At 40.6% G+C, this 70,140-nt stretch overlaps 5 protein-coding genes across 20 annotated transcripts; 3 read left to right on the plus strand and 2 right to left on the minus strand.

Moving 5' to 3' along the window:
- The first annotated feature begins 2,823 nt into the window (after positions 1-2,823).
- On the plus strand, positions 2,824-32,562 carry znf740b (zinc finger protein 740b). 9 transcript variants are annotated; one of them, XM_061773772.1, is made up of 8 exons: positions 2,834-2,921; positions 4,549-4,796; positions 7,177-7,331; positions 7,504-7,728; positions 13,917-14,042; positions 14,160-14,292; positions 15,788-15,906; positions 18,175-19,915. In XM_061773772.1, exons 3-8 carry the CDS (start codon positions 7,245-7,247, stop codon positions 18,349-18,351), a joined length of 867 nt encoding a protein of 288 aa, XP_061629756.1. In that variant the 5' UTR covers positions 2,834-2,921; positions 4,549-4,796; positions 7,177-7,244; the 3' UTR covers positions 18,352-19,915. The 9 variants fall into 9 exon arrangements, with proteins under 9 accessions (XP_061629776.1, XP_061629747.1, XP_061629787.1 ...); XM_061773763.1 differs by lacking the exon at positions 4,549-4,796 and having other exon boundaries at positions 2,825-2,921; XM_061773803.1 differs by lacking the exon at positions 7,177-7,331 and having other exon boundaries at positions 2,829-2,921.
- A 1,003-nt stretch (positions 32,563-33,565) lies between these two features.
- On the minus strand, positions 33,566-37,637 carry copz1 (COPI coat complex subunit zeta 1). 3 transcript variants are annotated; one of them, XM_061773863.1, is made up of 9 exons: positions 37,514-37,637; positions 37,026-37,094; positions 36,857-36,938; positions 36,686-36,777; positions 36,122-36,177; positions 35,953-36,030; positions 35,810-35,861; positions 35,670-35,708; positions 33,566-34,137 (listed from the first exon to the last, which is right to left on the minus strand). In XM_061773863.1, exons 1-9 carry the CDS (start codon positions 37,529-37,531, stop codon positions 34,090-34,092), a joined length of 534 nt encoding a protein of 177 aa, XP_061629847.1. In that variant the 5' UTR covers positions 37,532-37,637; the 3' UTR covers positions 33,566-34,089. The 3 variants fall into 3 exon arrangements, with proteins under 3 accessions (XP_061629847.1, XP_061629838.1, XP_061629829.1); XM_061773854.1 differs by lacking the exon at positions 37,514-37,637 and adding an exon at positions 37,241-37,487; XM_061773845.1 differs by lacking the exon at positions 37,514-37,637 and adding an exon at positions 37,229-37,486.
- A 5,683-nt stretch (positions 37,638-43,320) lies between these two features.
- On the plus strand, positions 43,321-48,583 carry nfe2 (nuclear factor, erythroid 2). Of its 2 annotated transcripts, XM_061773873.1 has the most exons (4): positions 43,321-44,271; positions 45,295-45,373; positions 45,452-45,583; positions 47,210-48,583. In XM_061773873.1, the coding sequence occupies exons 2-4, from the start codon at positions 45,326-45,328 to the stop codon at positions 48,461-48,463; spliced, it is 1,434 nt and encodes a 477-aa protein (XP_061629857.1). In that variant the 5' UTR covers positions 43,321-44,271; positions 45,295-45,325; the 3' UTR covers positions 48,464-48,583. The 2 variants fall into 2 exon arrangements, with proteins under 2 accessions (XP_061629857.1, XP_061629862.1); XM_061773878.1 differs by lacking the exon at positions 43,321-44,271 and having other exon boundaries at positions 44,797-45,373.
- LOC133478170 (heterogeneous nuclear ribonucleoprotein A1-like) lies at positions 48,565-52,602 on the minus strand. Of its 5 annotated transcripts, XR_009788612.1 has the most exons (13): positions 52,444-52,602; positions 51,793-51,909; positions 51,571-51,717; positions 51,256-51,466; positions 51,086-51,175; positions 50,921-51,010; positions 50,798-50,842; positions 50,601-50,717; positions 50,400-50,528; positions 49,972-50,039; positions 49,106-49,811; positions 48,837-48,894; positions 48,565-48,646 (listed from the first exon to the last, which is right to left on the minus strand). XR_009788612.1 is itself a non-coding variant. In XM_061773908.1 (11 exons), the coding sequence occupies exons 1-10, from the start codon at positions 52,453-52,455 to the stop codon at positions 49,984-49,986; spliced, it is 1,014 nt and encodes a 337-aa protein (XP_061629892.1). In that variant the 5' UTR covers positions 52,456-52,602; the 3' UTR covers positions 48,565-48,894; positions 49,972-49,983. The 5 variants fall into 5 exon arrangements, 2 of the variants coding, with proteins under 2 accessions (XP_061629892.1, XP_061629873.1); XR_009788613.1 differs by lacking the exon at positions 49,106-49,811; XR_009788609.1 differs by having other exon boundaries at positions 48,837-49,811.
- A 489-nt stretch (positions 52,603-53,091) lies between these two features.
- Positions 53,092-58,145, plus strand: cbx5 (chromobox homolog 5 (HP1 alpha homolog, Drosophila)). Its single transcript, XM_061773921.1, has 5 exons — positions 53,092-53,251; positions 53,608-53,799; positions 55,243-55,462; positions 55,626-55,726; positions 57,252-58,145. Exons 2-5 carry the CDS (start codon positions 53,669-53,671, stop codon positions 57,391-57,393), a joined length of 594 nt encoding a protein of 197 aa, XP_061629905.1. The 5' UTR covers positions 53,092-53,251; positions 53,608-53,668; the 3' UTR covers positions 57,394-58,145.
- The last annotated feature ends 11,995 nt before the right edge of the window (positions 58,146-70,140 follow it).

A 70,140-nucleotide genomic window follows, 5' to 3' on the forward strand; every position in this document is an offset into this window, starting at 1 on the left:
TGTATTTTTGTTATTTAATGTCCTTGTGTGTGTGCTAGCATGTGGCCAGCACATTTCCCTCACAGTCTGTGTTCGAATCGCAGGTCAGACCTCTGTGGCATTTAGGTTCTCCCCATGCTTGGTTGTTTTTTGTTGTTGTTGTTGTTGTTAGTTTATTTCGGGTACTCCAGATTCCTTCCACATTCCAAAATCATGCCTGTTAGGTTAATTGAAGACTCTAAATTGTCCCTCTATATAAGCCCAGTTATTGACTGGTGACTAGGGTAGGCTGTACCCAGCCTCTCGCCCCAAGACAACTGAGATAGGCCACCCAGGTAAGCAGGATAAGTGGTGAAAAAAGGATGAATGGCTAGTGATGTGTGGATAGATTCCAATCTGAATAATATCGATACCAACATTGCTATTGATATTGATTAATATCAGTGTCATGGGTTCGATACTTTAGTTTCTGTTTCTCTCTTCTATGCACTGCTAGCTCAGACCTTGATGCAATCCATGGAAATGTGTTATTAAATATCGTTTGTTTACTCGAATTTGAAAAAAATCTACTAATACAACTGTGAAAGGGATACTGTACAATTGCTATATTTACACTCTCAAGTGAACAAAACTTTCATTTTAAAAAAGTATGTTCTATTCACTTATTGTATTTTGTTTTTAACAATTTAGAAAAGTGTAAAACCACAGTGCTTAGTTGGTTAAATGGTTCTCACACCTCTCCCCAACTGGCCTCTTGAGTGCTCTACCGATGCAGAACAATATTCTGTCTTCTGGTGAGATGATTTAAATGCCCATCTTAAACCAGGACATGGCACATTTCTTACCTTTAACCACTCAATACCAACACATTATTATCATTACCAGTCCTAATTTTTTCTGCATTTCATTGTAGGTCACCGTTTATGTTGTTAGGTAGGAGTTAACTTGCATTTTTCCTATCCAGTCAGGTGGCCAGACAGTATCACTGTTCTCTGTTCGAATTGGAATGAAAAAAGTTAGCTTATTGTGTCATGTACATGGGAGTGTTAAAGGCGCTTCTAGCCCATTTTGGGGGCTGCTGAAGCACCTCTAGTATGAATCCCAGCACCCCTAAACATCTGATCCTAGAATCGCCCCTGTCGCACACCACTAGTGGATGAATGGGATTTCTCTGATAAGCCATGGTGTTGCTTTAAGGGTATTTAATACAAGTGTACAAACATTCACACACAGACGCAGTCATATGAACCATTTTCCAGGTGCACAGGCAGGCAATTTCCCTTGTGCGTACACAATTTTATGACACAATAAAGCAATTAGAATTGAAAATAAAAATAAGTGGGTCTATTCTCTTGTGAAGCACTATCACCTATACAGTCGGAGGTGGTAACAAGAATAAATGGTAATATTCTTTACACCCACTGCAAGCTGAGAAAACTGGATTTATTCAGAGAGCTAATACACAGAGTGACTCACTGTGTGTGGACGAAATGGGTTCCTACAGAATTGTCTTTCAAACAAAGCACATACCCAGCTAAGAATAAGGTATTGTTTTGTCATTTCTCAGACCTGAACCAGTGTAAACAGCCTCTGCAATTGTTGTCAGTAGGTCATTCTTTGGTGTAGCCTCACCTTAAATAGAGCCGTAGACCTACTAGTAGTAGTAGTAGTAGCTGCAGCGGTAGTGATAAATTGTAATTGTAGGTGCCTTTTAGAAGTCAATGTCATCTTACAACATAGATGTCCAACTCAACTACATCACAGAATATGAGAGACGTTTGTGATGTGACGGAGTTGCAAATACAGGAGAACAGACTGTCGTTCCATCGTTGGTGTAGGCTGGCACTAGTAGTGCTTAGCACTGGTGCTGTTATAGTTGATCAAATTAATAAATACGGTTATGAAATAAACCCGTCAACCAATACCTGCATGAGTTAATCTCACATAATGTCAGATTTCTTCCGGCAAGGTTTCCTAAAGAATCGATCATTTTAAAAGGATTACGTAGACTAGGTGTTATTATATTATACAGTAGGCCTACCGAGCAATTTCGACAATAAAGCTTTGGTGAACTTTGGAAATATCGAACTGTTGTTGTTCTGGCATTTATTTATTTAATTACATATTTACTGGCAATTTCAATTTGAGTCACACAGTATTATAAAATAGCAAGAGTCTGACATTATCTCAATACACTTCAAAGTTTAAAACAAAGAAATACGTAGATTTACCAAACACGTCAGGTTTATTTGCATAAAGTATCAGTAAAGTACGTACCAAACAGTGATACCATACCTTCATACTCCTAGTTATCATACATTTGTGCTTTCAACATTATGAGCGGCCCCCTGAGGGCAACCGTAACTATGATGTGGCCCTCAAAGAAAAGTGCCTTACCCCTGAAATAATTAAGTAATCAATTAAAGACTAAAATAATTAATACATTATCCAACAAAACTTATATCTAAATTATCATTATTTCATTTAAAAACAATATATAGAAATATTGGAACGAGATAGATAAGTAGATTGATAGACAGCATAACAGTTGATGTGTCAGTTTAATCATAGCCACTAGATGTGATTAAAACCGTGACAGCAACCCATATACAGTAAAGTGCAGTATATTGTTGTAGTTTAGTTTACGCATCTACCATGTGGGTAGAAGCACACCAAATGCCGTGATGTCCTCCTAATGTACAATATATGCTTTGGCTCGATGAAAGTTTCAGAAACGCTGACTGTCCATTACAAATATTTTACCTCACCTCGTCACTCCCTTCCTAATATGGCCGCACATATAGACAATCACGTGGCCACGCCACGAGCCAATCAAAACCCTCCCCCGGGAAACACTTCCGGTAGCGTTTCCTGTCAGTGTTTGTAAACTGAGAAAAAAATTTGCGTCAAGTAATAACCTAGAAAACTGTAAAAATTAAAGGGTAAGTAGTCTTTCGTGGAGCATAGTTTACCCGTGTGTCTATTATCATTTCATCAGTGGGCTGTTTTCGGATTTGTGAAGGTCCTAGCACAGATTGCGGTAGTATTTTGTGTTCGGCTCTGAGCCTGCACGCCCTGTCTTGGTGTGTGCCTGGCTGCCTGTTGTTGTGGTGGGGGAGGGTGGGGGTCTCCGTCCTGCAAGAGTTCCCCCAAAACCGAACAACTAGCTAGCAAGCTAACTAGCCTTTTCGGTTTCATTCAGCGCGGACTCCGTCCTTTGGCGTCGCACTTTCCAAATCTGCCTTTAAAATAACAACTGACGACACAACCGTCTTTTTTGTACAGTTCCGTTTGGGTAAATATAAAGCCACCCTGTTTTCTGGTAAGTTGCTAGCTAGCAAACTTACACAGTTGTAAATGTGTCATGTTTGCTTTGGCAAAAATAATAATAATATTGCCAAATGCCACGAGCCAAAGACCATTGAATCTTAATCGGGATGGATTGTTCAGAATACATACTTCGTTTAGGAGACGCTTTTCCATTTGCTAATAATACGACATGTTTTAATGAAGCACGGTTTACACAAGATGGACTCATTATCAGACTCGTTCACGATTAAAACGGGAACTATCATGCATTAGGCAATATTCTTGACGATAATATAACATTACTGTTGAAAGAAAAATAGAAACTGGAATTTGTGAAAAGATTTTTAAGATAATGTGCTGCATTGGAGGAGGAGAGAGACCTCTTCTGGCCAAGCAACCACCTTCAGCTGCTGTAGCTCACTCATTCATTTTTGTGTGCGATTATACACTGTGGCCAAAACGTAAAATGTGAGTTGTGATTTTATGTTCAGTGTGGTTTTAAAATGTATTTCAGCTTAATAATCACCCTATTTGATCATTAGTTGTTTTTTTCTTGTATAACAGCAGCATTGTTAAACTTTACCATTTTTTGTAAGCAAACATGCATTTTGAACTGTGATACATTTTTTTCTACTTTTTCTTGTAACCCATCAGAGTGACTACAGAAAGCACACAAGCCATCAGTTATTTTTGCTTGACTTTCTGTGTTCAGTAGTCTTAATTACTTCACTATTATAGCAAAGCAAATTTATTTATATAGTGCATTTTATACACAAGGTGACTGAATGTGCTTTACATGATTAAAAGAAAAAAAACAGCTTATAAACATTTAAAAGAAAGGAAAAAATAAAAGTACAACTAAAACAGCGTACAGGGCAAGAAATATCATTTAAAAGTGGAAATGCTCTAAAAAGCATAAGAAAAAAGAATCATTTTTAAACTGGACTTAAAAACATTCACACATGGGGCTGACGTCACTTCTGTTGGCAACCTATTCCATTTTAAGTGCAGAATAATAGCTAATAGCTACTTCACCATGTTTGCTTTGAACTCTGTGTTCCACTATTTGACCTGCGTCTGTCGATCTCAGGGCCCTACTGGGTTTATATTAGCATTAATTTCATGTATTCAGGACCTAAACCATTTAGTGATTTATAGACTAGTAGCAGAACTTTAAACATCTATTATAAAGCTGACTGGGAGCCAGTGTAAAGACTTCAGAATTGGAGTAATATGCTCTGACTTCTTTGTTCTGTTCAGAACCCGAGCTGCAGCTGTTTAATGCTCTTTTGGGGGGGTCCAGTCAGAAGACCATTCCAATAGTCAAGTCTACTTGAGATAAAAGCATGGATGAGCTTCTCCTGGTCTGCTTGGCACATGCTTCACTCTGGATATGTTCTTCAGATGGTAGAAGGCAGTTTTAGTAATTGATTTGATATGACTGTTGTAAATCGGTCGGAATCTATCACACCACCAAGGTTTTTGGTTTTTAAAGAGAGTGACTCCAGGTATTTACTAACAGCAATCCTCTTTTCCTTATTGCCAAAACAATGATTTCAGTTTTGTTGTGGTTTAATTGAAGAAAGTTTTGGCTCATCCAGTTATTTATCTGTTTTAGACAGTGACGCCTCAATTGAACTATAGTCATCTGAAGACACTGTTAGATATAACTGGGTGTCATCTGCATAGCTATGATAGTCAAAATTAAAGTTATGTAGAATTTGACCCAATGGTAACATATACTGTATAGTAAGAATAAATTGTATGGACAACCCCAATTCCAATGAAGTTGGGATGTTGTGTTAAACATAAATAAAAACAGAATACAATGATTTGCAAATCATGTTCAACCTATATTTAATTAAATACACTACAAAGACAAGATATTTTATGTTCAAACTGATAAACTTTATTGTCTTTAGCAAATAATCATTAACTTAGAATTTTATGGCTACAAGGTTGGGACAGTTCCCATGTTCACCTGTTTGGAACATCCCACACATGAAGGGGATAATTGGGAACAGGTGGGTGCCATGATTGGGTATAAAAGGAGCTTCCCTGAATTGCTCAGTCATTCACAAGCAAAGATGGGGCGAGGTTCAACTCTTTGTGATCAAGTGTGTGAGAAAATAGTCGAACAGTTTAAGGACAATGTTCCTCAACGTACAATTGCGAGGAATTTAGGGATTTCATCATCTACGATCCCTCAACGTACAATTGCAAGGAATTGAGGGATTTCATCATCTACGGTCCATAATATCATCAAAAGGTTCAGATAATCTGGAGAAATCACTGCATGGAAGCGGCAAGTCCGAAAACCAACATTGAATGCCCGTGACCTTCGATCCCTCAGGCGGCACTGCATCAAAAACCGACATCAATGGTTAAAGGATATCACCACGTGGGCTCAAGAACATTTCAGAAAACCAATGTCAGTAAACACAGTTCAGCGCTACATCCGTAAGTGCAATTTGAAACTCTACTATGCAAAGCAAAAGCCATTTATCAACAACACCCAGAAACGCCGCCGCCTTCTCTGGGCCCGAGCTCATCTTAGATGGACTGATGAAAAGTGGAAAAGTGTTCTGTGGTCCGATGAGTCCACATTTCAAATTGTTTTTAGAAATTGTAGACGACGTGTCCTCCGGGCCAAAGAGGAAAAGAACCATCCGGACTGTTGTGGACGCAAAGTTCAAAAGCCAGCATCTGTGATGGTATGGGGTTGTGTTAGTGCCAATGGCATGGGTAACTTACACATCTGTGAAAGCACCATTAATGCTGAAATGTTAAATATATTTAACAGGTACATACAGGTTTTGGAGAAACATGCTGCCATCCAAGCAACGTCTTTTTCATGGACGGCCCTGCTTATTTCAGCAAGACAATGGCAAACCACATTCTGCAAGTGTTACAACGGCGTGGCTTCGTAGTAAAAGAGTGCAGGTACTAGACTGGTCTGCCCGCAGTCCAGACCTGTCTCCCATTGAAAATGTGTGGCGCATTATGAAGCGTAAAATACGACAACAGAGAGCCCGGACTGTTGAATGGCTGAAGCTGTACATCAAGCAAGAATGGGAAAGAATTCCACCTGCATAGTTTCAACAATTAGTGTCCTCAGTTCCTAAACATTTATTGAATGTTGTTAAAAGAAAAGGTGATGTAACACAGTGATAAACATGAACCTGTCCCAGCTTTTTTGGAACGTGTTGCAGCAATAAAATTCTAAGTTAATGATTATTTGCTAAAAAAAACAATCAAGTTTATCAATTTGAACATTAAATATCTTGTCTTTGTAGTGTATTCAATTAAATATAGGTTGAACATGATTTGCAAATCATTGTATTCTTCTTTTTTTATGTTTACCACAACGTCCCAACTTCATTGGAATTGGGGTTGTATGCTGTACAACAAGAAAAACAGTACAATCAATCAAAGAAAATATGCACGGCAATCGTTTGAGTGAGTAGGTAATCTTGAAGAGCTGAAGTTTGTATTATAGGGATGGCGGTACTCTGAACATGGTTCTCAAAAAGCATACCTTTTGGTTTTATTAAAAAGACTGTTACCAGATTGTTTTAGTTTTGACCCTCACATTAAAACTGACATATTTCTCATGCACAATTTTTGTTGTTAATATATCATGTAATGTCTGTCTGTGTTTGAGTACCTCTGAAATTCCTCTCATTGTGCTTGTTTTACTTGGCTGTTGTGCTTTCTGGTGACCCTCCAAACTTTCAGTTTGCATCAAGCCATTGGGGCTTTTATTTTTTGCCTGATAACCTTAAATCTCCTCCCTGTTGTGCGTGCTGAATTGGTGAACTTTCAAATGCAAGTGCAGTGCTTCTGATTGAAGTAAGTAGCTTTATGTTGTCATACCTCTACTTTCAGGCTTTGGCCTCCATGATTTGGGTGGGTGTGGTCTCCTGTGTTAGCCCTCACCCTGACTGAGGTCAGCTATGCCCCCCCCTCCCCCAAACACACACAAATTCAAAAGCACGGCGATGACACATTCAGGCAACTCTGTTCGAGACCATATGAAATGGGTCAGTGGAAGTCTCATCATCTGCAGAATAAGAATCATTTCAAGTTGTGTCCCCAGCCTGACAGTCCTGTCCTTTTCACATTTGCTTGCGTTGTTCACCCACTTTTGCACTCATATACTGTACATAAAAAGGAGTCCCAGGACCGTCCTTATGTTGCTATTTGTGTTGCTAGGCTTGCTTGCTGGGCTGTGAGGCGGTGCTGTCCAGCATGGCCCTGATGCAAGCCAACAACATTCCAGGTCAAAAAAAGATGATGTCATCATTGAGTCACGGGCACCGGGGGACTTCTGAGAGCAACCAAAGCCACTCGCACCACAGCCACCATGGACACCAAGGTCATCATTCACAAGCCAACAGCCACATGGGCCACATGTCTGCGGGGAGCTGTCCACCACTGGTGAGCTAAACCATTCTCTGGCAAAATTATGTAATGTATGGTTAAAAAAAAAAAAAAAACTTAACAATTAAGGTACAGTGTCACCTTGAGATGCAAGTTCAATTTGTGCAGTGAACACTTTCATATCTTAAACTTTTCTCAAATCGTCTTTCTTAGGGTTTGGAATTCTTGCCATTAGGCCTATTCGATACGTCACTCGTATCTACATAGGTTACGATTCGATTAAAAACGATATCTCTAAAGGCAGAACGATACGATTTGGTTCAGCATGGGAGCAATATGATTTGATTCGATTTGGTGCAGAAACAATGCAATAGTTAACATTTGTTGATGTAGACGTTAAAAATAAAGAACCTTAATTTGACTTGAATGACATTTGTCTAAACCTATTTTCAAACATAAAAGACTATGTAGCTCAGATAATTGTAAAAAAAATAAAATATCCATCCATCCATTTTCTGAGCCGCTTCTCCTAGCTAGGGTAATGGGTGTGCTAGAGCCTATCTTAGCTGACTGGGTGAGAGGCGGGGTACACCCTGACCTGGTCGCCAACCAATCACAGGGCATACATAGACAAACAACCATTCACATTCACACCTACAGACAATTTAGAGCCTTCAATTAACCTACCATGCATGTTTTTGGAATGTGGGAGGAAACTAGATTACCCGGAGAAAACGCACGCAAGCGCAGGGAGAACATGCAAACTCCACACAGGGGAGGTGGCCGGATTTGAACCCGGGTCCCCAGAACTGTGAGGCAGATGTGCTAACCCGTTTTCCATCGGGCCGCCTTTAACAAAATATATCTATAATTTTAAATATCAAATGAATGATTTAAATAGGCCGCAACTATTTAGATCGCAGAGAAAATAATCTGCAAAAACAAACAATACTTTAGCACCAAGGGGTTCCTAGCACACATTTCCATTCCAGCTACTGCCACTGCACTCACGCAACGCTTGCTTTTTGTTTTTTATAATCACACTGCTTGCTGAGTGTTGACTGACTTTTTTTAACTTTGTCGTGATGACAAGCTCAGCTCGACTGGCAATTTTTGTGTTAGCTCTGGGACATAACTGACTGTGTGTCCTCTCTGTACCGTAGTTTCTTTATGGGTTTGCACAGTACCAGCACTGGAACGTATAAGTGGACTGAATGGGTTCGAGAAGAAGCATTAGTCCGCTGAGGTATATAACCTGTGGGAAAGGCTGAGATTAACCCACCTTTGTCATATTGTCTGCATGTTTACAATCTGAGGCGCACATTTCGCTGCCTGCCCTGGTGTCGACAGCGGACATGAGATATCAGAATCATCTTTATTTACCAAGTATGTCCAAAAAACACACATGGAATTTGTGATCCGGTAATTGGATCCGCTCTAGTACGACAACAGACAGTCAATTGACAAAGAACACTTTGGAGACATAAAGACATTGAGAAAAACAGTCACTGAGCAATAAAGGGTTGCCAGTCATCTGGTTATCCCGGTACTTTTTTTTTTTTTTTGACAATTGTGCAAAAAGATGCAGAGTCCTCTAGCACTTCGAGCAGTTCGATTGACTAATATTACAATAGTCTGGTGCATTGACCATTGTGCAAAGGTCCACGAGACTTCAAGCGAGTAGTACGATAGAAATGTGACAACAAACTCAAGAGAAAAAGACAAAAAAATTGCCAGCATGTTTCAATGGAATTGTAGGTTAGGAGTTTAAGAAGTTGATTGCAAGAGGGAAGAGGCTGTTGGAATGTCTGCTAGTTCTCGTTTGCATTGATCGGGATGTGGAGGGTCCGAGAGGATTTTGCACGCTCTTGTCTTAGTTCTGGCAGCGTGCAAGTTCTCAAGGGTGGGTAGGGGGGTACCGACAATCCTTTCAGCAGTTTTGATTGTCCGTTGCAGTCGGAGTTTTTCCTTTTTTGTAGCAGCACCAAACCAGACTGTGATGGAAGAACACAGGACTGATTCGATGACCGCTGTGGAGAACTGCCTCAGCAGCTCCTGTGGCAGGCCGTGCTTTCTCAGAAGCCGCAGGAAGTACATCCTCTGCTGGGACCTTTTGAGGACGGAGTTGATCTTGATCGCCCACTTCAGGGCCTGAGAGACTGTAATTCCCAGGAACTTGAAGGTATAGACGGTTGACACAAAGCAGCTGGACAGCGTGAGGGGCAGCTGTGGCGAAGGATGCCTCCTGAAGTCCACGATCATCTCTACAGTCTTGAGCGTGTTCAGCTCCAGGTTGTGTCGGCCGCACCACAGCTCCAGCCGCTCCGCTTCCTGTCGATATGCAGACTTGTCACCGTCCTTGATGAGGCCGATGACAGTGGTGTCATCTGCAAACTTCAGGAGTTCGCCAGCCGGATGCGTTGAGGTGCAGTCGTTGACTGCATCATCCGCAGACCTGGTTGCTCGGTAGGCAAACTGGAGGGCGTCCAGCAGGGGGCCTGTGGCGCTCTTGATGTGATCCAGCATGAGACGTTCAAAGGACTTCATGACCACAGATGTCAAGGCGACAGGCCTGTAGTCATTTAGACCCAAGATTGCAGGTTTCTTGGGGACTGGAATGATGGTGGAGCGTTTGGATGGTACTTCGCAGAGTACCAGAGATCTATTGAAGATCTGAGTGAAGACTGGAGCGAGCTGGTTCACACAGACTTTGAGGCAGGGACACATGGTCTGGGCCTGCCGCTTTGTTAATCTTTTGTTGTTTGAAGATGCGTCTCACATCCTGTTCGTGGATGGTTAACGCAGAAGTCGGTGGTGTGATAGTGGTCTGTGGTGCAGCTGGGTGGGTGTGGGGTGTGAAAGTATCCTTTTCAAATCTGCAGTTGAAGGTATTCAAGTCGTTGGCTAGTGTGCTATTTTTCTCAGCTTGGGGGGATCGTCACTTGTAATTTGTCAGCGATTGGAATGCATGGTATGGTATGTAACGTGACGACGTATTAAATTTTTACAACTTCCGAGGGAAATGTAGTATCTGTGAACGCTACCTTACTATCGTTGTGACCATGAAAATAGCTCAACTACTAAAAAGCTATTTGATGTTGAAATAGTGACTTTATGGAGAAATGTAGTTGAAGTAGTTGTGTCACTCGTGCCCACCACTGCTTTTTTAGTTGTAAGCATAACATTACGTCTGAAAGCTCTCACGCTTGTTTTAAGAGAGGAAAACTGTATGCCCCGGGCAACCCATTCCTAGCCTTGCGATATCCTGTCCACAGCCCTAGAACCGATGTATCTAAGGATTCCTGCCGTAAACCGCGGCAAAAATATCAGCGTTTCGCTCCGAGTTGTTGTGTGTGTTAGTCCCCAATTAACACAAACACAGGAACGTTAACTGTTTATTAAGCGTAACCCCAGCGGCACGTTATGCAGCCAGTAGTTTACTACAGTGAACGTCAACGTGTATTTGGTTGACAGGTGAAGGGCTCGTTTTCACCAACCAACCAAACAGCAGCCGGGTTTACATGGAGACTTTTTTTGTCATTCCGATTTTTACATGGAGACGTTTTTGTCATTCCGATTGAAGATCTCTGGTCAGGTGTTTACATGTGATGTTATCTATTCCGATCAAGTGTATACATGTGCACTACATTTAATTGGAACAGCCGTGTGACATGCACACTTTGGCGTGGAGGTCTTTTATCAAGATGGGGGTCCGTCATCTATTCAGCACAGTGAAGGATTATTTATATTATTATTTATACATTTATTTTAAAAAAACAAAGTTTGATAAAAAGAACATAAGTAGTTAAAAACAACCTTTCTGTCGCATACGAGCTCCGTCAGGAGCCGGCATATTTACGCTGTCCATAAACTATGATGTCACATTTACGTCGAGACGAAGCATGAGCAGACAGAACTTTTCCTGGCTCTATTCCAAATAATGGTATACATGGCAATAATTTGCTTCTGATCGGTTTAGCAAAAGGAATAGTCCACCCCTGTGAAACGAATGAAATTCCATTCAGATTCAGCCCGTTTCTTCCGATTGAGGTGTTTATATGGAGCATTTTCATTAGGTTTAGGCTTCTAAACCAATTATAATCGGAATAGAAGGCTCCTTGTAAACCAGGCTAGTCTAACAGCTCTTTAGTTTTTATTTGAGACTCAGGGGGATCCGTATTACAGAGTAAAGAAAAACAATTAATAGAGAAAGAAGAAAGGAAATTATAATAACAATAATAATGACAACAATACTGAGGCCTTATTTTTCATGATTTCAGAGGCATTAAAAAAAACAACAACATTCTTGTTTATCGTGATAGTTTTTGGGAAAATATATCTTCTTAAAAAAATTTAGCGTGACGGACCTATTCCCAACACTAGTCTTTCCCCATTGAAATGACTGGAAAAGCCATGGAACGGATGTTCCAGCCTCCCATGAAAACCCAACAAATTATTTTGGTTTTGTTAATTAGTAAAATGGCTCTCTATAATATTTTACTTTAGAAAAGCATGCGGTTGTGACTTCATGAAATAGAATTAAAAACAATTAAACCATTTTTGTCACACTTTTAATCAGTTGAATGGCAATTATGCTGCTTTTCTGGTCTTGGCCACCTGGGGCCAGTATAAGACAGACAGATGGATATACTGTACATGGAGACAGTCTCAGTTCCTCATTCTCAGTTCTTTGTTCAAATATCCGTTGCTTAAAGGATTATAAATTACAGTGGGTCCTCGGTTTATGACTGTACCAATACCGCCTTTTGAGGTTTTGAACGAGGCACAAGGAATTAGTTTGTGCAGTGATGTAAGAATAGGTGGGCATGCAGCACAAGCAAGCATGCTCAGTTACCACCGTGTCTACTGTTTTTCATTTTATTTAAAGGTCCCGTATTTTGCCAAACCAACATTTTCTAGCATTTGGGATGTAGTATTGTCTCTATGGTGCCTCAGTAAACGTGAAATATGAATTACAATCGTTCACATATTCCTGAGTTTTTCTGCCAAGGGGCCTGAAATCAGGTCATTCGAATTTCTCGAGCTTATCTACGTCATTAATGAAGATCTTTGGCTTCCCTTTCCGCTCCCGAGCCAGCGCTGTCAACATAACAAACACACTTGTGCTCTCACAAGCGTGTCTTCTACACAGAGACAACCAATCAGAGGAAAGGGGGCGGTCTCAGCCAAATTTGGACAAAGCGGATACAAAACTTGGTCAAACAGAAGTAGCTGTCAGAGGGGCCTTTTCTGGACACTCGTATGACAAAACCAATGTCTTCTTTTTTAATGAAATTTACACTTTTATACTACGTCCATGTTATAGAGTCACTCGAGGGAGGTCTAAATAGCCCAAATATGGGACCTTTAAACATTTTTTAAAGAAATATACCTTACAGCTGTGTTAGCATCTTTTAGTAATTGACTACTGCATGGTCTGACTTGAGTACAAATTGGGGTTACATCGCCGCCCATAGGAGCGGAACTCTGCATCCTCGGTTGGTTTTGCCTTCATTTGAAAAATAACAATTTGACAGGCATGCATCAGAAATGTTATTACTTGGGGTATAACAGTACATGTACTCCGTACCATACTGAGTTTCCACACTCAACATATTAGGGAAGGGACTTTCCTAAAAAGAAGAGATCCGTTTAAAGATATCAGTGAAACTTTGTAGCTATATTTTGTGCATTTGTGATTTAGTTTTACTATACAATATTAATTTTTGTCCTGTTAGTCTTCAGTTTCTTAAGGTACTTTAAACATGTATGCATGTGTAGTCATGTTTAACATTATACACCCCTTTTTGAGGGACTAATTTTGAACACTCCATTATTCTTTGTTTTTAACTTTTAAAGTCAGTTGTAACTTGGTGACAGTTGGAAAATGGGGGTCCCAGGTTAACTACATTTGCTAGAAGCTACCGAGATCCTCTAAATGGTGCAATAGATTGAGGTACCTTAATTTTTTTTCCTGATATCAGGAATTTAAATAATTTTCAAAATGTAAAGAACATGGTCAATAATTTCGTTTCATTTTAACCTCTGAGCATTCTGCATGCAAAACACTAATGCACTGTTTTGATTGACACAGTCCAAAGTGAATCGCTATTGTCTTTGAAAAAGCACTTTGTGATACAGCTTTTGTATTGGATCGCACTAGATGTTTCAGGTGTACCTAATGGTTTGGTGGATGAGGTGCTGTTGCAGTGAAGCCTAATTTGTGTTTTCATTTTCTCTCCAAGCTGATCCAAAAGGATGGTGATTACCACACATCGAGAATATTGGATGGGAAAAACATGCATACTAGCCAAAGTATGCACATCAAGAAAAAGCACAAAAAATCTGTTAAAGTTAAGGAGGAAGTGCGGGTATGTTGGACTGTTGAGCATACACATAAATGCACAATACTATGGCACAAAATGAATAATTCATGACTGCATGGACTTGGAATGGGGTAAAGATATTAATTTTGTCATCCTTTGTAGCCTTTATTGCAGCAGCTCGACATGGATGACGATGACAGTGGTCTGAAAATCCAGAAGAATTTCATCTGTGACCACTGCTACGGAGCTTTCCGGAGCAGCTACCACCTCAAGCGACACATACTCACACATACAGGTGAGGAGCAACAACCTGCATCTTGTTTGCATTTTCACTTCCCCAAAATGTTCCCACATACTTGACAGCACATAATTATCCAAAAGTATTGATAAGATGCAAAGTTAAGACTCAGGTGTTTTTTCTGGATCAATTAATTGATTGAGACATTGTTTCCAGACCTTTATTAAAGGTCAGATGACAAAGATATTATGCGGTCAGTTAAAATTTATATTTGCATTGTTTATATGTTATGTAACACATGCACAAAACTTCCAGCAAATTTTCAACCATAGTTTAGCTAAAAAGGAGGTTTTTATGACGCATATTGAGTCCTCCCCGAACATACCCGAAGCTCAAGACACCGGGGTGTGGTTACGCTATCCGCCGCAAGGGCTACCAGAAGCTTTCTGCTCAGCCTTTCTCAAAACACGCCAGTTCGAAGTGATCAGCACAGTTTGGAATGTTTGTTAGGCACCCATAGCTGACCACGTTTCTTCCCCTGTCGAGTGACTTTCACTAGCCACTGGTCACGTATTCCTTCTTCACTTGGAAAGCCAAAAAAAAAACCCTTGCTGCTGCCTGAACCATTTGTACAACCAAATGCCACACAATAAACCATCGTGACATCGTTAAATCATACGACAACAAATATACAAGGACGGGAGCAACAGCATGGAACAATAGCACACAACGGCGAATGAACAGGATGTTTGGCTCGTGTGACATCACAACGCCAGAAAGAGACGAAGACCAGAAGGTGCGGGATGCAAAAAGCAGAAGGCGCATTCTGCATCATATTTATCGATTTAACTGCTGTATATCTGCCATATAATCACTTCGAAATGGCAGTGGTGGTTTGTAAAGGGGTTCTAGAGTTAGTTAAGAAATTTTTTTTTAAATCTTTGTCCTCTGACCTTTAAGCCAAGGCACATATTTTACGTTAGAGAAATTTCACAGCACTCCACCTAACAAAAATGACACAATATGTATGTATAGCGGTGCCTTGAGATGCAAGTTTAATGCGTGCTGTGACCATGCTCCTACCTCAAAACACTCATATCTTTCCCCTTTGAAATTAATGGAAAGGCGTTAATCCTTTCCAGCGTCCCATAAAATCAATGTAAAGGTTTTTTTTTTTAAATACAAAAAATAGCACCCTATATGTTGTACTTACATCCAGTAGGGGCAAAATTAAATAGAATGCAAAAAATATTAAAGTTTTTGCTTCAATCAATGGACATTGTGCTGCTCCTTCTGGTGTGTGCACCTTGGCCACCAGGGGGCGATATAATACAAATATACATGGAGGTCTCAGTTCTTCAGTGAGTCGCAGTAATGTCAGTTGTTCTTAGCTTTTATTATTTACAAATTTTAAGGTAGACCCCTTGAGTTAAATGGAAACATCATGAAAAAACAGTAAAATCATGTTTCAAAAGGTGACAATTTCATTGCTCAATGTGCAGTCAGTCCTGATAAATGTTTGCAAGTAAGTCTGCCTCGTCGACGTCCGCAGGGGAAAAGCCTTACGCTTGTGACAGCTGTGACATGCGCTTCATTCAGCGTTACCACCTGGACCGACACAAGCGGGTGCACAGTGGCGAGAAGCCGTACCAGTGCGATCGTTGCAATCAGGTAAGTCCGATTTACCGGCCACAACTTTAGGTCCCCCTGCACCGGGTAATATGCGCCAATGTGTGAACTGTATCAAATTTTCTGAATTTGCAAAGATAATAATGCTCAGTTTTGATTGACACTAGGATATCCATAAATATGTTTAATATAGTGGTTGGTGTGTGTGTGTGTGTGTGTGTGTGTATGTGTATATATATATATATATATATATATATATATATATATATATAAAAACAATGGGCAATAGCAATCTTTAAACAATCCCATTTCATATTTTTCCTCTGAACGGTCAGAGCAAAAAACAAAGCACATTTGTAGCAATCTGCATAAATTAATACAGGTAGATGCGGCACGATGGCCGACTGGTTAGAGCGGCAGCCTCACAGTTCTGAGGACCCGGGTTCAATCCCCGGCCCCGCCTGTGTGGAGTTTGCATGTTCTCCCCGTGCCTGCGTGGGTTTTCTCCGGGCACTCCTGTTTCCTCGCGCATCCCAAAAACATGCATTAATTGAAGACTCTAAATTGCCCGTAGGTGTGAAGGTGGGTGCGAATGGTTGTTTGTTTGTATGTGCCCTGCGATTGGCTGGCAACCAGCTCAGGGTGTACCCCGCCTCCTGCCCAATGAGAGCTGGGATAGGCTCCAGCACGCCCGCGACCCAAGTGAGGAAAACGGCTCAGAAAATGGATGGATGGATGGTAGAGGTAGATGTTTTATCCCTTAAAATATATTTCATAATTTTGTAAGTCACTGTAACATTATGCAAAGTTTGAACATTAACACAGTGCCTTATAGAAACATTAAAAAACTGTACTTAAATGAGTCAATTACAAATAAAAGTTGTACCAAAATAGATGTTTGAAGATAAAAAATTCTAAATGATTAAATTCATATGTATTATACTCATAAGTTAAATAGAACTGAACTGTACTGAACAAATGCACTGTACTGGATTCAAAAAAAATAAATGTTAAAGCCACTGTAATTTTAAGGAGCTAACTCACTGCCAGAGACGTCGCAGCGACTGTTGAGGCTGATCAGTCGCGGCGACCCGGGAGGCCAAAATATTGCTTGCACTCTCACCAGGACGATGTCTCCGAGATTTCTCCAGACAAGGTGGCAACCAATTGACCCGGAAGTCGCTGATATATGTACCATTATATCGCGTATATGTTTTCTTTGTATGTGTTTTCAAATATGGTAATGGGAAGTTAATATTGATTGACTGATAGCCTACAAAGAGTGAGACATTGGTTTCCCTGTGTAACTTATGTATGCAGATACACAGGCTTAATAACAGCTCGCAATTTAGACGAAACCATTTACACTTTTAACATTGGGCTTTGCAATTAGTTAGTTTAATCTTGATTTCAATAGTGGCATGTCCCAATTACAAAAACATTATAATCGAAGAAAAACGGGTATAAGTATTTTATAACTCTTAAATGGGTGACAGGTCCTGAAGTTTCGTCAGTGGCCCTGCGCTCAGCCATCGGGGCGTGAGGCCTCTGACTCAGTTTAAAAAAAAAAAAAAAAAAAGAAAGAAAAAAACTTTATAGTGCAAAATGTTTGGAATCTGGAAACCGGTGTACTTTGCAGTGTGCACACCAGCTTATGTGCAGCCTTATATATTTTGGTCTCCGTGATGTCACCGAGGCATGCTTGAGACTTAAAGAAATGTCTCCAAAAGGGCTGGGAAAAAAAAATCAACCATGTTTGAATTCACCACGACTCCCTTGTGACCTAGCTAGTCTCTAGGAGACGTTGCGTACAGTTTGAACCTTTTAATAAAGGGATTCTTTCACGTACTTCTGGAGAAAGCCCGCGCACCACTCGTGGTACTTGTACCACACTTTTAAGAATCACTACTTATTAAGTTGGTTAAGTCCCCACTGAAGCCCCAGGTACCAAATGACTTGCCCCCCACGGTCAACCACCCATTCTGTACCAACTCAAGAAAGCCATTTTATTGTGTCTCAACGCACGGTAAGTCATTATAAACACGGCAATGTGCACTTCGTCTAGTTCTGTGTGAAGACACAAGTAGATAAATGCCAATTCTAAATCTGTCTAATCCAATTTTGCAGCATTGAGTTCAACACAGAAAAAACGCACGATTGCCATCACTCAAACTGAGCATTTTTATTGAATTCATCCAGTTCTCATTGGACCTCATTAGATTGTAACTAATGTTGTGACCAGTGTGTGTTAACATGTGGAAAGGTAGCAGAACCACGACTGACAGCCATCTTTTTCTACTTGGCCCCCAGACCTTCTCACGGACAGACAGGCTGCTGAGGCACCGGCGCTTGTGTACCGCCGGGATCAGCAAAGACGACAACCAGTCGTGTTGCGATAGTCGCTCATCTGCTTACTCGCAGGGCACATCTGGCCACACGGCTTCCTGGAGCCCCTTACAGTCTTCCAACAGCCGCCTGACTGTTTGACCCCTAAACCCTTGTTCCCCACAAAGACCTAATGGACAGTTGGTGACTCAGTAACATTGATGCGCAACATCACTGAAACCTAAACACAATTTAGATTACACAACTAGCTAAAACAAGCAGACTTAAGTTAGTTTGATCATGGATTTTTGTATCTTTTTATCTTCGTTGTTGAGATCAGAGGGCAAAGACGTTGTCATCTCTCAACAAGGCTCTCTCTTCACATTACGATGGCAATAAGTGGATGATATGCACTCACATCTTATCACAGTGAAGACTTGAATAGCACTGCTGCCATGGGATACACTTGAGGTGTTTTTGACAGTATTGGCTGCTGCACGTCTTTGATTGTCCTGCTGAGTCCAGAAATCAAGCCCTGCTTCTCCAATTGGACTTTTGGATTTCTGTCGAGGTCACGAGCAACACAGATTGTTTTGTAACTGTTTTTCCATCACACAAGATTCCATTACCTTGCGTTAGCGATTAGCAGCCCATATAATACTGTAGGTTTTGTGTTGTAGTTGAAAATCGATGTACATTTTAATCTGTACAAATTTAAGGGAATTGTTACAATAAGATTTTCAACATATTAAAAAAAAAAAAACAATTCCAATGGCAAAACTAAAAGGCTCATGATCGAATCCAAATGTGCATTTAATCCTCCTCTTTGTTTTTACTTTTTAATTCTGCTATTTTTCTTTGTCATTGTAACCTCCATTCTGCTCCAGTTCAGGTTGTGGATGGATGTGTCTGTTTGTCTTGTTTTTGGATCGATGTTCCAGCTCAGTCGTTCATTCGTTTCGGACATTTTGTGGGACGTGGGCCGGGCCAACTGTTCAAGTTGAGCTGTTAGGTTGTAGTTTTAGTCTGAGACCAGGAAGCTCTTGCCACCGTCTCAACCTGATTGAATGTGAAGACACTGTGCCATGCCCTTTATGTCTAGTTTGAAACAGTTTAGCATCTTCAGTGAAGATGATGTGGCATTTTTTTTTTAATTGACAACATCCTACATTATATCCTGTTGAGGTTTGTGTTTGGTTCAATCTGTAAACACTGAACTGAAGCAATTAGTTCAGTTGTAGGACACATATTTTTGTATGATTTTTCTCTCTTGACAGAACTTTTTTTTTTTCTTCTTTCTATTAGAAGCGTAGTTGTGTTGCTGTTTTTAGACTACACGAAAAGTGTCGGGGGCCCATCGTGCCGTCTGCTCATTAAGTTAATATATATATATTTAAATTGTATTAGAAGTAGAAAACTTAATGTGTGGGACCTACATTCCAAAAAAATCCAAATATTTACAAATGTGTGAAGTGTAGTCTGACTTGTGAGGTTTGAAGCTGAATCACCCTTTGATTTGCAAATAGAATTATGAAGCGGCCACTTCTTAACCTCTAGTACATGAGCCAGGATTGTCATATTTTTTAATTTTTCTGCATTTATATAAATGTATAAACCCCACCTTAACTAGTCATTTCAAGGTTGAAATGGTGTACTTTTTATGCTGATTATACTGCATTGTGCATGGAATCTTAGGGCCCTAAGTCTCAATAAAACTATTAATTCATTTTGTAATCAATGCATGCTATATTCACTTGTTTAATAGGTCACTGATTTTTTTTACTTTTTAAAACCACACATTCAGTAGAACAATATTTTGAGTATTATTTTGAAATGGTAACTGATAGTGTTCCGTTGTGGTTCAGTTCCCACTCAGTGACTGTGTGAATGTGAATGTGAATGGAAATGGTTGTCTGTCCCCTGGCAACCATCCAGTGTGGATTCTCCCCTTCGTATGAAATCGACTGGGACAGGCAACAGTGCCTTGCGACCTTTCAACAGGATAATAGAAAATTGATGGATTTATGCGTAGTTTTCAAATAAATTGTAATACTTTGTTATTCACTAGTTTGAACCTTGCACTACAATTGTGCATAAGAACAATTATTGATACACGATATGACATGCTACTGATTCTTGATAAGATACTTAATTAATTTCCCCTTAAATGTACAATGCTGTCAAAGAATATGTAAGGATCAGCTGTTCAACTATGGAAAGCAATATCAGTTTGTGTCACAAGAGGGGAGTGTGTCTTTGGTTATTGTGTGTGGGCTGGACTCCGGTGACGTCAGGAATGCGGACATGGCAGTTAGGCAGTATAGCAGTATGACCATTACTTCCAAAGAGTCAACTTTTCCCCCAACATTGAAAGAAGTATTGGTCAGTAAGACTCATTTTGCTAAACATACTCGGCAGATGATATTTGATTCCTGAAAGGGAAAGAAAGACCATTGCTCCAGCCTCCATCCTTCTTCTTGCATGGGTTTTTGGCCTTGTCAGCGCAGCTCGTAGCCTTTAGCACCTTACTCTTAGCTATTGACCAGTTATTTAATTAAAGCATTAGGTTAGGCTGAATGAGATCAGCCTGAAGGCTGCCGGGAGTGTGCACTCTCCCCCCCATGGGAGACATCCTCTCCCTCCGTCGTCTGATTTACAGCACCCACAGGCCCCCGGCACTTAACAATGGACCTCTTTAAGTGAGGGAGATGGGGAGGAGATCAGAAAGGGGGTTATAACACTTCATCTTCATACACAAAGTGCAGAAATCATCCAGGTCCGAAATCATCTCCGCGAGACAGAGCGATCATGGAGTCGGTCCAGTGGTAAAATGTACGAGTGCTGCCTTGTGTGCAGGCAGGAGGAGACTGATAGCCGGCTCTCTACCTGCTCACCTCTCCTGTCAGAGATGTAAAAAATGGGCCCTTCAAAGAGAAATTCCACCCACGGCAAGTAAATCTCAGCTGAGTGGAAACAGTGGGGCTCTGACTCTGTCTGTGTGGTTGTGTGTGTGTGTGTGTGTCAGATTCGCAGAAACAAGCCCCTCTCAGCACCACATCTATTTGAATGCGCCCCCATAAAATGGATCACAAAGATGCAGATGACTGAAAGCATCCCAGTCATAGCTGCGACTATCTCCCTTGCCCAAGGTGCGGGGCAACCTTTTCATCGAGAGCTTTGATTAATCGTAGAGTATGTGGTTGGAGCACGCATCCATCAGCCCTGTGACAGCTCACCTCGCTGTGTTAATTAGTGATGATATTTAAGCTCCTCCATTCTGCTTATCATTAAAATTTCAATTTCCCTGTGTGGGTTTCCCAGAGTTCCCTTCGCACCTCACAGTCTAAAATCCAAACAAACACACACATGAAATGTCATTGCAATACAACAGCCGTTTTTTTTTTTTCCACAACTGCTGAAATAGTTGAAAGCCTTCCCTCCAACATGTGGTTTGCATTTTATTGTCAAGGCATTCTGCATGAATGCAAAGAAAATTAGCTGCCACAGTAATTTAAAATTCCTGAGAGATTTTTCATAAACTCTTGTCAAACCTTCAGCACAAAGAGTGTGAATGCATTATTTATTTACGATTACCAAATATTGTAATATTCTCTAATACTCTGGGTTATTATTCAGAGATCAATTATGGATGCGGTTCAATTGTGGCCCACATTATAACCAAAGGCGCAAAGCACGAGCTATTCACTGGTACAATATTAGAGCACAGTCAAGTAAGAACGTGTCTTTGTAAAACGCTGCTATTTGCATCATGTTGACTGCATAGCTTAGTTTGCAGTATATGTTGTGTTTCAGCAAGGCGCGTTTATCTAAAGACGCTTCAGAGTGAATTCAAAAATACATTTCATGTTTGGAGATTATTGCTGTGCAAAGACTGAGGACTATGTAGTCCTCAATTGTGGACCAGCTAGCATTAAACTGTTTTTCACCATTTCAGTTTTCCTGATTTTTGGCCATGGCTAAAACGGTGCCTAGTGACGCACTTCGGCTCGGCCATGTATCTCCCCTCCCCCACCATTTAAGAATTTAGGAGCCATCGTTTGCATCAGTGGTTAACCTGCGCAATTGCGAGTTACTTAGACCTTCTGCGCCCCGTCCGACACGGCCGAAAGCGACTGAAGTAGACCATCACAAAAATATAAGTCAGTGCGCTTTTGATTGAATGTTGAATGCCCTGCGACAACCAGGTGGGAAGTATTCCAGCCCCCGCAGACTTTAAGTGAAAATGTTTTCGCAGGTCAAACATGTAAAGACATGTAGGCATAATAAAGATATGTGGTATTTTATTGACGGTCATAAGATGAGAGGAGGCGTGGTTTCAGCATATTCAGTGGACATACCCTCAGCATCAGAGAGCGGAGACCACAGCTTAATCTTTTCATGATTTTGAAGCCTCACTTTATAAAAGTGATTTATTTAATTAAATGTTTTTTTTTTAACCATTAAAATTTGGCAGGGTTAGTAACACTCATTTCTGTGTCAAATTAAGACATTTAGTTTCACTTTACAGGGACTTTAAAGAGCTGTTAGTCCAAAGATATTTAGTTTTATGATTATACTTGTATACGCAAACATAATAAATATATTTGAAATAAAACTGTAGACTTTCTTCTTTTAATGTAGACTCATCGGTTTCCCCCCAAAATATAATTCAGTTACCATTTAGGGATTACATTTTATGCAAAGTACGTCAATCTTTGGAGGTTCAAAATTATTTGGAAAAAGATGCATAACCATAACTTATAATAATGGGATGAAGTCCTTTTCTGTCAAAAACCTCCTGAATTCTAAGACCTTGGACATCACCAAATGTAATTTTTTTCCACCCCACAGGTGCTTTGCTTGGCCTTCACTGTTGTCATCTTGACCTGCTGCTTTTAAGCAGTGCTTCCTGCTTTCACTTTTTTCTTCAGTAAGTGAAAAACATGCTCTATTGGCTTGAGATCAGGCCAGTGACTTGGTCATTGAAAAATATTCCGTCCATCGGTTTAAAAAACAAAAAGTCTTGAGTTGCTCTGTCTGTTTTGTTCATCATTCATTTTGATCCTATAATTTTCCCCCATTCCCAGTGAAAGTTAATCGTTTTGTTGTTGTTTTTTAAACATTTCCAATAGTTTGCTGCTGATTGTAAACCGCGTAAACATGAACTGTATCATAGAGGCTCCAGAATATTCTCAAATTCTGTTGGGGTTGTGAAGTCTTTTGTTTATTTATTTTTTTTAAGAAAAGCACTTTAAACTTAAGTTTATGGAAAGAAAATAAATGGAATAATCTTCAGTGGCCTGAACTCAACCCACTAATTTGTTTCCACTAACTGAAAACAACGCTGATGGCAGCAACATCCAAAAACAAGCAGTGAGTGAGTGATGAGCTCACAATATGTTTCATGGTCTAGGATTAGAAATAATGCATGGTTATACCTGTATTTGTGTCAAATGTCTAAATTTATATTGCTGCAGAAACTTGAAATATTCTGCACACAATCAATTTTTTAATCTCTTAATCTAAAATGTCTACAATCCAATCACATCTGAATTGTTGAATTCAAATCTACTATGGTGCTGTTTAAAAGCAAAATCATAATCACGTGTTCAAATACTTCTGGATGTAGCTTTACAATACAATGAAAATAGGGTACAAACATACTCATTTTTAAACATCTTAATCAATTTTTATAATGTGAGAGTCCTCATACATGACGAGGAAAAAAAATTGCCTGATTGGGAGCCGATTTGTTGTCTTTTTTTCTGTTAAAGCTGCATGTGATTGATCAAACTGTGTGGCCGCGTCTGTGTGTCCACACTAAGCAGAATGAGGTGGGGGGGTGACAGACGCACCACAGTAAGCACACAAACTGGAGTGAGGGAGACACATGAGAGTGCAAGAGAGCATTGCTATGTGGTCCGACACTTCACGCAGCTAAAGTGAACATCAAATTTGGACACATTTTAAAATTAATAATTCAAGGCCACAGTGTGAAATTTGAAAATTTTTAATTTCATATCAAGGAGACTCCACAAACAACCCACATCAGGCATCTGCGGACTGTTCCCCCTCAACAAGCAATGGAACTGCTGTTACGTCCACGTGTATTTACTACAACTCCTACAGTAACTCAACAAAGTACAAAAATATTACACCTTTTTGATGGTTCTTTGTGTTTGTATTGTGTAGTACTCTTGAGTATTTGAATGAATAAAGCCACCCACTTTTCAAGTGAGCAAAAGTATTGGAACAGACATTGTTAAATTAACTTAATGTGAATAACATTTCATATTTGGTGGCATAACCCTTACTTGCAATAACTGCATCAAGCCTGTGACCTGTTGACTTCACCAGACTGTTGCATCCTTCATTTGAAATGCTTTTCCAGGCCTTTACTGCAGCCTCTTTCAGTTCTTGTTTGTTTCTGGGAGTTTTTTTCTTCAGTTTCCTCTTCAGGAGGTAAAATGCATGCTCTATTGGGTTAAGGTCCGGTGAGTGACTTGGCCAGTCTAAGACCTTCCACTCTTTCCCCCTGATGAAGTCATTTGTTGTGTTGGCTGTGTGTTTTGGGTCATTGTCTTGTTGCATGATGAAGCTTCTCCCGATTAGTTCGGATGCATTTTTCTGTAAATTGCTAGAAAAAATGGTTTTGGAGACTTCAGAATTCATTCTGCCACTACCATCATGAGTTACATCATCAATAAGGACTAGTGAGCCTATTCCAGAAGCAGCCACGCAAGCCCAAGCCATGATATTAGCTCCACCAAGCTTCACAGATGAGCTCGTGTGTTATGGATCATAAGCAGATCCTTTCTTTCTCCATACTTTGGCCTTTCCATCACTCTGGTAGAGATTAATCTTGGTCTCATCAATTCATAAAACTTTGTTCCAAAACATTTGTGGCTCAGCTCTGTACTTCTTTGCAAAATCCAATCTGGCCTTCCGATTCTTTTTGCTGATGAGTGGTTTGCATCTTGTGGTATTGCCTGTATATGTTTTCTGTCAAAGTCTTCTTCGAACAGTGGATTGTGATACCTTCACCCCTGCCCTGTGGAGGTTGGCAGTGATGTCACTGACTATTGTCTTTGGGTGTTTCTTCACAGCTCTCACAATGTTTCTGTCATCAACTGCTGTTGATACCCTTGGCCGACCTGTTCGATGTCTGTTGCTAAGTACACTAGTAGTTGTTGTTTTTTTTTTTTTTCGGGACATTCCAAATTGTTGTATTGGCTATGCCCAATGTTTGTGCAATAGCTCTGATCGATTTTCCCTCTTCTCTCAGCTTCAAAATGGTTTGCTTTTCTCCCATAGACAGCTCTCTGGACTTCATGTTTGCTTAACAGCAAATGCAGTTTTCACAGGTGAAAGCCAAAGACAAGCACTATCTAATGTTTAAGCAATCAATCCAAAAGGCAACACCTAAGCAACAAGAAACACCCATCAGTCACGTTCCAATACTTTAGCTCATTTGAAAAGTGGGTGGTTTCAAACAAAAGGTGCTATGTCCAGAGTTGTTTAACACATCTAGATGTAAATACCATGAATTAATAGCTGGAATTCAGAACTTTTTTCTCATATTCATCTTTTGATCTGAAACCCAAATGCCTTCAGTATACAACAAAAACAAAGGAATTGACCTGACCGTTCCAATAGTTTTGCAGTATGTCTACCACCGCCACCACGTCTATTTTAGAATCAGCTTACCTGTTGAAATGATACTTACAGCCGGCATAAGCAATTAACCTAACATTAAAAAAAAATTGTCTGGCACTTCACATAGTCAAGGTACGGCTGTAGAGAAGAAGACTCAAGTCATTGACCCTGTTTTCTCAATCGCTCTGTGTTGGTCAAATGACATCAGGGTATTTTTTTCTAGTGTTGCATTTGGTGATCGCTTGACCTTCGGCCAACCGGAAGTACGTGTGACGTCATTGTGACGGGGGAGTGGACCAATTACCCGTACAGCATTTGTGTACTTAAATCGCTTAAAGGGATGGCTGCCTGACATCAAGGTTGAAATATGAAAAACATTGTCATTTTATGCATCTGGTTCTCACACTTTTTCAAATAGTTTAACTCGGCCACATACTGTATAACTGTAAATTACGTGTACGTGTCATTCCCTTTTGGATGGCAAAGAAGTAATCACAAGCCCACTTTTAACACAGCCCTACTTGCATATTGATTAGAATATAATTTTTTTTAAAACACATAAAAAAAAAAAAAAACATTTGTCTGGTGTTTGAAATATGAACTTTCGTAATAATAATGTTTGAGGCAGATGTTTTGCACGGTAGCTACTTAACGCTTCATATTATTGACAAAAAAAATTTAACTGTCATGAGTCAAGACACTCATTACAGAGGAAACAGACCATTATATTGCATGTGCATTTTTTTTTAAGTCCCTGTAAAGTGAAAGTAAACGTCCTCTAAATCTGACACACCACAGAGAAGAGGGTTAATAGCAACCCTAGCAAATTTGAATGAGGAAAACTATCACTAAGTCTATAAAAGGAGGTTTCAAAATCATGGAAAATCAAGTTGTTGTCTCTGCTGTTGAACGGTGTGGGCATGTCAACTGAATGGCCTGAAATATGCCCCGCTCAACTGTCAAATGTCAATTAAATACCCCGACTATGACCTGGAAAAATTGATGCACTTCATCTGGCATCTGTCTCATGCCGACACATAATTACGTGTTTCAGGTGCACAAATATATCCACTGAAAGCCTCCGATGGCTGGAATATACAGTGGGTATGGAAAGTATTCAGACCCCCTTAAATTTTTCAATCTTTGTTATATTGCAGCCATTAGCTAAAATCATTTAAGTTCATTTTTCCTCCTCATTAATGTACATACAGCACCCCATATTGACAGGAAGGGGGGGGGGAACAGAATTGTTGAAATTTTTGCAGATTTATTAAAAAAGAAAAACTGAAATATCACACAGTCATAAGTATTCAGACCCTTTGCTGTGACAAAGGGTCACAGCCACACACCTGTCTTGATTAGGACAGCCACACACCTGTCTATATAAGACCTTACAGCTCACAGTGCATGTCAGAGCAAACGAGAATCATGGCGGTCAAAGGAACTGCCTGAAGAGCTCAGAGACAGAATTGTGGCAAGGCACACATCTGGCTAAGGTTACAAAAAAAATTCTGCTGCACTCAGTGGCCTCCATAATCCTTAAATGGAAGACGTTTGGGATGACCAGAACCCTTCCTAGAGCTGCCCGTCTGGGCAAACTGAGCAATCGGGGGAGAATAGCCTTGGTGAGAGAGGTAAAGAAGAACCCAAAGATCACTGTGGCTGAGCTCCAGAGATGCAGTCGGGAGATGGGAGAAAGTTCTTGTAAGTCAACCATCGCTTAGTCATCCTCAGTCCAAGACACATGAAAGCCCGCTTGGAGTTTGCTTAAAAAATAAAAATAAAAAAAAAACACCTGAAGGACTCCAAGATTGTGAGAAATAAGATTATCTGGTTTGATGAGGCCTGTTTTCCCTTAATTCTAAACGGCATGTGTGGAGAAGACCAGGCACTGCTCATCACCTGTCCAATACAGTCCCAACAGTGAAGCAAGGTGGTGGCAGCATCTTTCACAGTTTAGGAACAACATCCCAGTTACCTCGAAGTCTCATAAAGAGCCTATTATGGGGTATATTAGTATAATTTATACATGGGGGACAGAAATGGACCCTGTTGTACACCTATTTTGTGAAGAACTGTTTTTTTTTTTTTAAATTGTCTTTATGTGGCAGCACACTGGAGCGGATGACCTTACGTGTAATGTGAAATAGCAAAGCGAAGGATGTGATATCCAAGGGAAACGCTAAGTGAATTCACCCGGCGGGTTGATAGACAGGGCAGGGGCAGCCATGCTATTTACCCATGGAAATTTCCATGGGTCAAGGTTGTTACAAGGCCTGCTCTTGTGAGGATGCCCTGTCAGGCAGACGGATGATTGTGTTGCGTGGCACTCAGTATTTGAGCACCTGAAACAGAAAAAGTGTGCTCGTCTTAAGATTTATGAAATGGGTGGCTATGTACGCGTCATTCAGATTGAAATCCAATGTTGATGCTTTGTGTGAAATCGTCCCTCAGAGGTTTTTTTTTTGGACGGACATCTCGCCTTCTCCAAGCCCATCGCACATTTTTCTATTCTTTCTCCCGGCTCACAAGGTCTCTTGTCCCCCTTATGACGTCAGAGCTATGCTGGAGCACCACCTCCCTTCAGGGTAAGACTTTACGATTGCAACCTGACACCGTTTCTGTGTCCTATAAGCCACTGAGCTGTAACTCACTTCAAAGGCAGGAGGCATCAAATCTCAGTGCAGCCATAAATTAAGCTGTCCGTTTTTGGCCAATGAGAGGAACGCGTTAAATCACAGCTGTCACCCTGGCGGCCAATGGAAAGACGATGGTTGTAAATCTGTCATGGCCGTCTCTGTTAACAGTGTTGTGGTGTGGTTGGGGAATCCACGAGGAGGGGGAAGGGAGGGGAGAAAGTGAGCAGATGACAGAAGGAGGGAGGGGCAAATAGGGGGCTCACACTATATGCTCCTCTTTACATTCTTTAGCGCCTGCTGCAAAAATACATGCAGATTCTGGTCAAAAAAGCAAAGGGCTCATGGAAGATTTTTATTCTGCATAAAACAAGACTAAACACGCCTGGGGGGCAGGGGGGGGACTGACTTGAGAAACCCTCGTAAAGCTTTTACGGTTCCAATCGTGCGTGTGTGTGTTATGTTGTCTGTCTGCAATGAAAATGACTGATCGTCCTTCTTTAGTACTGTTTTGCATCATCACTGGTCCAAAGGTGTTGACTGTTTGATAACAGCAATAACCCAGGAATCCCGAGCAGTCATGACACAGCAACATCAGGATTACGGCCTGTAGAGTGCGGGGGGGATGTCTGGGAAGGTGGGGTCAGGAGGGGCAAGGTCCATTCCAGATGTGCCCCAGTTGTATGTGTGATCATATATACTTGCCAATGGAAACTTGGGAAGCAAGGCTTGAAGGTCATATTTGGCCAGTTCCATCTAAACAGATCTAGTGTTGAGTAGTTTTGCATACACAATGAAACCATTACAGAAGCATGCATTCTGGAATGTGCTGCGTTGGGAAAAGGAAAATGTGGGGAAAATGAAGGGCGAAACGCATCACGTTGAATATCTCCGGGATTAACAATGCCCTTGGTGGACCACTTTAATTTTCCTATCAAAGTTGGACATTTTTATGTAATAAATCTTACAAGTATCATAAAATAACTGATCTTGCAAAGGCAATGCTATTCCAGTCCAAAAGGGGAGGGAGGGAAAAAGCTGTAACTTAACAAAGCCCACCATTTTTTTTTTTTCCACCAACCTGTAACGACATCCAATAAACCAACCACACTCACGCTGACAGTTTTATCTGACGTCAACAAAAAAATAAACATTAGCATCAAAATTTACAGTCATTTTTGTCATTACAATGAATGCTCTTTTTTTTCGTCGGGAGCATAAACAGCTTGCTGAATTATGGTGAAGGCAGGCAAAAGTGCAGCGGTGAAGGTGTTGTTTTTGGCCGGCTTTTCCAGGATCGTCGTGATTCTCTGTTCTATGGGATTCCATAAAGAGACCTAGAAAGGCCAGCGGGGGCCATAAACCACGTCAGGATGCAGAGTTGCTGCATGCAGGCCCGGGCCCATTCCTCTTCCTCGTCCTCCTCATCATCCTCCTGCACAAGTACACATGCATAAGCACATGTGCTCTAGCATAACCTTTGACCTTCTTATTTTATTTTTGGAAAAAAAATAAAAAGCTATTTATTGGCATTAGATTCCTGTTTATTTTCACGTACTTCACCTCGTTTTGTGTTTTTCTTTGTTAGTATCTTTATGTGGATGTGTTACATACTAGACGGAAATGTCGGAGCATAAAATAGCCTTGTTAATTTTAATACGGTGCTCCATTAAATATCATGAGGTTCCTGCTCTTTGTCCTGCTCAGCCAATATAATGGCAATTTCTTTCATATATTTAGTGCATTAGTTCCAAAATAGCATCATTGTTTTGCTCAGTGCTATTTCTCTTGCGCAGGCCATGCCATTAGTTGGGTGCTCAGGCTCATTGACTATGACGTAAAGACTTTCAGCTTAGCGATGATTGTAATTTATTGACTAATTCACACAGTGTGCGAGCACACGCACACACACACACACACACACGCAAAAGAAAGAGAGGGACTTTGGATGTATCGATCATGTGCAAGGTTCTAGCAGGTCTCTGACAAGTTTACTGCATGGTTATGTACAGCGTGTCAAGCCATGATGTTTCAAACTGTCCTACCCTTTCTTCTGTAATTAAAAGAAATTATCGTGCTGTTTTTTTTTGTTTTGTTTAATTATTATTATTATTTTTTTTTTTTTAAACGATACTGCAACTGCAATTAGCGGATGGAAGCAAGTCGTTGCAGCTCCCAGTGGTGCTGCAAAGCTAATCTAGATGAGTCAAAAGAAGCAGCGGGAACTTTTAGGTGAAGCATGATCCAGGATTTCATCTAATCACATTTACTGCTCTCCTAACCTTCATGTCACCGCCTTCATATACAGGGAAGTAAGCTGTCCTCGTTCTACCCGCAAACTGATGTGATAGCCGTAAACCAGTGCAATAATGGAGTCCATTTAGAATGATTAGCTCTCCCCTCGTACGGCTCCTTCTCCAGTAAAACACTTAGTATGTAGTAGCAACATAGCGTCCATTCATGCTTTCATTGCAGCTCATAAAGAGCCTCTCATTCAAGGTTCAGAATCAGACTGGAAGCAAGCCAAGGAGGTAATAAGCACCCACAGGTCAAAGCCGATAAGACTTTCATTGACTACTTATTTCTGTGGCGCAAAAACATCAAGCCATGGGCGTGCATCTGGGCCTTTGTGTTGCCTTCAGCTGCACAACACAACACCCTGCATTGCTCCCTGTGATCGGCACACATTGCTCTGGCAATACTGATGACATACAGGAATATATATATATATAAAAACATATACAATCACATATGGCGGCACAGTGAACAAATTCCGGCCCCGCCTGTGTGGAGTTTGCATGTTCTCCCCGTGCCTGCGTGGGTTTTCTCCGGGTACTCCGGTTTCCTCCCACATCCCAAAAAAGGTTGATTGAAAACTCTAAATTGCCCGGACGTGTGGATATGCGTCCGAATGGAAGTTTGTTTATATGTGCCCTGCGATTGGCTGGTGACCAGTTCACGGTGTACCCCGCCTCTCGCCCGAAGATAGCTGGGCGAGATAGGCTCCAGCACGCCTGTGACCCTAGTGAGGAGAAGCGGTACAGAAAATGGATGGATGGATGGAGATGTATATATATATATATATATATAGATATAATTACTAGGGGTGGGACTCCATTCAAACAATCTAATATATAATAATAAATAAAGAGAGGCTTTGTAATTAATTAATCTCAATGAATCATATTTCAACTGTATAACAACATTTGATAAAAAGCAATATGGTTTAATTTAAACGGCGACTGAATCAAAAGAATTGACACAAACAGGAGGAATATTGTTAACTCTGGTAAAAATGTACTTAATTCCATTTCAATTTAAAAAAAAAAGTTTAAAAGCTAATAGAAAATATCCTTTGCCAAAGTTAAACAAAGTTAAAGTACCAGTTTAACTTTAAATAGTTTCTGCGTGGCAGTAGAAAAGTGAGATCACTTGTTGGATGTGCTTTGGTAGTATGAAAACTCCTTTTGCACAAATTGCACAAAACCACGCTTATCAAGGCTTCCATCGGGTAGTTTAAACAAAAAAAAAAAACATTAATTTGCCTCCCATCAGTCGTAGCAACGCTGTTTCCTGCAATTTTTCCATTTTGGTACCTGAGCTCAGAGGTTTGCGTCAGTGTAATCAGTGTACCAGGAAATCTTGCACTGACAAAAGTTTCTGCGTTGTTTGGAATACAACATGCGAATAAAATCCGTAAATGTTTTTTAACAACTTCATTTGTTTCTATTTAATTAATCGTAATTAATGCGTTAAAGTCCCACCCCTAATTACTTGGTCACAAATTTATTATAACTTCAGTGAAACAAAACATATGACAGAAACTATGGGACTAAAGCAAAGGGGATGGCTCTGTTTTGTTTACGTTTTCATATACTTGTACATAAAAGCAGAACATTCAGCCTAAATGCCAGTCATATTTTTTTAAACTCTGTTAAAGCAATAGTGAACGTGTGAGTGTCCTCTAGTGGACAAATTGGGCGCAACCCTTGCGGTCTTCAACACACACCATTAAATGAGTGGTTCAATATGGGATCTTGCTGGTCTGTTTTTCTATTAAACACTTATCCTCTCCTGTGTTTATATTTGTTATTGTTTCTGTTGTAATTGTATACACAAAAGAAATGTCTCACTCTCTTTATTTTTAAGACCTTCCGTGTAATAGTGTCTCTGTCTTTGACATGAGGGAAAGCTATGAAGTGAACAATATGTTCTGACATCCATACTGATCCAGACTGTTAGCTCCAATCAATTATATACAATTTCACTGAGGGGGAATGCCAACTTTATTTGATCCTTTTAACCAGTGGAAGAGTTACAACAGTTTTCCTTTGGGCCATAAAGTTTTATTTCTCACATTTATTACTTTTTGCAGTCAAACATTACAAATGTTTTAGATGCTCTTTGGTTAACTCTCACGCGCATTACGCATTTGTTTTATACTTAGACGTCTAGACCAAATTACCAGATATAGAAAATATTCCCAGTTACAAAAAATTGCCTTAACTACTAGCTATATGCTTTTCTTTGATTCTGTCAAAGGACATGTTGAAACCTGTCAGTAACAATTTCTAGGTAACAGTTTGTGAACACAGAGACGGCAAGAATTCATTTTAATAACATGCTGACTACCATGGTTGCAAATTTGTGGCAAACCGTTACACATTACTGCAAGACATCAGCATGCAATATGTGGATACCTTTTTGGAAGAATGCATATAATCATTTCACCCATCCTCTATAATATTCATAACATAATTACATGCTGTTGCGCCCATTCTTAATCCATTTCACTCTACGGGTTATCCTTCATTTACACTAAAATGAGTGTATGGATATAGAGTGTGAAGATGGAGGCGCAATCATGGATGACTACGATTTGTCATGCATAGTGGCGAAATAGGAGGAATGAATCAATCCAAGCGTATATGTGCACACATCACAACACTGAAAAGTCGTCTGATCACGGCAGGATGAAAGAAGCAGTCTCCAGTGAAACGCAACTGTTGCATTGTGATGAAAAAAACAGCAGATGGAGCTCTTGCTTTTATCAAGTGTGAAGGACAAAAGCCACTCGCGGGAGCTCTGGTAGTGCCAATCTAGTTTAATGGCTCACATCATTATGGGCATAAAATGAGGTTTTGTTCAAAACAACTACACAATTTGCGATAATAAAATGTTAGCTCGCATCAACAAACTTTTATTGAAATTGTCTGATGACAAAAGAAGGCAAAATGAAATAAACCTGTAACCAGTGATGACATTACAGTACAAAAGATCAACGAATAATAAGAACAAAATGGGATGCATGGAATGTTGTCACCAGCTGGGTTGACAAGGATCATGGAGAGATCTGCTGGTTTTCATCATGAAAAAATACAAAGAGAGCAGTTCAGCCCAGATACGGGAATGTAGACCTTCATTGATCCCGCTATTCTACGTGCCACACAGCGAGCTGTACAGAGAGGATTTTTAAAAAGGAGAGAACAGTTGAATGAGGTGTGACAAGATTGGCCAGCTCACAGCAGTGATTGCAGAAGAGGAAAAGGAGGATGTGGATCAGTGCCATGACGACCGAGCCGTGCAGCAAGTGGCTCTTCTGCTGCGACTACCGTAGAAGCGACCACTTGATCTGTTCTTTAGCAGACTGGAGAACCTGGGAAGTAAACACTGTTTTAGAACAGCATCTTGTGCGCTAACAGAAACATGCAAGACATGAATGATTAGCTAATGGGGGTTCATTCCTCAGAATAAATTTGCTTTTAAATTTTTTTTTTTTTAACCAGCTTCCATAGTTTAAAGCGCATCCTCACTGACATACACTGTTTCAACATGCGAACAGAGACGAGCTAGTTTACAAAAGCGCAGTCAGTGTTGCCAAGTTGGTGACTTTTCCGACCCTCTAGCGCCTATTCTTTTTTTTTTTTTTTTTTTTTTTAAGCGACTAGCTAGGAAACAGACAACTCGCGGAATCATTCATCTTAGAGCTGATTGGTTTGTGTGACCTGGCCACGAGTGGCAGGTCTCTTCTGATTGGTGAGCTTGGCGGGATACTATGCGTACAGTAGTTGACAGTAATTGATCAGTCGGGAGCGCTGCAAAAAATTATAAAAAAAAAAAAAATTAAAAAACAGCCGCTTTGGCAATCACATCTGAAATCACGATTTCAGTCAGAAAAGGTTCAATCATTCAGCCCTACGTTCATGGAATACAAAACAATATTAGTTTGGGTTCAACCCATCATGCAATCAACCTGTAGTTCTGCTAGTTTTCACAGCATACACGGGAAGCCCACTATGCTGATTTCCAGGTTTGGTCACATGACCAAATGCAACTGTGACGTTAATTTGAGTCAACAGCTGAGGGCGATATTGCCCAACATGGCTGCCGCATGGGATCAGTGAAAATGGATTCATTTATCTGTTTATTTCTTATTCCACGTACGTAATATTAATCAGTATACCGTGTTTAAACTAGCAGGGGCACATAGGATCTATTATTGCCCCAAAAATTTTGCGTTTCCTTCCCCTTTAAGATTGGACAGGTGAGGGGGGAGGATGAAGAGCTTGTCGTGAGTCTGCGGGATGAAGGCTTGAGCGAAACACTAGCTGTTGGCGACATTAACCGTCCATTTCCACAATGTTGAGGGCATTGATTGACCACCGCTTGTCTTTGTTTTGTCATCTAAGCAGACAACAAAGCAGACGCTACAGTATATTTTTAACTGTTACAGGAGGACGTTTGGTAAATTCACAGATAGTGGATGTGAGTAGCTGTTCATCAGCTAGCGTTAGCAGGTGCCTTTTTAGATGGGCATTCGGTGACTGTGCTACCGGTCTCATTTTTAGTCAAATATTTCCACACGCTTGAGGCACCGCTGCTATTTTGTTGCGCTGACCGACCACCTGTTGATTTTAGCGATGATGTGACTAACGATTGATCGACTACAAGCTATAAACGTCATTGCTCAGTGGTTAAGTCGAACATTGACTAGTCTCTTCAAACCCTAAAAACAAGACTGTAATGATACCTAACCAGTGACCAGTTAGTAAAGAAGTCATTTTTTTCTGTGCAGGAGCACCGGGTCTGCTTTTTTTTTTTTTTTTTTTTTTTGCTCATCTGTTTTTATCTGCAATCAATTAGTGAATGCCCACTTTTGAAAAAGTGACACTTAGAGGAGATACCAACCTGGGTAACGGTCTGCTCAGTCAAAGGCACATCATCCCCCTAAAAGAACCAATATATTTTTTTAGATTCTGGTCAAACTCACACAATGTACAATGTGTCTTAATAAACCAAAAGGAGGAGGAGGAGGAGGAGGAGCTTACTCTGAGGGCCACACGGTGAACAACTTGCTGAGGGTCACTTTCGAGAATCACCCTGCAGGAGGCAGCAAACAGTAACTCAACACCACAACAATCTCAACAGAGGAGCTGCAAAAACCTGATTGAGACGCTCACAGTTAACTTACCCTCCATCTACAATTTCATCCACAGCGAGGAAGAGCCCCTCCATATTGTCCAACAATGCCCTGCGCTCAACATTTTTTCTGTAGTTTCAGCAGAGAAAAAAAAGTTACGCTTTTTTTCTGAAATATTAATAGAAAATGTAATGTTACAACAAAAATGTTAACAGCATACCTCAACATCTGACTGAGAGAGTCAAAAAGGCAGTTCAGAACAGCCATGAGCATAAGCTGTTGAGATGAAGCTTTGATTAGACTCAGTTTTATCAGCCAATATTACGTTTTCTTGAGGAACACCATCTAAACTATTATGCACCACTATTTCCTTGTGTCCTTAGCCAATAAATTACTGACACTTAAGGAGAGAAATTCCCTTTTCGAGTTATTCCTCATTTGAAAATTGTGCATTGTCAAAAGGAGATGTTTACATGGAATTGAGGCAACTGCATTTTTAATTACATTTTTGAAAACAAAACAACAAAGAATGATGTAGATATACCAGATTAGTTTCATTATTGGTCTCTAATAATAAGCGGGATGGCAAATGGATGAACTTAAAAAAAGATCATTACTACAAAAATGAATGTAAGTTTTTACTAATATTATTTGGTTACAACACATTAAATATGGGTTTTCTTTTGCACACCACAACTGAATGCAAAACAAAACAAGCAAATTGAGCCATTCCTTATTGGGTAAGAATTGTAATTGTGATAGTACACAAACATGTTCAGCATACCTCATTTTCATGTGAACTTCCAATCACATAAAAGAAGAGGTCAATGTTGCTCTTGTAGACAACCGTGAGGCCTTCCAGTAATGCTATCTCACCTTGTGACACACACACACACACACAAAACATATTTTCAACATGCTTATATTTTTGTTCAACTAATATGAAATCTCTTACTGTCTGTCCTGTGTGTTTTGTTGAATATGTTCTTCTCAAACGCTTTCTGTTCCTTCACTGTGGGGTATGTGTCATCATAATACTGTGGATAAATGTAATTGGGGTAATCAAGACACGAGGCATACAAATGACAAGTTTAAACATTAAATGAAAATGTACTCTCCCATACCTTGGCATAAAGTCTGTCTCCATCGTTGTCCAGAATGAGAATTGCTTTCACGGTGTACAGGGAGGGTTCCTGTTCAAATTAAATAACACAATGTTGCACACAAACTAGATTTCCATTCCAACACCAGCTGCTTATGTTACCGCATTATTCAAGATACAGATACAATAGAACATTGCGAAAACACTTAAGTGAAGAAAACATGCCTTTAAAAATACCATATATAGTGAATTGTAGCTCAGTACTGTTGTAAAGGTTAAAGGTTCAACGTGACACTTCCACATCACCAACCCACGAAGCCCAAGCTAACCTGAACCTCACAGAGGCTAGCTAGCTAGTCAAGAGTTTGTGTCATTTGGCTCCTTGGAAAGCTAACCAACTAACGCCATCTCGGCTCACTATGTTGGGCGTAATATTACACGGCGTAGTCAAAAAACGAAAGCTTCTTCGACGCAGCTTCGATGTCAAATAAAGATTAGAAGCTACATTACCAATATGGGAGTATCCATCTTTCTCGTTCGCAAAGCTAGCGGAGATCACGTCATACGTACAGTGAATGAGGCTCTTTCCTATTGGCTGACGTAGCTTTCCCTGTGAAGCCTGAAGCAGGAAGTCACATTGGCTAACCCAGTTAGCTAGATTTACATCTTTCCTGACGAACCGAGCAACATTTTTTCCTAAAAGCGTGGAGCAACAAATTTAGTTCTTCCTAAAAAAAAAAAATGCTTGGACATTTTTATCATTTTGAAAAAGTGACTCAAACGCTAAAACACTCGCATTTGCCTTCTAAATGAAACAATTATTTTATCTGTCACCCAGTCAGAAAAACACAGGTCAGCCTAGCACTCAGTATCCTGCTAGCTTGATTACATTTAATTCATTTATTTCTCTTGGCATTTCGATATTGTGCAGGTTTTGAGCTCCACTTGGAAATAAGAGTCTCCCAAATATAAATCAGAACACAAAATGGATCCCAGGTAAATTGCTGTGATAAACTAGTAAGCTATTGCAGTGATTCCCAACCAGTGTGCCTTCATTGGTCTGAAATTTGTTATTTATGCTACAATAATGTAAATGTGCAACGTAAATACAAGTCCAAATATTTTTGAACAATGCATTGATTCAAACACCAAAGTAAATCATTTTCATCTTTTTAATTTCCAAACAAGACAGGGACATTTTTTTTGTGTGGAAAGTGGAAAAGCATTATGTCTACTTGTACTCATCTTTTTTTCTCACTGCCCTCCTACATTCAACCAACTCCAATTATTATACCTCCTACTTCTGGGAAGCAGTGGAAAAAACAAGCCAATGGGGTTTTCCCTCTATCTCGGTCTATAAATGACATCACAGTTTGGCCTGACTGTAAGATATTTTCAGTTTAGAGTTTTAAATAAAACTTAGGTTTGTATCATGGTAAAGGCAGCAGCATTGTTTTATTGTAGAGTATTTTAATTCAAAAAACATTGTGGGCAACCATCATTGTTCACAATGTTTATATAGTTAAACCATGGATTTCAAATTTAGCTTTACTGCTAAAAATCCTGTGTTGCGACTATATTGTGTAAGGTTGCTGTTTCAGCTAGGATGAAAATATATTTGTTAAACTAATGTAGAAATTTGAACCATCACACAGTATGTGATTAATGAAAATATACTAATTAACGTTTGCTGAAAAATGTAATTTATAATGAATGCATAGTTAAAAAAAATATAAACTTGAAGATGTGATCTTTTATACATGTGGTGTGATTATTTAGGGTTAGTTGTATAATTATCATGTTAGTTGCGCTTGTTGCAGAAGAAAATAGAATTAAGTTAGCCTCTTTCTCCTCGCTGTATGCCAGCACAACCACAACAGTTTGTTAGTTCCTTTCCTTCGAATCAAATGTTCATTTTATCAGCATTAAGCAGAACTTCCGGTAACCAACATCCTCCTTTCCCTGCCTTCCCTCTTCATGCCTGCACACAAGCTTTCCTTGATATTTACACGTATTCACACTTATCCAACGACCTGTGTTTTACTAGCTGTGTGAATAAGTACACACGAATACCTAATACACACATTTTTATGTGTTTTATTCAAAATTTTATTTTATTTTTTTCCAGTATCTATTGCATCAAGTCAAGTTCAGATGTATTTTTACAGTGATCACATTTTTAATGACCGTGCCTTTATAGACCAACATCAATGATTAGTAATGAAGATTATGACTTTCAATGTTAATTTAAGAGGTTTACAGCCATCTTTAAGAGACAGGCAGCTGACAAGGCCATTCAAAAGTCCTGTAGTTCACCAATTTACAGTGGCTTGACAGCGACAGAGTGGTTTCACATCAAGAAGTCAAGAATATTCTGCATGGACAAGGTAAGGGTAATATCACAAACATCTACAATCAAAAGGTGCAAAACACTGGTATCATCCAAGAACCGAAAAGCAATGTTAGACATTCACAGAAAACAAATAATCATCCATGGTTGAGATAAAGCCAAGGTCAATTTGTGTTCAGGATGATGGCAAGGAAAAATTATGGAGAAGGTTCAAGATCCAAAGCATGCCACGTCACGTGTCAAACATTGTGGCGGCAGTGTTATGGCACAAAACACTCGTATCTCAAAAGCATCTTTTTTTATTGGAATCAATGGAAAGGCAGTCCATCCGTTCCAGCCTCCCCCCCCCACCCCCCACCCCCAAATAAAGCCTAAAAAAAATTGTATTATGTGTATTGAGTGTTGTAATGAGAAAAAAATATCACTCCATAATACACCATTTTCTTCTTCTTCTTTTCCTTTCGGCTAGTCCCGTTAGGGTTCGCCACAGCGTGTCATCCTTTTCCATGTAAGCCTATCTCCTGCATCCTCCTCTCTAACACCAACTGCCATCATGTCTTCCCTCACGAGATCCATCAACCTTCTCTTTGGTCATCCTCTAGCTCTCTTGCCTGGCAGCTCCATCCTCATCATCCTTCTTCCAATATACTCACTATTTCTCCTCTGGACGTGTCCAAACCATCGAAGTCTGCTCTCTCTAACTTTGTCTCCAAAACATCGAACCTTGGCCGTCCCTCTGATGAGCTCATTTCTAATTTTATCCAACCTGGTCACTCCTAGAGCGAAACGCAACATCTTCATTTCCGCCACCTCCAGCTGTGCTTGCTGATGTCTCGTCAGTGCCACTGTCTCTAATCGTACATCATGGCTGGCCTCACCACTGTCTTGTAAACTTTGCCCTTCATCCTAGCAGAGACTCTTCTGTCCCATAACACACCTGACACCTTCCTCCACACGTTCTAACCTGCTTGGACCTGTTTCTTCACTTCCTGACCACATTCACCATTGCTCTGGACTGTTGACCCCAAGTATTTAAAGTCCTCCACCCTTGCCATCTCTTCTCCCTGTAGCCACACTCTTCCCCCACCACCCTTCTCATTCATGCACCTATATTCTCTCTTACTTCAGCTAATCTTCATTCCTCTCCTTTCCAGTGCATGCCTCCATCTTTCTATCTGTTCCTCCACCTGCTCCCTGCTTTCACTGCAGATCACAATGTCATCTGCAAACATCATGGTCCACGGGGATTCCAGTCTAACCTCATCTGTCAGCCTATCCATCACCACTGCAAACAGGAAGGGGCTCAGGGCTGATCCCTGATGCAGTCCCACCTCCACCTTAAATTCGTCTGTCACACCTTCAGCACACCTCACCGCTGTTCTGCTGCCCTCGTACATGTCCAGTCTAACCTCATCTGTCAGCCTATCCATCACCACTGCAAACAGGAAGGGGCTCAGGGCTGATCCCTGATGCAGTCCCACCTCCACCTTAAATTCCTCTGTCACCTATAGCACACCTCACCACTGTTCTGCTGCCCTCGTACATGTCATGTATTATTCTAACATACTTCTCTGCCACTCCAGACATCCACATGCAGTACCACAGTTCCTCTCTGGGTACTCTGTCATAGGCTTTCACTAGATCCACAAAGACACAATGTAGCTCCTTCTGACCTTCTCTGTACTTTTCAATCAACACTTTATAAAAACATACAGTAATTACATAATTAAATAGACTAAAAAATTATTTAGTCATTTTTGTCACATTGCATCAATTGAATGGCCATTGTACTGTTCCTTCTGGTGTGCCCACCTTGGCCACCTGGGTGCAGTATAAGACAGACAGATGGATATACTGTTCATTGAGTTGTCTCAACTCCTGTCTGAGCTCATCAGTACAGCACTAATATTAGTCAATCCTTGCAGAGGATAACAAAATATGACTGTGTGTACAGTTACTCTTTTTTTTATTTTGCTGCACCAGTTGCTTTTCAATACATTGTTAAACCGCAACGTAGATGCTATTTAGTGTTAGCATTAAGCTAGTCGACTTAATTGCTAAGCTATGTAGTTGTTTTAAATATACAAAGCATAATTCTCTTTGTTTTATTTTTAGTTTGACGGTAGAATACAGTTGGGAATGGCAATAAACAGCTTGGAGCCTCTTTTTTTGAATAATTGTTCACTAATTGTAACTGCCAAACTGCTGCTTGTTTTGAAGTGAGTTGAGTCATCGCCACCATACAGCACTTGTATCTCGAGTGTGCACTTGCAAGTCAAAGCAAAGAATTGGTCGAATGACAGATCGTATCTCAGAAAATTGTAAATCGAGTCACTTGTATCTCAAGGCACCACTGTATGTAAATTGTCCAAAAACTGAGAACTGGTGTACTCTGCTAAAATGTCTTATTCTTTCTTTTTTTGCAAAACTTTGTGAATCAAACCTGAACGTCTAGACCTATATTGAATATTGCATTTTAATTCAAATCCATTGTGTAAACACAAAAAGCTACAAATTCGTTATTTGTAGATAAAATTAATCTACCAACCATGTGAAAATAATTACGAAATCTAGAAGTTGTTGCAAAGCATTATCTTGATCAAAACACCTTGAACTAGACGCAGGCTTTATTGTGACATTTGGTGAACTGTATATGAAAGTTCCTCATTTGCTGCTATTGGAATGGTGATGTGTGAAAACCATGTGTGACAGATATTCTGAGAAACAAAAAAGAAAGCTTCCTTTTAAGGTAACACCACTCAGTTCAATCATACATACTGTAAATGCTAGATGTTTCTTTTTTTCTCTGGGAAATTTGTACTATGGTAAATTCTTTTTAATTAACACAACAAACACTGAGAACATGTCTTGTCCTCAGCATTGGACCACACTTAAAAAAAAAAAAAAAAAAAAATTAAAAAAAAAAAGAGCTGACGGCCAAACGGGAAATCAGCGATCCAAAAAAATTAATTGAAACAAACAAACAAAAAGAAGGCACGTGGGCGTGGACCTGGGAACTGTGTCCATATCCAAAAGCGCTGCGGTCACAGTAATAACACGGTTGTGTTGGCCGCCTGTGGTGGTGGCGGTTGAGTCAGGGGCTTGGTGCAAGGAAAGCTGGGAAGTCCTTGGGAAGTCCTTGCTGGAAGTGCTTGGGAAGTCCCTTCCTTGATTCCTGGTAGATGTTCACCTTTCTTGACTCTGTCAGCCGCCTACATCGCAAAGCTTTGAAAAATCACCAATAAAATGGAAAACAACTCTGGGTTTTATTTCAGTGGTGTAGTATTGTGAAACAGGCCAGACAAAACTTTACATTTGTGAGTTATTCTATCCAAAATATGCACACTCAAAGACTCGTTTTGATCACAGTACTAAAATCTATTTCATAAAATCCTGATGGCACATTATTTCATTGCATTATAGGATGTGTTTTGTTTTATATTTGACATATGTTATACTTTGTTGTAGTTTAACAAAGGAAAATCTTTTCAGTAGCAGACTGACAAATAAGGTCGATTCAAGACTGTCACGTGTTAAAGCATTTAATCATGTTTATATTTCTGCATCAAATGTATGTTTGTAGTTAATATGATCGTGTTACATTTTCAGATATAGTAATTAGTGTGTTTATCATAAAAGACCACAAACAACAACAACAAAAACAAATGATTGGATTCATTTCTTTATATTGTAAAAAAAAAAAAAAAAAAAAAAAGACATTTGAACGGGGGTGTGTAGACTTTTCTATCCATTGCATGTAACATGTCCACTCCTTCGTTAATTTTCTATACAGATTGTCCTTCTGAGATTGACCTGGAGCCTATCCCTGCTGGCTTTGGGCTAGAAAGTGGAGGTACACACTGGACTGGTCACCAGCCAATCGTAGGGCACATACAAACAAGCATTCACACTCACATTCATGCCTACGGACAATTTTGTCTTAAATTTACCTAAGAAACATGTTTTTGAAATGTGGGAGGAAACCGGAGCACCCAGAGAAAACCACGCAAGTACGGGGAGAACGTGCAAACATCACACAGAAAGTTCGAACCCAGAATCTCTTACCTGTGAGGCAGACGTGCTAACCACGAGTCCACCAATGATAGCAATCATGATCATATGTGAAAGCTGTTACAGAGCAGTTCTACTGTATGTTACACAGAATTTGTGGGTGCACTGAGTCATATCAGGGCAATAAGGGTACAATATTGTTTTCTTTTTTGGGTGAAGGATTTTAATGGTTGCTATTTAAGACACTCTCTCCTCCATTTTCCCCTTCTACTCTCTCTAACTCTCACCCTTGATGCTTTCTCTGCCAGGTAGAGGAACAATGAGGTCTTTCTTACCTGTCGCAGAGTGTACATTCCATTTGTACTCAACAAAGTCGCAATCCCACCCCTGCTCAAAGAAGTCTTCTTCCAAATCCAGGTGTTCCACCTCATACAGCTACCTTTCATTTGGGAGGATTTAAAAGGACAATTCTTCAGTCGGATTTGCTTTTTGTTGTTGTTTTGTTGTCATCAGATCAATAGGATGCAAATTGCTCACATATTTGGAGGGGATTTGTACCACTCTCTTGAGTGCTGAGTGACTGAATCATTGACATGGTTCCTGCCAGACTGCTGGTTTGTGGTTTATCATGTGGGCAAAGGGGAAATTTGGAGGTTGGGGTGCAAGTGTGCTATTAAGGATACAAGAACCACTTTAGAGGAACATTGCCTTTGAGTGCACAGAGCCATCCCATTTATGCTGGTGGCTCAGTGTATCGCTGAGCAGGCAGACAGACAGACAGACAGACAGTTGGGATAGGAAACACCGCCTTGAGGAGTCTGCAGTTTTGTGCGAGGCAAGAAAGGTTGGCGATTATCATCTGAAATGTTCACCATGTGGAGATACACATGTAGAGAATACTGCTCAGGTATGTTGATTCATACATATGACACCCTTTTTATTGGAGGATTTTTATGAGACAAGTAATTTCTGAACTACATGTGACACTACTTGTTAGCGTCACATAGCGTGATGTGAGATGACTTGAATTTTTTTCCAAGTTTGATTGCTGTTTTTACACAAGTGATTACAGTGACAGTGAAGTAATTTCAGGGTGACTCTGACACCTTTATGTTTATTTCAGCAGAACTTTTAGGGACTTATTAGAAGTTGTTTTGCAACATGCAGAATTGCCTACAAAAAAATATGATAATGAAATGGTAATAAATCATTCTAAAACTTTTTCAATTGTGTAGTCTATAAAACATTAGACATTCATTTCATAAAGCTTTCCCAATTTCATATTTTGCCCAAAGAATTCACTGAAAACAACAAGTGCTTAAAACTCAAATCAAACAAACAAAACAAAAATTCAACATGCTAACTGATAATTCAAATGAAAATGAAATATGATTGCACTCACAATATAGAATTGACCAGGTGAACATCATTTTAATGCTCATGTAGTTTTGGCTACTCGGTGCACTGTTATGAAACATTTCATCCAAACATACAGTCGTCAAGGCTATGCATTGTTGCAAAACAAAACAAAACCACACACAATCATTTCTACATATTTAATATTTAGATGATAGTCATAAAAGTGCCAGTGTTACAAGAAATGTACACTCTTTCATCAGGCCTCCACCAGTCTTGCAGAATATGCTGTTTCCCTACAGATTGTCTTATCACTGGTTGGCACAACTAATGGGAGGAGTCAACTGTTCAGGAACCTTAATGTGTTCCAAAAAACCCCCACAGACATGAAACTGCCTGAAATGAGCATGCACTGACCTAAAGATTACAATAAATAAAGTAGTAGTGTTAAGACATGGCACCACCGGCTTTGCAGAGAACCTGTTTTTATTTTCGAATAGCTACATCCTAATACTGTATGTGTAGAGGCATGTTGATGATAATTGGATATTTAATGACAATGGATAATTACTAGGTTGAAATGCTGCAACGCGAGCGTGTCCTAAATGTGTTCAACAGCAAGCTACGTGATTCCAACAAGGAGAACCTGGGAGGTAGGTTTTTCAAAGAATTTGAAAATTCTTTACAGCACAGAATGTACTGCACCTAAAATTATTTTGCTCTCTTTCAAGGTATTAGCATGCACCTCAAACAGGTTGTGTGGGGAAGTGCCTGCTAATATACTCAGCAGTAGATCTCATGGAGCCCAGCACTCAGACATGGACGCAGCCTGGCAGGAACTGATGGCCATAACAGAGCTGCAGGTAACTGCGTTGTCATTTGCACAGGAATATGGTACAGTTTGCTGAATGTAGCTTTTTGCTTTTACATACTGTTTTCCAGTATGTTTCCAAATTTATTACAAAACAAAGATTCACCCTCAGCTCAGTTTTTTTTTTTAAGCAATCAACTTCTATCCATTCATCTGTCATTCCCTTTCTTTTCCTATTTGACAGTTATTTTTCATTCACACTGAACATTTTTTATTGACAGGATACTATCGGACACATTACTCACAAAAAGCGAGGAAACCTATTTGGTTTGGGGTGAAATTTCAGGAGGAACCTACATGGACTAGATCCTTTACAGGTTAACCTAATTTGACCTTCAACTAACTGAACCGACTGCACACTTTTGGATGCTCATGTCCAAATTTCAATGTTTCAACCCTCGTTCCACAACTTGTTGTTCCCTAACAAGGGGCTGAACTGCAAAACTCACAACAAATCCATGAGAATTTCCAAGGATGTCCACTTTAAGCCTTTCTGTGACACTTCCAGTCTCTGGTGATGAAATTTCCCCCAAAATGACAGTCTTTCAAAATGCTGAGTCTAGTTAGAATGGCCACTTCAACTACGTATCGGGACTTTTAAAAACCGGAGGATGGGTTCCAGAGAAACTTAGATTTTTAGTGTCATAAAAGAAATTGCCTTTTGAGTGTTATCACCTGCAGAAAATCTGGTTCAAAAACACCAACTAAGATTAAAACAGTATCTCCTTGATCTCTTGGTTTTGTCTACTACTCGGGGAAAACCCTTCTCCGATTAGCTGATAAGTTTTTGTTAAAAAAACATCAATAAGCTCGTACAGGCCGAAATTCGGAGGGGTTTTCCAAGTCGATGCATCAAAATCTTAACTTAATAGCGCAAATTAAATATTAGTTGTGAGAAGAGCAGTGTGAATAGATCATATGCAATCACTTGTTTTTTTCCTGCATGTATTTGTTATGGATTTCAGAGGCATTTGAAGAGTGGAAATTAAGTGTGACAATTCCACAAAGACAGCAGTCACCTGTAACGCTGCTACTTACAATGGCGAGGTGTTGATCAATTGTCAGGTGTCGTCTTGGTCTCACGATGTCAAAATGGCAACATGATGAAGAGGTTCTAATTCTAATCGGTCCATTCATAGATCAAACACCTGTTGCAAATGTGCCATCAAGCTCCTTGTTAGAAAACAAAGTTGTGCAAAACATACTGAAATATTGAGCAGTTGGACATGTCCATTCAAAGAGAGAAGGTGAAGTTCCTCTGTAAAAGTTTTAATGCCTTTTAGGTTGAACTTGAAATTTCACCCGAAAGCCAAATATCCGTAACTGTGTGTGAGAAGGATACATACTGTACAGTAATTTCCTGGTTATTACAATTAATAAAATGGTTAGTTTTTTTGTTTTTGCTTGATTTTCTTCGCCTAGTTGTTTTTCTACAAACCTGTGAAATTTGAATGCATCAATGTATATACTGCTGTATTTGTAATGTTAAAAACAATCTAAAAATCTAGATATGAATTTTTTTTAAATGCATTTTGTAAATAAAATAATATGGAGCTGAACAGATTCACAAATCACTTAATAGTGAATCATTAACCGGAGTGCCTTATTTTTGTTGCAGGGCTTAGAGACTTCTGGTGAAAGCGCCTACGAAACAACACAATACCAAAGCATTCAGCCGATGGTTTCTATGGGCGCATATGCGGCTGCCCACTGCCACCACGAGCCTGCTCCTGCTGCCTTTGAGGTGGGCATGACAGATTCATATGATGGAGGATACTCTGAGGAAGCTGCAGTCTGTCATCACCCAAGCACCAACGGAGAGGCACTCTATGAGCACTCTGGACCACAACTCAACCAGAGAATGCTGCCCCTCTCCTCTCAATCTCACCTTTCGCTTGGGACTCTCACAGGACAAATGAGCTCATCATCAGGTAATAGTCAAGGGGACAGAAGGCCAAACAGCAGTCTTCCCCGGGCTCAGCACATGATGTGGACAGCACATAGCCAAAGTTCATTTGTTCATTCAGGTGACGATCTAGAGTCAGACTCTGGTCTCTCCCTGGGCTCCAGTCCACCTTTGGCCTCACCAGAAAATTGTGTTGCTGGGGCACCGGGATGCAAGACTGTGGACATGCCCATTACATACAGTGATGGGGACCGAGAAAGGACAGCTGAACACAGTGGAAGAGCGCATAACTACCAGACAGATTATCAGAGTCAGTCTGATTCATATCGGCACACCGGTGCGCAACCATCTTATTTCACAGACCAACACCACTTAAACCATTCACAGTTCAACGCACTGAACCTTCGGGTAGCCAAACAGCTGGGTGAACTTTACAGCTCCGAGTTGCCCAGCAGAGGGAGCTGGCAACAAATCATGCATACAAAGCCTCAAGGAAGTGTCCATACACCAGCGTGCAGGGATGAGAGGCGGGCCATTGCGCTGAAGATCCCCTTCCCAATGGAAAAGATCATCAATCTGCCAGTGGACGACTTCAACGAGCTCCTGACACAATACACCCTGACCGATGCCCAACTGGCACTGATTAAAGACATCAGGCGTCGGGGCAAGAACAAGGTGGCAGCTCAGAACTGCCGCAAGCGCAAACTAGATAGCATAATTCATCTTGAACGAGACCTGGGTCAGCTGCAGGCTCAGAGAGACAGCCTGGTACAAGAGAAATTAGAGTTCCAGCGCAGCTTGACGTACATCAAGTGCCACCTCACTGAACTCTATGCAGAGGTGTTCTCTCACCTCAGAGATGAAACTGGACAACCATATTCAATAGATGAGTACTACTTACAACAGATGGCAGATGGGGAAACTTATTTAGTGCCTCACACAATTTTGCACAACAAAGAATTCTGAAATGTGGACAGGCCTACGGAATTGCTTATAGTCACATTATTGTGTCCGTCCGCTACAATGCTTTTCCATTTAGATTTTATTGTGCAAGTAAAAACACAACATCGGTTTATAAAAATAAACATTTATTTTAAAAAAAATAGTCTCTTAAAACAAAAAGGAAAGCACCATTCATTCTCCAGAATCCTGCAAGAAAAGATTTAAGTCCATTTAACTTTCTTATCTCCAAGGATTTAAATCAGATTAACAGGGCATTTAGCAGTTTACAAAAATAATTAGTATATACATACATGGATCTTCATTACAAATTGCTATAACTAGGTGCAGAGCTAAATAAATGCCTTGTCTGTGCGCTACATCATGACACTCATTTTACCTGATTCATCCATTGCCAGTTAAATGAAGTTGGTCCACCGAGAGAACACTTATGTTACCTGAAATCAGAAACAGCAAGTCAAAAAAATTCCTCAGCGCACATCTAAAATTCACAGCATGCAAATATATTTGGTGACAAAATGTAATTAGAAGGCCAATTTACCAATTTAGATTGTTGAGAGTTTAATCATTACTGTGCGACACATCTGACTACCACAGCTACGTGACAAAGCAAGGTTTACTATCAGTAGTTGAGAAGTCTGGTCTTACCTACAGGCAGCTTATAAGCCTTTGGTAGCTGCTGCCTGCTAGCCTCAGGCTTCTGTTCTCACTCTCCCCTGCTTCAATGATCCTGGCGATGATTGCTACTTCTCTCCCTCAGCTGGCTTCCATGGCTAGCCTCAAAGACTGCATGTTAGCTAGCATCCTCCAGATGATCTGCACAGCACTCGGGTTAGTTTGTACCCACTGCGTCCAACCCTTTGCACGGCACCTGTTAACCCTCAACCAGTAGAGGCCTACTGCATGGATGCTCGTTCATTCATGTCTGCTCCCAGCGCACAGATGCATCTCACGCCCAGCTGTATGCAGCAATTCTTACACCATCCCTCTCCCCAAAACCACTTGAGGCTAACAAAAGTTTGTAAAAAGACTGAAAGTTTGTTTATTTCAGCTCAACGTTGATGCAGTTACAAATAAAACCAGAGATCAAGGACAAAAATATCTACATAAAACCCTCATTGGAATGCTTGCTTTCCAGAAACAGATTAAAAAAACAAAAAACAAACAAAACAAAAAACCACAAAAACGCTTAATTGAAGACCCTCCATGTTTTTCTTTTTCAAGTCTATTATACATCTCTTGCAGCAGCTGTAACCTGCCACATGTTTGGCTGAGCAGATTTAGGAGGTACACCTGCAGCTGCCCTGTCACTTCCTCTCCTCTCGCTGTCACTTCCTCTCCTAAGTACTCAGCCCTGTTGAACAATACGGAACAACATTGTTAACTGTGCACTGACTTCATACGACCTGAGATCCAGTGATTATTTTTTTTTCCCCCAATGGGTATGAGCACTTAACGGATCCCTGGTACTATCAAGACTGGCAAAGCTGGTGGCCTTGGTAAGAAATACTCACCACATTGTCACTTCAAAACCGTCCTTGACGTCCATAGCCACTGTTTGAACTTCCTCCATAGCCACCACCTTAAACACAACATACATTAAGCCTCTATACAGGTAGATCAATAAATTAGAATTCATTGATTCTAATTACTTGAAATAACATGCCTAAATTGTGCAATAAAACCTGCAGATTTAGAGCTGACAACCTATAAAAATTCACTTTCAGAACAAACGGTCCAAATTTCCATATTTTCAAAATTTTATCAAGAACATCTCCGTGAAAGTCATTATTAAATTATGGCTTCAGTATTTGTCATTTTAATGTTTTTATTACATCAAGCTTGTAATGGACACAGTTGCAGCCTGAATCAAAGAGGTTTCAACATTCCATCAAAAATGTGTCTATGAATTCAATAGACAGTGCTGCTTCTATCGCCTTACCATAGCTCCTTCCACCGCCGCCGCCGCCGCCAAAGTTGCTCTTCATTGGGCCGAAGTTAGAAGACTGAGAGTCATAGTGACCCATGTTGTAGTTGCCGCCGCCCCCACCACCACCTCCCCCGCAGTTGCCTGCAATACGCGCCAGATTATTACTGTACAGTCAAATGCAGTAGTCTTCAGCAAAATAAAGACAATATTTACCGTAACCATTGCTGTCATAATTATTTCCACCATAGCCTCCACCGCCCTGGTTGTACCCTTGGTTATAACCACGGCTCCCTCCATTGTTGTATCCTCCCCCAGGGCCACCACCATATCCTAATGACAAGTGTCCTTTTCAGTGTAGCAGTCAAAAGCTGTGGGGATTAGGGTTGTATAAACAAGAACTGCAAACTTACCACCATCACCATTGTAATGGTTGTCTCCATATCTACCCCTGCTGCCTGAAAGAAGATAGAGACGAGTTTATATATGCAAAAAATAAAAATAAAAACATTTGCGGTCGTGTAAACTGTGCTTACCCTGGTTAAAACTTCTGTCATAGTCATAGGGTCTTCCACTGCCGCCACCGCCGCCACCACCACCGCCACCACTCCTTCCGCCTGAAAATCCTGTTTAAGTATTACCCACGCGTTACCATTGGAATGTCATACCCAGATGAGGTGCATTGCAAAAACCACGAGTACCTCCTCGCATTCCTGAAGACTGCATATCCTGTCGTGGGAGGGCCTTTCTAACTTCACAGTTGTGAGAGTTAATGGTGTGATATTTCTGGACTGTACAGAGGGACAAAATATGTATAGTGAATGTGCAGCTTTTTACATAGTTATTCCAAACTGCAGAAAATTGCACTTACTGACAATCCTGTCAACTGCATCGTGGTCATCAAAAGTAACAAATGCAAAGCCTCTCTTCTTTCCCGTAATACGGTCATTCATAATTTCAATAACCTCGATCTTGCCAAATTGCTCGAAGTAATCACGCATGTGTGGTTCCTCAGTGTCTTCCTTAATACCTCCAACAAATATTTTCTTCACAGTTACATGAGCACCTGGTCGATTGGAATCCTGTAATTGGAGACATTGATCAAACCAAAGCGTTCCCCCCCCCCCCCACCCCCTTTCCATTCATGACACGAAAACCACAAACATCATCATACTATAGCTTTTACCTCTCTGGAGACGGCACGCTTGGGTTCAACCACTCTTCCATCCACCTTATGGGGACGGGCAGCCATGGCAGCATCAACCTCCTGTACTGATGAGTAGGTGACAAAGCCAAAACCCCTGGATCTCCTGTTACTGGAGTCTCTCATTACCTGAGCATAACAAGAGAACGTTTATGTACACTCCCGTGAAAACGTACACAATACAATTACAATTAATTCACTTACCACACAATCAGTGAGACTCCCCCATTGTTCAAAATGGGCCCGCAAGCTTTCGTCTGTGGTCTCGAAGCTCAAGCCTCCGATGAACAGCTTGCGAAGCTGCTCTGGTTCACGTGGAATCTGCACAATACGAGACAATAAATCAGAAGAGTCAACATACTTCATGATTTCAGTGTTCTACTGCATGTATACTGACAGTAGCATTGGGTGTCTGCACCATTTTAGTGTCATAACGTGGCTTGAAAATAGGACATATTGGAATAAGCAGCGAAGAAGGTTCCGCGTTGCAATCCTGGGTTGGGTGGGGGAGAGCGACATCGCCGCCATTACGCCACAGTATTGTAGCAGAAGGCTAATGCACCGATGACGAATATTTACGACCGGAATCGTTGACAAAAACAAAACGTTACCCAGAGAGACAATGGTGTTTATATTTTGTTGCGATGTGTGGGGAAACAATTCAAAACAATCATGAATTACAATGACACGCAAGTCGTCAGAACAAAAGACCACGAGGCTCGGGCTCTTATAAAATGGCGGCGCTGCGGTTCGTGTCGCGTATTTAAAATGAGAGCAAAAACATGCAAAGAAAGAAAGAAAAAAAATCGCATTCCAACTGGTATATTTCGAGCCTTCGCATAACGAGGTACTCACATCTTTCGACATCTCGCAGTACAACTTCAGACGACACAATTGAATTTCAGTTAGGAAGGTGAACTGCGTCAAGCAAGCAAGCGAAGACTGCCTCTCAACAGTAGCATAAATAGTAACACATCCACTTCTTCAACGTAGCTATTGGTCAGTAGTTCCCGCTGCGGCCTGGCGTCATTCAAGCAAAAGTATTCATTGGGCAAAATCCTGTCAATCATTGACAACCTCCAATCGTAAATGAGGTAGGTGTGGACGTTTGTTCCAGACGACCCAAGTATGCGTATCCTCGAATACGTATAGTGTCAGTCTTGTAGAATATATTATTTTAATCAGAAAGCACGCCAGTACGTATATCAAAACATTTGTCATTGAACTGAGTAAAATGCATTTCGATTGCGGTGCAAGGAACGTCATTTATTTGAGACATTGGGGCTGGGGGCGCATAGCTTTAATTCATGTTCATATCGGTGGGAATCTACCATAATTCCAGTAATATCTCATGTGCATGTTCTTTTTTAGTGCCGCATTAATCATCAAGTTTCGACTGATGATAATAAATGGGCTACAATGGTTGAAGGGACGAGGAGCTGACCGGAGAATATAGGTCACTACCTGAGTGAGTGAGTGAGTGAGTGAGTGAGGGGCGGATACGTTCATTGTGAGCCTTTAAGGCGCGCTTTTCACGCACAGTAGCAAGCGAGCCAGCGCAGTACCTTTATGTGCTCTTGGCTACATGCTAAATTAGCTTCAGCCGCCCCCCAGAAAAAACAATCGGTAATCCGTCAGAATAGTTGTTCATCGCATCAACAAGGTAAGCAAACGAGTAAGCATCGCTGGTGCTAGGAGCGCAGTGTTTATGGAGCGCTCCGTTTGTTAGCTTTCGATGAAGGCTACCTGCGTTAGCACGTTTGCCTGCGGGGCCCATTGATTAGCTAGCTTGAACTAGCAATGCATCATTTTTGTTTTACAGTCTAATGTCGTTTTAAATAATGCTCAGATAAATGTGTTGACCTAATAAAACAAGCGCAAATATTTGTAGTTTTCGCATTGCTACCCAGGAGCAGAGTTAGCCTATTTTGTGCTAACCAGAACAACACGGGGCCTTCCCACCCCCCCTATCGTTTGTAAGCCACTCGTGATGTTTCAAATTGAGTTTTTCATTTTCAGAAACTGCGCCTTCAAGTGAACAATAGCGTCGTGTAAAGCTCCCTGCTAAACCAACTTTGCAATGGGCAAAAAGTCTCGCGAAGACGACTCTTCATCATCGGATGAAGAAGAGTATGTTGTGGAGAAGGTGCTGGACAGGAGGGTGGTGAAAGGCAGAGTCGAGTTCTTTCTCAAGTGGAAGGGATATTCTGAGTAAGTTTTAATGCTTGTTACAATATTAATACACAAAAAGAACACCGGAACTGGTTAAAGGGGAAAGTGTATGAGCAAAGATCCTGTTTTATGATGGTTCATTGTTAGCCTAGCCGAGACATGTGGAAGTCGAGAAAGAAGCTACTCAATCGTTCTTTATTGTTTGGAGCTCAGGTGCTTAAATTATTTATAAAAAAAAGTTTTTTTTTGGGGGGGGGGGGTGCAGGGGTTTTCAATCTGGCATCAGCAAAATAAATAATTATAAATTGTGTAGTATTGTTTAAAAACAAGTCTACCTACATATTGTGACCAGCATGCCAATAAAGCAGACATAAACAAATTACTCCTCCTTACGCTAGATTTGTGTCAATCAGAAGTGAAATGATTGTGATGTATTATCACGTAAATCTGACATGGAATCAATAAAATTTTTTATTTTTTTTAAGAACAAAAGGCATGTTACAGGAATGAAGTCTTTTTCCAGTGAATTTTTCTTTTTTCTTTTGTCCCAAAAGAAAAAAACCAAAACAATTTCACTGAAAAAAGACTTAATTCCTTTAACATGCCTTTTGTTCTTTAAAAAAAAAAAAAAAAAAAACCTACCCTCACCTATGGTCACGAAATGTGGGTCGTGACCGAAAGAACAAGATCCCGGATACAAGCGGCCAAAATTGAGTTTCCTCCGCAGGGTGTCCGGGTTCTGCCTTAGAGATAGGGTGAGAAGCTCGGTCATCCGGGAGGATCTCAGAGTAGAGCCGCTGCTCCTCCACATCGACGGAGCCAGATGAGGTGGCTGGGGCATCTGATTCGGATGCCTCCCGGACGCCTCCCTGGTGAGGTGTTCCGGGCACGTCCCACCGGGAGGAGACCCCGGGGACGACCCAGGACACGCTGGAGAGACTACATCCTTCGGCTGGCCTGGGAACGCCTCGGGATCCCCCCCCGGAAGAGCTGGATGAAGTGGCTGGGGAGAGGGAAGTCTTGGGCGTCCCTGCTAAAGCTACTGGCCCCGTGACCTGACCTCGGATAAGCGGTAGAAAATGGATGGATGGATGAATATAGTCCCCTTTTTTTAAACTTTTTTTCAGAGGTTAAAGGCGTTAATTACGGGAACGTATTTTAAAATACACTTACTTAAAAAAAAAAAATTCAAACTTTCTTGCCTTGTTAAACTTTTTTTAATAGTCTTATGACTTTATCTTGGAAAACTGACTTTCTCCAAAAAAATATGGTATGTTAAAGTATTATGACTTTTCTTGAAAATGAAAATTATTTTTTTAGTTGTTGAGGAGTATAAACGGTAATTGTTCAATTGGTGTTAGGATAATGGGGGTTGGACCTTTTTGAAAACTACCCCCCTCTTTCTCCCCTATAATGAGTCCCTATATCCCAAAATTGTTGTCTATATTGGCCCTGACTCTCCCTGCTGTGATTTGTTCTCAGAAAGCACAACACATGGGAACCAGAGAAGAACCTGGACTGCCCAGAGCTCATTTCGGAGTTCATGAAGACTTACAAAAAAAGTGGGAGTTCTACTCCAAGTAGTGGAGGCAGCAAGTCCAGCACAGCCCCCTCCGGACGTGCAAAAGACTCCGGTAGCTCAAAGAAGAGGGGCTCGGACGATGATGAGGAGGGTGGAAGCAAACCTAAAAAGAAAAAGGAGGTAAGAATTGCATCATAGCTAGGGTAAGCCTCGGCACTGGTTCTGTCTGATTGTGTATTTTTAATATGATGGGTAAACATTTATTTCTATTTAACTTGCTATAAGTTCAGGAAAAAATGATTGCCGTTTTCATGTTAAGTACCTGTGTCGCTTTGTCTTTCAGGAAGAAATTCTAGTGGCCCGTGGCTTTGAGAAGGGCCTTGAGCCAGAGAAAATCATTGGAGCAACAGACTCGTGTGGTGATTTGATGTTCCTAATGAAGTGGTACGTGTTATGTTTGCATGCTCATCTCAGTGAGGCTTTTAGAAGTTGGTATTAATGCTTTAGCTCGATTTGCACACGCATTGCCTCTTTTTTTATCGTCTGAGGTTTTCAATTGTCTCTTTCACTGCAGAGTATTTTAATATATTTAAGCAAATTTTACTCTGCTATAAAATACACCATTTTTGTATTGTTCTGTATAAATGGCACTTACACAGGATAGGGGGATGAAGTCGATCAATTTTCCATAAAACCTATCCTCATTAGGGTCGTGGCTGACTGGGGTATGAGGTGGGGTACACATCGCAGGGCACATTTAAACAACCATTCACAACTTTGTCTTTACTGAAGATAACATCCATGTTGTTGAAATGTGGGAGGAACACAGAGTACCCGGAGAAAAAGCTCACAAGCAGAGGGAAAACAAACTACACACAAGAATGCTGAAGCCTGGATTCAGACCTCCAACCTGAGAACTGTTGGGGAGACATGCTAAGTGCTAACCACTTGTGCTGACGGGGACGAAGTCGACATGGAAACATTAATTTTGTTATGTTAGGTTTAGTATCAAATCTGTTACTGGTGGGCCTCACCTGTTTAAAATGTATTCCGCCGGGACATGGGTGAAGTCATCACTTCTAACTTATTCATTTTTGCATTTTCACAAAGTGGTGCCTTGAGAGAGAAGTTTAATTTGTTCTGTTGGCCGCAATTGTAAGTAAAAAAAAAAAAAAAAAACTGATCTCAAATCATATTTCCTAATTAAAATGAATGGAAATGCTGTTCTTCAATTCCAGCTTACCAAGAAACTTTATTTTTTTTAGTAAAAAAAGTTGCACCCTATGATATTGTACATTATACAAACATATTAATAGCATTATTAAATCAAAGGTAAAGTCGTAAACAGTGCATCAAGATTAACTCATTGCGATTGTGCGGCTCCTGGTTTCATCGCTTTGGCCAAACATGGAGCTGCTCGTAACTCCTCATTAAGTTGTAGTAATATTACTGGTTGTTTTTCGCTGAGAACAAAGAATATATGCCTGTATTGTTATGGCTGTCTACATATGTTGCTCTGTAGTTTGTTCAAATATCCGTTGATTCAAGGGTTTTGACACTGCCCATCCAATTTGTTTTGCATTAAGCTAAGCAGACTTTCTTTAGGCAAAGCTAATGCTGTTACAACGTGGCTGTTATAAATAGACAATGTGTAATTCGTTGTTGTATCTCGAGTTTGACGGTAAATTTCAACTGGGAGTGGCAATAAACGGTGTGAAACCTCTTTTTTAGAAAAACTGTTCACTATCTTCCAAACTTTGGTTTGTTGAGTTCCTCTGCATTCACTGCCACCATACAGCGCTCCTATATCAAATTTTTGCTTGATTGTCAAAGCTCTTGGCTGAACGACTGTACGTGTTGTTTAACATTTATGACGAGAATTGCAAGTTGACCAGTAATAAGTGTTGATTGGACCTTCAATCTCGGGTAACATGTCCATGATCAAAAAAAGAGTTTTTCTCTCCTACAGGAAAGATTCTGATGAGGCCGATCTTGTGCTCGCAAAGGACGCCAATCTAAAGTGCCCGCAGATCGTCATCGCCTTCTACGAGGAACGCCTCACCTGGCACGAAGACAGCGACAAGAAGGAGAAGGACGCAGTGAGCGCATGAGTGAGTTGGTCACCTCCAAAGGAAAGGAAAACTCCGCTACAGGGACAAGCTTGCGTCAGACATTTTTACCCCCCCCCCCCCCCACCCTAACCACATCCCATACTCTGTACATTGTTCAACAAAGACGCTAATACAGTGGACACAGACCCTCAGCCAAGACCCACTGCTCTCTTTAGACCATCCTTTTTGTCACCAGGTGTAACACAAACAAACGCATCATTGCATTCTAATGAGAAGCTGCAGAATCTGTCACCATTGATTGTGGTCTGCCACCTTGTGGCTGAAAATGTCCAACTGCTTAGTTTCTAGACTCTTGACATCACTCATGGTAAGCCTGCAGTTTTAATTTTTAATATTAGTACTGAAATCATGAAATTTTAATTGGGTGGATAATTTGTTATATTTACTTGAAGCTCTAGAATGTTTCCTGATCAGGCACATCCTGGCTTTGATTAGCAAATACTTTTCAGTGCTTTCTGTCATTTTATCTTCACAGATAAAAATGTTTTTATCCGAGATGGGTGACAATTTTAAGTGGGTGTCTTGTGTTCCAAAATAGTTTTTAGGGCCAAATATGTTTTTACTGAGCTTTATTTTGCGTAGCAATGAAGCATACAATAGTTATGGTGTGACAGTCTTTTTTCATATTTTTTTTAAACATTGCAGACTTTTTAAACAAAAAGTGAGACGTTCCTTTTGTGATGTTACAACAAGGTATGGCAACATACTTAAATAAATTGTTTAGATGTTGAGTTTGCTGTTGAACTTTATTTGCCAATCGATCTCAAACATTCTGAAGAATCTTTCAGCTTGAAGTTTTTTTAACTTTTCCAGCTGCACCTGGTTAGGGTCAAGGGGTGCTGGAGCCTATCCCAGCTGACTTGCAAGGAAATAAAGTTGTGCCAAAAATATGACAGTGATAGTTAATTGACTAATTTGGTTGAAGAACTGCCGAACTAAATGACAAGGAACCCCAAGTTTTAGTCCAGTACAATGTTTTAAAAAGCAGTAATAGCATGTACTAGCCTGTATTACCAGCAGATGTCACTGTTGGACAAAATTATACATATTCATTTCTTCCTACATTGCTTCTGAGTACTTCGTTAGGCCTATATGTCACTTGGTCCCACAAAGTTGTTCTTAAGAACGTTAACGTTCATATATGCTCGCTGCCTTTTGAGATTTGTATTCTTCAACACACAACAGCACAGTGGCTAAATAGCAGTGTAAACCAGTGGGTCTCAACTGTTGCCACCCTGTGACCCACAATTTCCTAATCTCGCGACCCACCTTAACAGAAGTGAAGAACAATAAAGAGCATGTGTTGGTCAAAAATAGCATTGTATATCTTGTTTTTAAACAGAACTACACGTTTACATGTTCGAAGTGCCTTTCTGAGCGTCTTAAGGAACTGACGATGAACAGGACAACTGCAAGAACAAAAATATCTTGGCACTAAGCTCTTTTTAGGAAAGTGCAACATCAGTAGTTGTTTCTTTTATGGAAATGAAGGATGCAGACGTGATAAAAAGACCAATGGATTTTTTGTTTTTATTTTGGGTGAAAGAGGCTGCCACTGGAGCTTATTTAATGTTTCTGATGCATCCTTGTCAAAATCCATCCATCCATTTTCTGAGCCGCTTCTCCTCACTAGGGTCGCGGGCGTGCTGGAGCCTATCCCAGCTGTCATCGGGCAGGAGGCGGGGTACACCCTGAACTGGTTGCCAACCAATCGCAGGGCACCCTTGTCAAAATGTTATTTTGTAAGTAAAAGGCAAGTGTGGGATGCACACCAAATATATCACTGCTCCTAAAGCATGATGTAACCCAATTATTATTATTTTTTTATAAGTCAAAACATGCCACAGTCTATCACTACACTACAGTAATGCAGTCATATGGTCATAATTACAGGAAATATTTTTCTGGGGAGAAAAAAAAACCCTTCTTGGCCACATAGCAATCCAATGAAAACCACTAACTTCTTGTACAAAGTGAAAATGTATTCTTACATCATCTATAACCTCAAAATGTCGTATGTCGGTACCATCGTAAACTGGTGGCCTGTAATTTTTTTTAACACCTGTCTGTGACCCACCCAAAATGGCACCACAACCCACCTTTGGGTCCCGCCCCACCAGTTGAGAATCACAAAAAAATATCTTTACTGCATGTGTGTGATGAATAATTTGAACTCATGAGTTTTCCCACAAAGCACAGCCCCACCTAGCTGAAATTAAAATCAGTGCTGTCTATTAGAATATAAATGTCCATTAATACTTGTTTTAGCTTTCTCTTAGACAAAAATAAACTGCAACAATTGTTAAACCTAATACCCTTCAGTCTCCCAACAACTCCCCCCCCCCCCCCCAACCACCTTTCCCTTGCTGCCCTTTATCCTGACTCTTAAGCCCTCACACGTACAAAGAGCTGCTCAGCTACATCTAAAGTGATGGAATTTCCTGAGAAAAAAGCCTGTTATGCTGTAACTATAATGCAAAGGTCACTAGTAAATTTCCAGCCCCAGGGACCATTAAGCTGGGCAAAGGGATGAAGCAGCAGGCTGCTTTATGGAGCTTGGAACTGTCTGCTGACAAACCCTGGCTGGTAGGTTGAGGGGGGGGTCTGCTGCTCATGTGTGGCAGCAACACATGTAGAGGTGCAAAGCGGGCATGAACAGGGAATCATTGCTCTATAGCTAAATGTCAAAATGAGGAAGATGCCTGTGTTCTTTATTGCATTACAAGCAGGGCCAGCTCACCCGTATAAAGAGATTTAGGTGAGGTAAGGGGGAAGCACTAAATTGTGGAAAAATACACATTGAATATCCATCCATCCATTTTCTGAGCCGCTTCTCCTCACTAGGGTCGCAGGCGTGCCGGAGCCGATCCCAGCTCTCATCGGGCAGGAGGCGGGGTACACCCTGAACTGGTCGCCAGCCAATCGCAGCACATTGAATATACTGCAATATAAATCTTGTTAATATGGGAATGTTAACAGATTCAGATGGAAAGCAATGCCCAATTGATACTACAAATGACAATCGGTAAGGAATTTTCAACTCAAAGATCAGCGAGAACAACAACTACGACAGCTAACCTCTGTCACTATGAAACGTCAGGCGTCAGTAAGCTAACCCTAACTTCACCAATTAGCTCATCCCTTGCTGGTCAAACATTAATCTTCATGTCAGTTATGTGCTGATTTTATTAGAGAAAGTGATAGACAAGACAGTGAAATTGTGTAAACTATACCATTACAAAAAAAAAAAAAAAAAAACTACGATTGTAAGCGTGTTAGCAGACGTATGCATGGGCTGAACTTGATAACGTGACAACCTACCAAGTGTACAAAGTTATTGCTTTTCATTTAGCCATTCACACAATATACATTATATGGGGAAACAGATGGGCACCCAAAACAAGGTATGTTTTTGAATCTGATGATTACATACTGTAAATGTACTCCCATATACAGGATATTTCAGTGTTGTTACATTGGGAGATGTAAAAACTCATGCAAATGTTGGGGGGGAAAAAAACATACTGTATATATTTTTCTAAAGTATATATATATACTGTAAATTTCATACATTAAATTGTACATTCAGCTTTTATAGGTGTAAATGCACTGTATTGTGTTATGATCAGTGAAAAAAATGTATCACTCCAATATATGTTGTAACTGAGCAATTTTGTACAGCTTGACTTGGAGTGCCGGGAAAAAGTTTTGGCCGCCTTTTCAAATTCCTATAGTTTTGCATAGTTTCCCCACTTTGATGTGTAAGATCATCAAACAAATGTAAATATCATACAAAGCTAGCCCATGTACACATAAATAAATGATTTTATTTATTAAGGTAAATGTAAAAGCTACTTGACCCTGTGTGAAAAAGTAATGATCCCCCTTGTTGAATCATGAATGAATTGTGGCTCATCACACTTTTTTGGTTCATTTTCATTGATCATACCCAAGCCTGATTACCTCCAGACCTGTTCAATCACGAAATTACTTAAATAGAACCTGTTTGACAAAATGAAGTGGGCAAAAAGATCTCAAGCAGCTGCAAGAAAATGCCACGATCCAAGGAAATTCAAGAACGGACAAGAAATCAAACATTTGACATCTATCAGTCTGGAAAGGGTTACAAAGCCATTTCTAAACCTTTAGGACTCCAGCGAACCACGCTCAGAGCCGTTATCCTCAAATGAAGAAAACATGGAACAGCGGTGAACCTTCCCAGGAGTGGCCGGCCTACAAAATTGCTCCGATAGCACAACGATAACTCATCCAGGGGGTCACAAAGGAACCTAGGACAATAAACAATAAACAACAAACATCAAAAGAACTGCAGGCATCCCTTGCCTCAGTTAAGGTCAGCGTTCATGACTCAACAATAAGGAATAGATTAGGCAAAAATGGCAGCCATGACAAAGTTCCAAGGCAAAAACAACTGCTGACCAAAAGAACATAAAGGCTTGTTTTATTTTTGCGGAAAAACATCTGAATGATTTCCAAGACTTTTTGGAGAATATTCTATGGATTGACGAGACAAAAGTTGAACGTTTAGGAATCTGAGTGTCTTGTTACATCTGGTGTAAATGTAACGCAGCATTTCAGAAAGAAATCATCTTACCAATTTATTTTTTTCGCGCAGGGCCAGGTAGCTTTGAGTAGCTTGAAAACACCATTTAAATGTTTTATTTTGTGTTTACGTGGGTTATAGTTGTCTGATATTTACATTTATTTGATGATCTTCACATTAAAGTGGGGAAACTATGAAAAAAAAGAGAATTTGAGTGGGGCTATACTCTACAACATCGTTAGACCAAGTACTATCTTGACTCGACATTTTTTATTTATTTTTTATTTTTTTTTGGGGGGGGGGGGGGGGTGATATTTAACCAGGAAATTCTCATTGTGATTAAAAAATCTCAACCAGTAGTCATGGAACACAGTTACAGTGCTTTGAATTTAGTCGAGACTCGACTTGCTTGATTTTCACCACAGAAACTTGAAGGTTAAAAAGACTTACAGTAATTGCAATTCACACATTTACTTACTTCCATTTACTATTTTTTTGGTAAGTGTATGTAAATTGCAAAGGAAGGGGCCTGCCAAATAAAACCTCGCCCACGAGACGCCACATTATAACAAAGTACATTTATGGTAACCTTTTCAATACATGAATCCTTATTTTGTAGAATAAAAAGGAATGATTGTCAAATGAATTTTACAGTACATCCATTACATTGGTTGAGTTCTAATCTCTCGTGGATGAAAGGTAACCAACCAGTTAGAACCGCCTTTCTGGGAAGCCCTTTTAACTTCTAATAGCTAGTCTGGATTTGCGTTGCAGATATCCGTAATGAGTTTTTGCCTTGTCTAAAAGAACATTTCAGATACCTGTATGTGTTACTACATATTCTTCCAACATAGAACTGGCATTTCATATGTCTGCAATGTTATTTTGCCTCAGACCATTAGCATCACTTTAGCCGTACGTGTTTGGGGTTTGTCATTACAGATTTCTACAATTCAGCTGCTGATATCCACCACGTGAATTACGAATATGTGCAACTGAGTTGCAGATAGCTGTAACTCCAGTTTGAGATATCGACAATTTGACTCTGACTAGTCCTAATTCTAGTTGAAGACAACTTGAATTCACCGCAAAGATGTACCTTTTCAGAGGCTCTAAATCCAATTTTAACTGGGTGTAATTACGTTGTAGATATCTGGAACTGGAATTATGACTTGTCAGAATCAAATAGTAGATATTTGAAACTGGAGTTACAGATCTCTGCAACTACATTGTAGATATCTGTGATGAGAAACTCCTTACACATCACTGGCAAAAAAATTTAAATTTTTAAATTCAGTTTTGACTTGACAAAACTGAATTACAGATACGCCTATCTGTCATTTCAACTTGTCGCAATTATCTTCAAGTAAAATTCCAACTACTGAATTCAAAAGGTAGTTAGGACTAGTTGTTAAAGCCGGTTCAAGTATGAAACATGTATTACAGTTGTACACCACAACAAAACTACAGCCATAATAAATGTGCTGTTAAATGAATTGGACTATCGTTACATTATTTTACTATAAAATGTCAAAATAAAAGTGTTTGTAATAGTCATTTTTTTACACAGCTTATGGTTTGTCTCTTATTCCATTTCCCAGGTGTATTTCATGGTCTGGCCAGTGGGTGTAAATGATGTTCTGATATTCGTTGATTCCAACAGTAATGCTTGAGCATAACCTAGAGGTCGGTCTTGCATAGCCATTAGTAAATGTGATGCAATGCAAGTAGTCATGTCAACAACCTCATCGACAGTTTCCGTGGGTTGTAGTGTGCGTAAAGACCATTCACACGCTTACACATGCTTCTCGTCTTATATTAGATTTCACAGCAGTCTCTGCACTTCAAACACACTACCCCCCGCACCCCACCCGTCCCCCGCCCTCCACCCCCGGGCTCCCAACTTCCAGTGCAAATGAGTTCCACGGGGTCTTGCCCGTGGCAGAGGAGGGTCCTCTTGCAGCACATTACACAAAATGAGTGTTGGGGGAGCTACTGTGCAGCTGTGGTGAGCAGAGCGACTGCTGCAGAGGGCCTAATCAGTGTTACGCAGCGTGTTCAAGGGGGTCCCCAGAAAAAAGAAAACCAAAAAAACAAAGGCACACAATTGCTCCCTCACTGCGACACAATGCGCCATTTTGTGTATAAAAGCAGAGGACGGCGGTCAGTGCTTTATGCTATAAGCTCATCAACGTATGATGTGGCTTCTCTAATGCTGGGATCATGCAGGCACGTCTCACCCACAACTGTGTGTCCATTACCTTGTTGCTTCCTGATATAAAGCGCCGTGGTGATGACTGGTGCACTGAACTGTGTGAAGGTGATTGCGATGTGATACTCTAATTTGGGTGGCTATCACACTTAATGTGCAGTAAAGCACAAGAGACAAAGCTGTTTCATTCCAAATGCCCAACGCCCCCCGTTCGCTGCGCCATGGCCAACCCTCTGCTGGCTCTGTTCCACCCTTCAACCCCCACCCACCCACACACACACACACACACACTTCGACACCACCCCCACTCCCTCATCTCCTCTCTCCACCAAGGGAAAAGAGTTATAGCTGCCATAAAAGGCAGGTAATGCATTGTTAACTAATTCTGCCTGCTCAGAGCTGATATATCCGCCCGCTCTAAATCTCAGCGCTTCCAATAAAATGCAAATGCTAATGCTTGCCCTCTATGAGCTGATATCATTTTTAACAGGCCAGAGGTAAATGCTTGAGACAGGCGGGATGGGCCTTGTGAGGTGGGTGTGAAGTCTTTTTGGCACCCTGTCAGGAGGGGAGACCACCAGACCTTTCCAACGCTGTGCATGTGTGTTTGAGATGTGGCTAAAGGTGCTCATGTGAAACTGAAACGGCACATATTTTACTTGCTAGCTGTCCATGTGCAGCATGTGTTTGAAACGTGTTTTTTTTTTGTTTTTTTCCCCTCCGCCTCCCTGCAAAGCCATCTTCAGCCTGACTACATCAAATAAGAGCAACCAATTTGCCTGCGGATGAAATGTATCATATTTCCATTTTAATTGTAATGTCACACTTCATGTAACCTTGGGCTTCTAAATATTGATCCATTTCTAGATTTTCAATTATCCTGTGCCGTTTTTCTGCCATCTGGTAAGGAGCGGTGATTTGTGTTCCTTCATATCTGGAGGCTTGTCCAGTAATTAGACCATAAATTAATTTGCAGAAAGAAAGAGAGAGAAAAAAGGATTGAGAGTATGAAGTAGGTCTACTCCAGCACAGTCACAGCAAACCACAGCAGTGTTTCATTCAGTATAGGAGATAATTGGATTACAAATTCCAGCACCAGAACGTTTGTGAGCTTGCCTGTTTTTCTTTCATTTAAAGCCACACTGCTGCTGCTAATGATGGTTGGTAAATCTACTCTTCAATACATGTAGATAAATCATCCACTGGCATAATTGTACCTAATTACTGGCAGGGCAGCAGCCACAGGATCAGGAAAAATTGCCTCTATTAGTGTCAAAATGTGTGAAATCTGCAAGTCGCTCCTTTAAATGACCTCCACATATGCACACAGACAACAATTCTGTGATCCAAACTTAACTCTTATTTACTGCACAATTGGAGTGGCAGTCCTATAAAATGCAAAGGCATCTTGATTGGTTTTAAATCGCACGCACGTGGTCTCCTGCGAGATTAGCTCATTGTCCCCTGCTGCCAAATTGCACATTGTGATTCAGGCTGTTGCTGCACTGTGCCTGACGACAGCGACTGCGTTTGGAAATGCCCATTAGATAAGCTCAACATGCTCACTCTTAGCAATTAGGAGTAAAAAATGATGCAAAGCAATGGCCTCCACTTGGGGGGGTGGCAAAAGTTAAACCAGCAGGGTCTGTGTTTAAAGCACACACTATAAAGACGACTTTCCACATGAGGAGAACGCTTGCGCTTTGGTTCAGAATGCAATCATTTGGATTTCCATTGGCAAATATAACGGGATACTATTTGGCACCCTTAAACCGCAGCCTGTTTATTGTTCGACAGAGAATAGGTCAAATGAAAGGAAAACTAGAGTGGGATCAAAATGCATTATTTTAAAGATATGAGCATTGCAAGTTTGTGTACATTCTCAGTCTTCCCCTTTATGCCTCAGCGGGTGTGGTCAACAATAGGATGTTGTTGTTGTTGTTGCCCGGCGTGATTAGTGAAAAGAGAGTCCTGCATACCAACCGCTCGCTCACTTGCCTTGTGGCAAAACAGCTCACTCTTCTAGTAGAATGAAGCAATCTTTGGGGGGCCAGATGTCAAGACATTGTTATAGGCAGACGACAATTGATGCCTCAAAGCTCCTCCTGTGTTTAGTGACACCTTTTCGAGTCAATGTCTTCTTTACATCGCTTTCAAACCAGCGTTCCTCCTTGTGCAGAATTTGGACGTTGTTGTCCTTCAAGGAATGTCCCTTCATTTTGAGATGCAAATGCACCGCAGACTCTGGACCCGACAAGCTGCTCCCAAATGTTGTGCCATGCGTTTGTGCAAGGCTGTTTGGTCTCTCTAATGTAGAACTCAGTGCACTCGTGTGCAAGTGGGGGGGGGGTATGCGGGACGGTCATTTCACTAACAGCGCCAGGCAACAACCACAACAACAAAATCCAATTGTTGACCTCACCCCCGGACACACACACACCAAGCCAAAAATAGGGAAACTCTATGCATAAAAATGTAGAACTGAAACTCAGACAATTGCCCCGAGATTTCCAGGGGGCCCCAATGTCTCATGAAGACTGAAAAATAATGTTTTCTTCGGTTTAGAGCAATTCATATTGTTTAAGACTGAATTGACTAACTTAAAAAGGTGAAAATGCTTCATCTATCTTGATGACTTCAAAGCTCCCCCTTCCCTTTTCATGCAACGGACAGTTCCATTTTACTGCGCTTATTCAAACTTGATTTAGGAAGATGGCAGGAAAATAAATGGAAAAATGAAGTGCTTTTCATCGCAAAGACGTATTTAATGCTAAATGTTAACTGTAACAAATGCTGATTAATGTACTTATCAATTCTATTAAAAGTGTTGCAATAATTCACTCATTAGATATGAATACTCAAGAAGCATTTTAAGGACTTTATCTATCTCAGGAAATAGGAGACTCGCACTTTTTAGTTGAGGCAAGACATCAATATTCAAAATCCTCAATGATGAATATTATTCACTCGACAAGGGGAAGGGGAACGTATAGAAATGGTTACGTAACTGTTTACTTAAGCTGGCAGATTTCAAAAGACGTACTGAGGTGAAAATGAGTGGGTTTGCCTTTGGCCCCCAAGCGATGAGCAACACCCGTGAAAAATGTCAGGGTGGCCCTTGTACCCTTTGATTTTTTTTTCTGTCTGCAACCCTCACGGGACAACATTTGGAGAGCTCTGATCTCGCTGGAGAACTTCAATAGTCTACCTGTTTTGGATGATACCTCGGCTGTTGCTGTGTCAAGCCACAGCTGGCAGCAAACTCTGCTCATACCTTGCAGGGCTTGAGAAGCAAGGTCGGCCAACGCGGAGCCCACCTGCTCACCCCGTCCCTCCATGGAGTCAACCCGGCATACAGCCCGGCTGCCTCAGACGTCACGTGTCCCTGAATTTATGATGGCGACTTATTGGCGGCCTTTGCTGTTAAAAGTCATCTTGAGTTTCCCCGTGCCGATGTATGTGCGGCGAGCGCTAATCCATTAGCATTCGGGGCAGACACGTTCGGAGGTTGGCTTTCAGCCACGCCTGAGCCCTGACAGTCTTTGACCCACAGCTGACCACCACTTTGTCCCGTCTCAACATCACACAATGCTGTAAACTTTAATGTTACACTGTTTATATATTATACAAGCTTGGGGTCTAATATGCCTGGTGAAAAGTCTGGCTGCTTAAACGAGGGCAAAAGCACATCTGTCCACTGTAAAACTCTACACATGTAATATTTGAATCATACTTTTTTTTAAATTTTTTTAGCCCTTTCCAACAAGGATTTCAGAGAGCTGTGCAATCCACAGCACTCTATGCTGGCCATACTGATATTCCATATTGAGTCATACTGAAATGCTGCAGACCTCGCAACGCACAGGTTTGCGCAATAAGTGCCCGCTAGCTTCGAGACTTGATCATTTTTAGTGGCTTATAAAAGCTTGAGAAATACTTTATAAAGCCACATGGATATAGCAAATCTAACACAGAAAATGTGGCGTGTCTGTTAAAGAGGATCATGGAGAAATAAATAAATAAATACATTAAAAAAATACTATATATATATATATATATTGCTTCTGTTCACAAACTATGCTTTAGTTTCATATCATCCACAGCGTTTGCTCATTATGTTGCATATTTCACACACACATTCATTTCTTTTTGGCGGCACGGTGACGACTGGTTAACACATCTGCCTCACAGTTCTGAGGACCCCGCCTGTGTGGTGTCTGCATGTTCTCCCTGTGCGTGCGTGGGTTTTCTCTGGGTACTCCGGTTTCCTCCCGCATCCCAAAAACATGCGTGCTAGGTTGATTGAAGACTTTAAATTGTGTGTGTATATATATATATATATATATATATATATATACACACGTTAAAGACATCTTCAAGCGCTCACGGTCTAGTCCATTACGCTGATTAGAAGTAAACACATTTGTAATAAAACTCAGTGAAATAGAGGGGGCCGATGATTCATGGTGGAATCTTGTTGTAGTAGAATGTCTCGTAGGTGTCGTACTTCTGAGGACACGCCGATGATACAGAGCTTCACACTCGGGCTCTGTAGCACATATGTTGCCATTTATCCAAACACTTCTTGTCTAAACATTCGGTCCTTCATCTCAACTGCTGGCCCCTGTTCTGGAAATGTCTGGGAAGCAAAGAAATCCATGTTTCTTTTCTTTTATGAAACTTCCCTCTTCGCTGGATTGGAGGACGTCAAATGTAAAACAAAACGTAAAAACATCTTGCAGCAATATTTATGGTTAAAACAACCAGAGGTGGGTCGAGTAGCCACAAACTGTATTCAAGTAAGAGCAATGCTGTTTTGGATTACTGTGACTCAAGTAAATGCAATCAGAAGTTGTCCAAAAAACAAACAAAAAAAGTAAGTATTCAGTAAAAAAAAACAAAAAAAACGACCCAAGTACTAACTGGTGAATAGCTTCTAATTTATTGATTGATTTATTTTTAAACAAAGCATGAAGATGGATAGACTAGAGAAAAATATGAATGTGAAAATTCCGATATTGCCCCAAAATCTCACTGAAAGAATAATAAATATTATTTTTTATGAAATAACATAAATTAAGGCAAATTCTGCCACAAGAAATTGTGTCAAATTAGCTTGATTACACGGCCCAACATCCCCAAATACACAATAAACGCAATGTATATTATCATGGATATAATATCGATTTAAACAACACGGTGAAATAAAATCTGTTTTAACTTCAAAATGGGCTTGTATATTATGGCAGAGAGACTTCTTTTTTGTCACTTGTAATTTCCTCGTGAGTCAAAATGAGCTGCTTTATGGCGCATTTTACATTTCACTTTTTTTTTGGGGGGGGGGGGGTGGACCACGTAGTAGTCGTTATAGGGAGAAGAAGAAAGCGCGAGGTCGTCTATTTTCACTTTTGACCCTTTAAACTGCAGCATGTGCACACCTGGTTCAGTTTAGAACATGTAGAGTCGAGGACGACGCAGTTAGTGGTTTCATCTGCGAAATGTGGAGGTGTACGTGCTTAAAGCGCAAACTTTCTCCCCAAAAATGCTAGCCTTGCGTGTCTGCTCACATGTTGTTATGTCAGGGCCGCGGTGTCATGCAGCCTCAAAATAAACGACTCGTTCTGGAACCAAAAGCAAGGCACCAGTGTGACTGCATGCTGAAATATCAAGTGAGACTTTCTCATTGTCGTTGTTGTAAACTGGCCAAAATAATCAGCTCATAGGATTTTTAAAGCTAGAGTGCAATGCTTCCAAAATGAGAGCATTAAATGAGAACACCAGCTATGTGTAAATCTATGTCAGATGTGTTGCCTTGATGATGAGGAGCGCCAACACAGACTCGGAGTGGCTCATCTGTTTCCTATTGGGATTGAGCAATTCTGGCAGGAAGGCAGGGGCAGCAGATGAAGGCAGCCCACGTTGGAATGACGGTAAAATCAGAGTAAAGGGG

This window comes from Phyllopteryx taeniolatus, chromosome 1, assembly GCF_024500385.1.
Source record: "Phyllopteryx taeniolatus isolate TA_2022b chromosome 1, UOR_Ptae_1.2, whole genome shotgun sequence".
NCBI classification, from domain to species: Eukaryota; Metazoa; Chordata; class Actinopteri; order Syngnathiformes; family Syngnathidae; genus Phyllopteryx; species Phyllopteryx taeniolatus.

What these genes read in the sequence shown, in the direction of transcription:
- znf740b (XM_061773763.1), top strand. Translation starts at nt 7,245, where the DNA reads ATGCCCCCCCCTCCCCCAAACACACACAAATTCAAAAGCACGGCGATG. An exon ending in TTCGAGACCATATGAAATGG is followed by an intron (nt 7,332 to 7,503) that starts GTCAGTGGAAGT and finishes TTGTGTTGCTAG; the next exon opens with GCTTGCTTGCTGGGCTGTGA. An exon ending in AGTGCGATCGTTGCAATCAG is followed by an intron (nt 15,907 to 18,174) that starts GTAAGTCCGATT and finishes CTTGGCCCCCAG; the next exon opens with ACCTTCTCACGGACAGACAG.
- copz1 (XM_061773845.1), bottom strand. Translation starts at nt 37,306, where the DNA reads ATGTGGAAGTGTCACGTTGAACCTTTAACCTTTACAACAGTACTGAGC. An exon ending in CAAAACACACAGGACAGACA is followed by an intron (nt 36,778 to 36,856) that starts GTAAGAGATTTC and finishes GTGTGTCACAAG; the next exon opens with GTGAGATAGCATTACTGGAA. An exon ending in GAAGTTCACATGAAAATGAG is followed by an intron (nt 36,178 to 36,685) that starts GTATGCTGAACA and finishes TCATCTCAACAG; the next exon opens with CTTATGCTCATGGCTGTTCT.
- nfe2 (XM_061773873.1), top strand. Translation starts at nt 45,326, where the DNA reads ATGTGTTCAACAGCAAGCTACGTGATTCCAACAAGGAGAACCTGGGAG. An exon ending in CAACAAGGAGAACCTGGGAG is followed by an intron (nt 45,374 to 45,451) that starts GTAGGTTTTTCA and finishes CTCTCTTTCAAG; the next exon opens with GTATTAGCATGCACCTCAAA. An exon ending in TGGCCATAACAGAGCTGCAG is followed by an intron (nt 45,584 to 47,209) that starts GTAACTGCGTTG and finishes TTTTTGTTGCAG; the next exon opens with GGCTTAGAGACTTCTGGTGA.
- LOC133478170 (XM_061773908.1), bottom strand. An exon ending in GGAGTCTCACTGATTGTGTG is followed by an intron (nt 51,718 to 51,792) that starts GTAAGTGAATTA and finishes TGTTATGCTCAG; the next exon opens with GTAATGAGAGACTCCAGTAA. An exon ending in TGCAGTTGACAGGATTGTCA is followed by an intron (nt 51,176 to 51,255) that starts GTAAGTGCAATT and finishes CCCTCTGTACAG; the next exon opens with TCCAGAAATATCACACCATT.
- cbx5 (XM_061773921.1), top strand. Translation starts at nt 53,669, where the DNA reads ATGGGCAAAAAGTCTCGCGAAGACGACTCTTCATCATCGGATGAAGAA. An exon ending in AAGTGGAAGGGATATTCTGA is followed by an intron (nt 53,800 to 55,242) that starts GTAAGTTTTAAT and finishes ATTTGTTCTCAG; the next exon opens with AAAGCACAACACATGGGAAC. An exon ending in AACCTAAAAAGAAAAAGGAG is followed by an intron (nt 55,463 to 55,625) that starts GTAAGAATTGCA and finishes TTTGTCTTTCAG; the next exon opens with GAAGAAATTCTAGTGGCCCG.